A 72089-nucleotide genomic window follows, 5' to 3' on the forward strand; every position below is an offset into this window, starting at 1 on the left:
ACTAGTGTGAAATTCACTGCGAGGTGGTCCCAGTATGTGTTTAGCTCTCAACCATGCAGATGCCTGCGTGCTGTGGGCGAGTTTGATTTGTCCAGATGTGCTGCCTTTGCTCAGGTGTAGCAGTCTTACCTGCTGTGAACAGCTTTAGTAATTTTTCCATGATGCCACCCTGGGTTGTGTCTATACCTGCATTCCAATTTTACCTGTTACATGTATCCTTACTTCTAAAAAACGTGTAATGCTTGGCATCGGGACTGTTAATGTGAATCGACACGTAAGTAAGGCAAAGACACGCCTGTGCGTAGAATCGAAGCTTTAGGAGATAGTACTCGTATACGATGATCGCTGCACTGACTGCCGCTTACCAGCGCCTGAGTGAAGGCGACTTTCGAGTTGCCACAAGGCAATCTTAAGTGTCCGCCCCGTAACGTGACGTGCTGCGCAGGGGTTGCCAAATGCGTTTTAATACTCTCGGCAAGGGCGTTAGAATCGATCGAAGTGCTGCCAGTTCGCAGGGCTGAAAGAAAGCGAACGCGGCGCGGTTGGATTTCCTCGGTAACTCGGTTGAAGGCCACAGCGCCGGCAGGCCCCGCGGTCTCCCCTCACCGGCCCGGCTCACCCTCCCCCCTCTGCCAGGCGGCCAGCCGCGGGGCGCTCGGCACACCTCAGCCGTCACCGTCAGGCGTTAACGGCGAGGCTCCTCAGGAAAGCCGTTGGCCCGCACCTCCGCGCCCTCCGCAGAGGCCTCGAGGCCGGGCCGGAGGCGGCGGGGACACCCCCCCCTCCCCGCCGCCGGGGTGCTCGCTCACCGCTACGGAGAACGGGCCGTCTCACTGCCCCCCCGCTGCCCCCGGCCCGGCCCTCGCCTCAGCGACACCGTGACCCCGCCTGGCGCTGGGGCCCCGCCCCCGTCACGTGCGGGGGGCGGGGCGGGCGCAAGGCTCCCCGGCCGGCGGCTGCCGCGCGTACGGGCGGCCGCTTGCTGCCGCAGTCCCGCCGCCGCCGGAGCCGCTGGTCCCGGCCTCCCGCCCGCGTCCTCGCCCGCAATATGCCTCCGCTGCTCTCGGGCTGCTCGCCATGCCGGGGACCTGCGGGCGCCTCTCCTCCCTGTTCCTGGGGCTGGCGGCCGCGATGCTGCAGCTGCTGCTGTTGCTGATGGGGCGGCCGCTTCCCGTCGACGCCGCAGCCGCCGCCACCCGCCCGCAGCAGCAGCGGGCGGCGCTGCCGGGGGGCGTCCCCGCCGCCGCGGCGGCCTCAGGTACGGATTCCCCCCCCCCGCTCCCCGCCGCCGGGCGGGTACCCCTGTTTCCCGCCTTCCCTGTGGAGATTTCTCCTCTCTCCTCCCCGGGGCTGCGCCGTTGGGGTCCCCTCAGCCCCGCCGCGTCCCTCTTCTCCCGGGGCGGGGGGTCGGCGTCCCCCTCAGCTGCTCCCCGCCGGGCTGCAGAGGGCCGCGTCGGCTGAACCCGGTGCTGCGTAGTGGCTGCTAGCCTGCGAAACCAGGCTGTTGTGGTACCCTGCGAGGGACGGGCGGCATTGCCGAAAGGAAAAATAAGCCTCTACGGTTTTAATGAAGCAGGTAGCGGAGCCGTGGCGGCTGCTACGGGGCGAGGAGGATCCATCTTTAATATCACAAGATCTGTATGCAGCTGCTGTAGCGTGTCACTGGCGTGGTGAAAAATACAACCCAGTAATCGTGTAGCCTGTTTCTGACCTAGCTGGAGATGGTCCCTCAAGTGCCAGGCAAATGGTCTCTGGGGAAGCACGGCTCTGTGAACTCCTATTTGCTGGCAGGAGTCACCAGAGCAAGATACGTGTATAATAGACATAAACCCCCCCCAAACCAAAAACCATATATTTGTTTCTGTATATATTTATATCAAAATAAAAATAAATAAAAAGCAGCTGATACATATGCAAGTGTTTTACGTCTGTCAAATGAGTGATGGGGCTGGTGAGCTCATTAGTTTTTGCATCTCCTCTGCAGAATGAGGAAATATGTCGTTTATCCAACAGCTGAGAGTATGAAAATAATGTGCTGGTTTCAGTATTAGGCATTGCTATTAACAGTCAAATGCGTGAGGTTACCCCTTTGCAGAACTGGGGCAAGTGGTAAGGTTTAAAAAATATGTGTATATTCTGAAGTCTTAGTGGCTTAAATTAGGATAAAACCAGTATTTTTCCTGACATATTGCCTTTCACCACAGAATTTCAAAATGGTTTCAAACATGAATTATTTAAGACCTTTTAGCACCAAGGCTCCGTTTGGGCATATCACTAGAGCATATGTTTCATTTTTAACATATATGCATGTTTCTATTTCCAGTTGACTTCAAGAAGGTATAAAATGTTCTTGGTTTCAGGCATATGGTTAATATTTTGATGAAGTGAAGCCAATTTACAAAGCTGCCAAAATATCTATGTTAATTAGGAAATATAAGCAAAGATCTTGAATTATGGTCTTTACTTATAACTTCTTAAAGATGTAGAATAAGAAACTAGATTTGGTTGGTAGAATATGAACACACTCTTAAATTCTCCTGATATACTCTTAAAATGTCCTGGTTTGCTTTTTGGTTTCTTTCTTGTGTGGGTTTGTGTTTGTGTGGTTGGTTTTTTTATTTTTTTTTTTCCCTTTCCAAATGTTTAAATTGTAGGACTTTAAAGAAGGGTATTTGATGAACAGCTTGGTTCTTGTTTTTTCTTTTGAACTGATGATTTTTCATTATTTTGTTTCCTATGCTTTTAGAGGAATATACCATTAATCACCAGTAAACCCCACTTAAAAGGCACTGGCAGAATTTCTAACTTGTGCAGTGAACGTTTTGCTCATGAAAAATTGTGTGGCCAAAAAAAAAAAGGGTGGGGACATGGCAGGTTTTGTAATTCAATGAACCTCTTTGGTTTCAGGTATTGATTTCTTTTCAATAAGCTCCATTACCTTATTGCCTTCAGCCCTGGCCAAAATCTTTGTTGGTAGCAAACAATTTGATGCTGATGCTACTGGTTTGATGTTGTTGCTGTTGCAGACTCATGTTAGTTGCTGTTGCTTTCTTTTATTTGCTTATTATGCTTCATAGGTTTTGAGGTATGAGAGTCCTGCAAGTGTCTTATAGTACGCAGCTTTCATGACCAATCCCAGTTTACGAATGTTAAAAACTATCATTTGAGCTGATCCTCAGCATTTGTTTATGGTATGCTTAAATACAATTAAAGCTTTATTTCACTTCTTGGCTGGCTTTGTAAATGATCTTGATTAATTTTTTCTTTCATAAAAAATTGAAAAAAGCCAACAGTGATTAATCTTTTTAAAAGACAAGGTAATCACAGCTACGAAACTTTTATTATTCTGAAGAAGCTGCTAAGCACTTTTGGGGTTTTGTGTGGTATTTCCTTTCAGTAAAGCATGTAAGTGATTTTTCCTATATCGATATTTTTGAAATTTTAAAAAGGAAGAGCCTGACTCCAGGCATATATTTATCAGATACCAGTGGTTTTTTCCATGAAATTATCTTTTGATGGTTTACAGCTGAAAGGTAGGCAGGATAAATGGCTGTTGCCTTTCCAGCAGAAGACTGGCAGCAGAGTAATCCCTAGGGGGAATGCTTTGAGGAGGCCACTCCTGCAGCAGCTGCAGGTCCTGTGCTGGGAACTGCCAGGCAGGCAGTGGCTTCTGGAAGTAAGGAGGAGTCTGGCTGAATTTGGATTTATGCTGTGTGTTTTTGACCCTAGTGTTGCTAGAGCAAAGGAGCCTTATCTTCCTAAACAGGGAAGGTGCAGAGCTAAGGTTGGAGTTTGTAACCTTTTCTCATTTGACGTTCCAGTATCGATGTCCCTGTTCTGTCGAAGCTAATTATACAGTTTTACAGATCAATTCCCTCCTGGATTAACAGACTTCTGCCAGTGTAATTATTATGCTGTCTGAGAAGAGATGCTAAAGTCAGCACAGCTGTGTACAAAGGTTTGGGATGCGGATTCTGTTGCTGACATGTAAATGTAGCAGTGAGAAGGGAGTTGCCGAATGACTGAATCATGACTGAATAGGATTTTTTGTTCATCCCTTCTTTCTTCTCCCCTAAAAACAACAAAAAACTTACCACTGCCAAAAGAACTAAGTAAACTCTAAAGACAAGGCAGAGAAGACATGCATAAGAGGGACTCAGTTCGTCGAGTTTCTCTGATTCATGTTATCTAATAGATGTAGCTATTCTTCCAAATTTCAGGAAAAAAAAAATATTTGGGGAGAGAGAGATGGGCCTCTCTGGTTAGGGTGGTGATTGCTGAAGTGGAGAACCTGTCTTGGTTCCTTGTTATTCTTAGTGAGTTTTTCCATTTTCTGTGTGGCAGTTTAGAAATCTGGACTCTGGTGTGCAGAAACAATTGAAGAGAAGTCGCAGGCAGCTTTGAATATGCAGCATTGAGGTCAGCGAGCTTGAGCACAGAATTCAGTATATTATAGTCCTGGCTTTGATCCAGGCAAAGCTGTTTTTGTCTTCCTTGTTCCCTTTTGTTTATTTTTATTGAGATGCATTCTTTACAGGAGGTAAGGCTTGTGTTCTTTGAAGTTCATGGATGCTCAGGATGTTCTGGATGTGGTGCATTGTTATTCTCTATAATGGAGATATTGGGCAGTAAACAGAGCAGAGACCACTAATTGATTAAGTGATACTTAACTCCATCAGTTCTATGGCAGATCTGACTTATACTGAATGAACAAGATTCTTCTGGAAAAAACAGCAGTTGTGCAAATAGAAGCTGTTGCATTATGTATAGGCAGCACATAGGATGACATACAGCATCTTAATGTTGGAATTTTTGTTCCACATTGAGACCTTAAATTAGACTTGAAGTATGTTTTAAAATAGGTGTTATTTCTTCAAGTTCCTGTCATATAGCTGCATGTTCTATGCTGTGGGTACTCTCCATGCCTTTTGTAATCCCAGCATAAACAAGAAAAGACTTGCCATCGTATTTATTATAGACCATTCCCAATCTGCCTCGCATTCCAGAATTCAGAGAAAAAGAAATTTATTTTGCCTTTTTTTTTTTTTTTTTTAGGCAGGTAGTTTTGCATACGATGGTAAGATTAGCCTGATTTTTGTAGGGTGAAATTAAAAAGCAGTAGCAGCTAATAGTGGCCTTGAACAAAGGAGAGAAGAGAATTGGAATCACTGTGCGTATTTATGCAGTTAGTTCTGTTTGTTGAGACTGATGAGATAAATATGTGATTGTTGGCAAACCCAGAAGAAAAGAATAGATTACTTTTGTACCTATTGGAGACAATTATGCTGTCTGGATGCTGCCTGTGGAATTTGATTCTGTGCCCATTTCTCAGTACTATCTGCTTGCATGTGATGATGAGTTGCTACCTAATGTGAAGCAATGTTCTAGACAAGAGTTACCTAGTGAAGATTTTCCTAAACTCTTTTGTACGTTGTCTTATTCTTCCCAATCATTCAAGGAGGAGGTAACTTTCTCATGCTTTCTTTTTATTTGAGATAGTGGAACAGAAATATTTCTTGGATGCATCCTTGTGTGACTTACTGCTTTTCTAATCTTTCTTTTCAATGTTTCTATTAGTGAAATATTTTTCCTAATGACTTGTATATTGCTGTGTAGGTGGTACTTAGGTATTTAGAGGAGCATTTGGTTTTGATAGTTTGTTAATCTGGTTTTGAATTTGGGTGATAATACATAATGATGCACTTTTTAAAAAAAAACTTATATAGTGCTGTGTGACTGGCTTGTTTGTTGCTTGATGGAACAACTTTTGTGGTTTACTGTCTCTATAGTCACTGGATAGGGGATTAGTACGGTAGCAATAAATCCAGTTCTGTGTTGGACCTTCTGTTGCAGTCAGATACAGACCCCAAGAAAATGAGTGAGGAGTTAAAAGCTGTGTAGGAGATTCTGTAGCATTCATATAAAGAAGGAAATTCAGTAATTCACATGACTGAGTGATAGGATACAGTTCCTGCTCAAGAAGTCAGGGCTGTCTAACTAGGGACTTCTGATCAGCACTGGGGTTAATTGTTTTATACAACCAGCAACACAACCTTCTTATCCATTAGGTATTGGAATATAATTGGTGTCAGGGGAAAGATTTATTTTTAACTTGTCAAAGCTTATGGGTTAAATTATAGTAATTGTTTTCTATTTGGGCATGGAGGAGATGGTTTGCAGTCTTTAAAATAAGACTCTTGATTTGTTTTAGATGTATCAGATGTAAACATTTCTTGAGAATCTATCTGCTCCTTACATGAAGAACCTTAATGAAACTTTGGAAAGCTGACTTTCGATCTGGTGAAAAATAAGTCTGTCTTTATGAAATAGAACTCCTAAAGTATTACATGCACACACATGTAAAATGGCTTAATGCAAGCAACTAACTCCACCTATGGAAATAAGCTCGGAAAATGTCCTTTGATTTGTTCTTCAGTCTTCTCAGCATTCTTAGCCTCTGGGATTTGCAACAATGGTTTCTCACCTAGGTGAGAAAGTAGACAAAGAATGTAAGACTTAGACTTGTCCTGATTTATTGGAGCTGATGTTCTTAAGTGACTTAGCTTTCTGTGCTGATCTAAGGCTTAGTAGTGCAACAAAATATCAGGAGGGGCATTAGGACACTGAGAGGTGATAAAGCATTTGCACTTCCAGACAGAAATGAGTAATGAAAAAGAAATATTCATAGATAGTTTCATTTGCGTGTCTATGTGTTCCATGATTTAGGTCACTCAATTGCTAACACAAGAAAAAGAGGAGTTTGGGGTTTTCTGTGGTCAAGCACAGATGAAAAAAGATGTACTTTTCTGTTTTTCAGAAAGAGAACTGCTATAAACAAAAAGGTACTGAGGAGTTTTGAAGAGGTAGGCCACTCTCCTGAGTTGAAAGCTTGCTTTTATTGAAGCTTGTAATATATTATAAAGCATCATGCTCTATACTTCAGAAAACTTGATTTCAAGAAACTTGCGTTGCCAGTAACTTTCACTATAAAGAACTGAGAGAGACAAGTGCAGAAATGCGTTTTAGCTTTCACAGAAACAGGACCCACAGTTACACGCTGAGGAGAAGTGGCAGGAAGCAAGAGTGATCAATGATGGCAGGAAGCTACCTATTGCAAGATGGTAGCTTTTGCAGTTCTTACTTGTTTTGTTAAAGTTTCATTACTTCTGTCAATCTTTTGGCAGATGATATGTCATCAAAGGCTAATTGATATGTAAAAACATTCACAGAATTGCTGTCGGGCTGAGAAAAAGGTAGTTTCAGGATTTGTAATGCAACTATCTGGGTCACTGGGGATCTATAGCATGCTTTCTCTGTGAACTAGCTCAGTAGATGAAGTCTTTGAAGACAGAGGCAAAGATCTGAGAGGAAAGCTTATTCAAAATAAACTTACTTTATGTCATGTCAAACTTAGAAAAATAGCACAGGTTACTTTGTCATCTTGAAAGTTGCATATTTTTATATTCACTATATCCTTCTATATGAATGGGGATTTGAGGCACAATGTGACAGAGCAGATGAGTCCTCTGTATTACTCCCAATATTGCATTTAATTCCTAATTCACAGATCTAGCAATCTGGTGTGCTGTAGGAGCACCCAGACCCTGTCATCAAGAATTTCCATTGCACCACAGGGGTTAGCGTACACTTGAATAACGCTTCTGTGCTCAGTAGGATGAAACTACCAGATCTAGCTCCTCCTACCTAATCCTAGCTTGCCAGAGGTGTCCTAGCACACCTCATGTGTGCTCCTGAACTGTCATCTTCCACACATGTCTACAAGAAGCTGTATTCAGCAGGCTGCAAAGCAGCTATTGCATTTCTTGCTTTGCTTTTCTGGTACTAGTTGTTGTAGAGAAAACATGAGGTTCAAAAGCAATTTTCATGCTAGCACATGCTTGAGGGGAGGATGTGTGTGTGCACAACTTTACAATGAGCAATATGAAAGTGTATTTGCTGAAACAACCTGTGCTAGAGAACTTAAAGTTAGAAAGCTCAAGAGAATGAATTAATCTTTAGGAGTGCCCTCTGTCCCTAAGCCAGCTGTTTAGTAGGGGAGATTTCACTCAAGCTGTAACTCATCTTTTCAGTTGGAATAGGCACTCCAGATCCATCCAGTAGAGGAGCTGGGTCCCTGGGAAAGAGCAGTCCTTCCAAACCATGTCTGAGGCTGCAGCACAGATAGAGCATATGCTCATACAGCCCCACATCTCCCTTTCACACCTACCGAAGAGACAGTCTGTGCAGAGGGTCACCTTTGGTGAATGTATTGCCCTGTCATTTTGGGAGGGACGTAGATTGGGAAGGGATGATGCTTAGACCTTTGAGAGAGCACGCATATACTGTAGTGTGAGCAGGTTCTTGTGACTAGGAGATAAACATCAACAGGCATAGTCCAGTGTGTGTGGAGGACACTCCAGAAGCACCAGTTGCCTTAAACAGCTTCATGGGCAGAACACAGAACTAACATGTGGCACCACCAGTTCTGTCAGGTAAAAAACTGTATCATATGCTATGAATTTCACGAGCAGTTGTCAGCTGTCTGTAGATGATGTGAAGAAAATCTCCTCCTCCAGTCCCAGTTGGACCAGCTGCTGTAACTTTCCAAATGATTCTGCTTGCCCTCTGACTGTAAGCATATTATGCACTCTTGTAAACAAAATACTGACAGGTCTGCAGTTTGTGGTACATGCATGGCACGACCCTGGTGATGTGTGTTCTTGTCTGATGTAGCTCCTGAGAGCCATCCTGTGTGACTTGCTGGGATTGACAGGGCTAGGGAGTGATGTTCTTTCCTGTCTGCGCATGCATAAGCCCCCTAAGGCTCACCAAGTGCAGGTATGAATCCTGTCAGGTTCCCATGCTATCCTTATTCTTTCCCCTCCTCAGATTCTTGTTCTTCTTTCTCTTCCCTGAGGGTGTGATTATGCTTCATCTTGTGGGCTCGAAGAGAGTCTTCACTGACTGAAAGATGTAAGTCAGGCTTCAGGGCACGGTTGCTACCGTTTACAATGTGGAAATGAGACAGTTGAAGGAGGTGGATTACAGGGTCAGATCCTCCTGCTGGACCTTCCACATGACCCTTCTTATTTCAGCATTCTGCATTTACTGTTCATAGTGCCAGGTACCTAAGACAGTGCAAGTCTTACTAGTGGAAGAGGCAAGAGGTGGCCTCTCATTGAGATTACATGGAAATAAATTGTAGCTCTTGGTGGGTTAGAGAGAAAAAAAAAAAAAACCAAAACCCTTGGCCCTCTACCTTCTGATTTTCCTTGTCCCGTTTTGAAAAATTTGATGGTTTTGATGTGGGTCTTACCTGAAATACTGGCAGCTATAGCAGATTAACCTGCAAGTGGCTGAATAGCTGTGGTGGGGCATGGTTTTTTTGTGTTGAATATGATGCAGTGGTTATAGGTATGAGTGTGAGGCCCATATTGAGCCATGTACATTAGGAGGTCATGAAGCAGCAAAATACAGAGAATCTCAGAACCGCTTCAACATGTCCCCAGCATACTCCTGCTGAAATGCATTATTGATATGACCACTGCACCCCAAAAGCGCTCTAAGGTCTGTAGAGTGTCGTTCGATTAATGAGTGCTTTAGCCTGTACAACTGTTTGCTTGAGCTCTTTTACTAAACACAGTGTAGTTATAGCCAGATAAATTGGAGCACTGACCCATTATCATCCAGTTTATTTTGGAGGAAAGAGTTGAATTCAAGGGTGGGGGTTTTTTTTTAGTTTCTAGATGGTCATTAATAGTTCATCTGCCTCTTCTGAAATGTTTTCTTCCTGTGGACATGCTTTAATTTCTTTATTTCTCATCAATCTTTTACCCGTATTCAACGATTAAGCTTTCCCACTGGAGTGTGCGCGTAGCTTTCAGATTTTGTGCTGTAGGTGATTTTTAGTTGCATCTCTGAGCAACCCTTTCATTAGTTGAACGGATTTTACTTTCAGAATCGTCAGTGTTTCTGTTTTCATTGACTGCAAGTGTAACCAAGTAAGGCCATGCAAGATGAAAGTATATCTTTTCATTCTATTTCCTTAATAAAGCATAGCATTTGCATTAGGTTGTGAGCCCCAAATTACCATAGGATGCTGTATTCCTACTAAAACATCCAGCCAGATTTGCTAAGTGTATTACAATTAGCAGCTGGAATAAACCACAATCAAGTGAAGATTATGTTTGTTCTTTGTGGGTTTTTCTTCCAGAGTTTTCTGTGATTTGGAAGTAACTACCAGGATCTGGAATTGTGGAGGTATTCAGGCTGGAGGGGATATCAGGAGCACTCTAGTCCAACCTGCGTAACGCAGGGTTGACACTGAATTCAGACCTGGGAGCTCTCTCCTGTCAGGCCATGAAAGCCTCCAAGAATGGAGAACCTCTCTGGACAACCTGTTCCAGTGATTGTTTATCCTCAGAGAGAAGAAAAATTCCTCATGTCCAGTCAGATCCTTCCCTGCAATTTGTGACTCTTGCCTTTCGTTATCCTGCCATGCATCTAAACAGAGCACTCGGCTCTGTCTTCTTGGTAAACTCATGGGTATTGGAAGGCTATTGTTTAGGTGCCCCAAAGCCTTTCCTTTGCAAGGTTAAACCAGGCTCACTTCTTTCTGTGGGTCCAAAACTGAATGCAGTTTTCCAGATGCAGTCTAGCGAGTGCTAAGTGAAAGGCATTAATTACTTGCTCTGTTTGCTATGCTTCTGTTGATGCAGTGCAGTGTGCTGTTAGCCTTCATCGATTCCAGGGTGCAGTCCTGACATGTTTGTCTTTTTGTTCGCCAGGACTCCCTGATGCTCTCAGCAGAGCTACTGCCCTGCCAGTCAATCTCTTGCAGGTACTGCTGGAAGGGGTCAGATGCATCATTTTGTATTTGTCCCTGCTGAATTTCATGAGGCTCTTGTTGGCCCCCGTCTCTGTCTAGGTCCCTTGGAGCATATTGACTGCATCCTCAGCTTGTTACCATCTACAGACTTGGAGGGTGTGTTTTGTCCCTGCCTCAAATCACTGACTTGGACTTTTACATGACTATGGTGGTGTCAGGTGCTAATGTTTCTCTTAAAACTTCTGCATTTCATTTTGGGTAGACTGTTTTCCTCTAATGCATGTACATTAGAAGAAAGTCGAATTATATCCTCTGCTGCAGATTGGGGCTGTTTTATAAATATGGTGCATACAGTTGGCTCAGTCTATCGAAACAGATATTAGTGCATTGCATGGACTTCCAGTTATGAAATTTGGCAAGACACCAAATTAATTTATTATTAATTATTTATTATTAATGAATTTATATGGGCAAGGCTCCCAAATGAAACTGATTGGAACATTCTCGTATAAGGTATTTTCTATGAGGTAGCAAATCTGGTTGATAATTTGTCTGTGCTAAGGTGAGCTAAACTAGAAAAAAGGTCAATGATGTCAAAATATTTGAAAATATAGGCCATTTTGCTGGAATGAATAAGGAGGTGCTTGCCTCCTCCAACTATTATAGACACTAATGGAATTATAAAGTTTTTTCAGGTCATTATGGAAAATATTTTTCCCTTGTTCCAAAGCCTTTCATTAAGTGACTGAACAGGAGAAATGACTGTTTTTGTGTTGGGTAAATGCAGGACATCAGTAGAGTGTGCGTTTGGAACAATAAAAGCTGTTAATAACCTGAATTATGCCTTGTGATAAATATCACAGGAGCTTATTTCATTGTTTGTGAGAGCAAGGGAGAAAACTTATTCTCACTAGGCTGAAGGAGAGATTTTCTTTGGATTATGGACCACCGATGTTGAGAAAATCTTCTAATTATGTTGACTGGAATAGGTAACCAGCAAAACATTTGTGAGATACTGCATAGTTTTGGTCCAGTGCTGGGCAAAAGAATCTGTCACAGCTGTTTGCCTCTTAGTTGTCATGTTCCTTTTCCTTTTCCCCCTTTTGTATTTGGTGTTTGGTTTTTTGGGTTTGGGGGTTTTTTTGGGGGGGGGGGGGGGTGTCCCTAAGCACATTATAGAAAACCTGTCCCTCTGTGATTCTGTCTCTTGGATTCTTCAATGTTTCATGGAACACATTGTCTCAGAAATAATTAAGTGGATTTGTTTCCCCCCAGTCCAGTTGGCACAATATCAGAGGTGCTGAATGAATCTGAGTATTTTGGGGGAGAAAACAGTGTTTACTGTCCCATTTTCAGTCTTGGTGTCAATAAAAATATTTCCATCATCCTAGAAAGGTTTCTGTGGTGTTAAGTTGTTTTTGAAATATTCCCTACAGGAATATTGGTCACTTGCTGCGAAGGGAGAACTTGTGTGTCTGTGTTGGTGGTGTTTGTGTTGGAGACACAGTTGGTGGGCAGCATGTTCATCTTGAACAACTGTCCTTTAGCTGGATCCTGGAGCACTTTATCCTGTGTGGAGCTGTAGGAGCTGTAGAGAGGCAATATTCAGTATTGCCACTTACCTTGATGGCATCCATGTGTGCAGAAGAGTTATATTATTGTGGGGGCAATCTTGATTCAATTGTTTTGCTTTATCCTGTCATCTGATTTGACAGATCCTTCTCTTTTTTTAAACTCTTTTTATGGCATCTGTGGAATTCTACTTTTAATTAAAATTGGTAGGTATCTGCAATCATTTTTCTAAAAACTAATGTCATATTTACTGCTGGTTTGTGATTTTTTTTTTGATCATTCACTTTGAAACTCAACTTTAATAAAGACTTATATATGAAAGAGATAGTAGCTTGTTGGGTGCTCTTGTTTGTTGCAGCAATATGGATTTCCTAACTAGGACATAAAAAAATTCCCTTCCTGCATGTACAGGATTATGTTTAGGAAATGTTGGCCTGCAAACTTTGAATTGTATTTTCTCCATATATGTCTTTACACACTGGCCTTCTTCAGGGGGTTAGAGGATCATTGCCTATAAGTGAAAGATAAACATTGCTGGAACTTTGCAAATACCTTTCTTTAAGCAGTAGTATGAGATTTTGCAGCTTTTGGGGAAGAAAAGTATTTTCAGCAAAGAATAGTGACCAGCATGTTATTGAATAATGTCACTGAATGCATCAGTAGTTTTCCTTTGTGATTAGCGAGTAACATGCACTGATGTTTGAATTAATAGTTTGTAGGTTATATTATGCCACTGTGGGTTTATACAGGCATATCTGTCTTAAGGTTAAAACCTTCATGGCATTAAATGTCATGTTTGAAGAGGGTACTGCTCGCTTTCCTGTGATTTCTTTCTCCCCACCCCCCCACCCCCCCCCCCCGCCAAATTAAGGGGATGTTTGAATTTGCACAATTTTTTTTTTTCCACTCACTACCTAACACCAAGAATTACATGAGACAAATCCTGTACCTGACCCATTAGGTTGAAAAAAGATGATTCATGCTACAGGGTTACTGGAATATTCCTCCTCTGTCCAAGTATATTCACCATTAAAGGGTAGGTTTGACAAATCATTAGAAATTCTCTGTAAGAAATGCTCTCATTTTGTCAAGGAGATGATGCTGAGTGATTTAGTTTTTTCTGTTTACGTAATGAAGGTTCGATTGTAAAGTTCATGAGTGGGAAATGCATGTTGTTTGCTTATCACCTAATAGGCACTTGCCCATTTTTCTTCAGGGTATATAATACAATGTGGGTATTTAAGATAGCATATTTAAAATAGACTATTATGCAGATTTTGATGTTTCTCTTGCGTACTTTTTTTCCCAGTATTCTATAACAAAGTGTGAAATTTTAATATTCATTTTTTCATTCCCTCAACTCTGATACAAGGTAGAATGATACAGGCAGTCACTTAAAAAATGAAAGAGCAGCATTACAGGTTTAGTATTAGCCAGTGAGTAAACTGAAATGAAAAAATAATCTTACAATGGCCTCTGAAATGCCTGGGCAAAGGTGTTCTATTTTGTAGGCTTCAGGAGCTCTATTACTAGTATTTACTTGCTTATTTAAATCTTTCACTTGCAAATTTATCTTTATTTGATATATGAGTTTTATTAAAGATTTTTGGTCTTGTAATATCAACCATTTATCTCACTTATCTAAGGTTACAGAAGATGATATTTAAAATAAATGAGTCCTAAATAAGTGAAGCTCTGCAGACCGCAGCATTTCATCTTGTCTGCTGCATATCTCCCTTGTTCCAGGAAGGTGAATTACCCAGCTTCCATCTTTCATAGTAACCAGAGTTCTGAGAACCAGGCTGGCTGATGCAACAAAATAGCAGCAAATAAAAATGAAGAGTTGCTATGGTAATTGTAATTGTCATAGCTTCACTAATAGGTGTCAATTTTGAATTTTATTGAAATTCTTATTATTTATACCAATACAGCAAGACATGTGAAATATAATTCTGTAATGAAAATTCTGGTTTATTGTATCCTGTGAGTTCTTATGTTCTGTCTTGGATGGTGAAACATTCTGATTTTAATATGTGAGTTGAATGAAGAAGGCATCTAATGGTGAAAAAACATCATGCAACTACTTACCAAATGAGTACTTTAACAGCAGTAAATGACATGCACTTAAAAATATTCCATGGGATTTTTTTTAATGACATATTTATACCATGCAGTGTTAAAGGAATACAGGAAAAAAAAATCCCTTCTAAATCTCATAGCTCTTGCTTAGGTAGCCCATAAAAATATTTAAAGGGGAATTCTTTTCTTTCTATTTTATGTATTTTACTAGGTGGACTTGAAAGTGTTTGGGGGTATGTTCCCACTGGATAGGTGAGTGGATTTAGCAGCTTTATGGATTAACCTGGTGACATTCTTGTGTAGTTCTTACAAGCATGATCATTCCAGGAAGGTGTATTATTGATTATGCAGTAGTAATCATGAAGGATACAGCCTATAATGATGTGGTTTGTTTTATTGATTTTGCAGGACCTAAATTTCAACAGCATTTGGTTCGTGTCAACATTTGTGGAATGAATATCATGCTTACTTAGTTTCTTTATGCATCTCGTCTGAGATCTTGGTTGGAAGTATAACCATTTACAATGGTATTACTCATCTGTTGGTTGCAGAAGAGGGTTGTTTTGTTTGTTGTTTTTATTTATTTATTTAAATAACTCATTAAATCAATCAGCTCTTATATACAACAGATCTTAAAATTGAAAAAGCTGAAATGTTAATTTACCTGTGCAGTAGTACAAATTTCAGACTCTAGGGCTGTCCAGATCATAAAATAATCCAAATCCAATAAAATAATTACAAGCACTAAAAGTTTGCATGTTTGTGAAGTGTGGTAGTTTGGGGTTTTTTAAAATATGAACTCAAGGTAGTGCTGCAGTCTGTATCTGTACAAGTGTGTCATGGAAGTAGATAGCTGGAATGTTATGTAATGTCAATTTGAAAAATACTAGGAGTTTCTGAACTCTTTCACTTCTCTGAAAAATTAGCTCACGCTAGGCAAGTATATCCTCTATCAAAATGTGATAGCGAATGTTGGCCATATTTAGTCCTGATTAGATTTAATCTTTCTTTTAAGTTGCTTCTGAATTTGGAGGAACTGATTCCAATAGTTGCGAGAAAATCAGTTTATTGATTTACACTGACCTAATGACTGTTCACTACTTTGGAAATTATTTCAGTGCCCAAGTACTAATAAGGCATAAATTTAAACTAATATTTGAGGGCAAGATTTCTATTAAGAATGTTTTGTAATTTTCTTTACCTCCCTCTTTAAAAAACAAACCTCCCTTTCCTCTTGTTTGCTTAAGATTTATGTTTATATATGCACACGCATATATACAAAATATAAACCCCTGAATTATGTTGGTATAAAAGGAAAATAATTATTCTGTTTAAGTGAAACAAAATTATTTTAAGTAAATAAATTCAATGAACAACTTTTTTTGTAAAAGCGTTAGTAAAAATTCAGTATTAATTCTATGTGAAGAAATGCTCCTAAGTCTATAAATATTTTTTGCTGGGAAAAAACCCTAGAATGTATGACTGAGCCAGTCTATTTCTAAAGTAGTGTGGTTTGGGGGTTGTTTTTGTTTGGTTGTTTTTGTTTGGTTGTTTTTGTTTGGTTGTTTTTGTTTGGTTGTTTTTGTTTGGTTGTTTTTGTTTGGTTGTTTTTGTTTGGTTGTTTTTGTTTGGTTGTTTTTGTTTGGTTGTTTTTGTTTGGTTGTTTTTGTTTGGTTGTTTTTGTTTGGTTGTTTTTGTTTGGTTGTTTTTGTTTGGTTGTTTTTGTTTGGTTGTTTTTGTTTGGTTGTTTTTGTTTGGTTGTTTTTGTTTGGTTGTTTTTGTTTGGTTGTTTTTGTTTGGTTGTTTTTGTTTGGTTGTTTTTGTTTGGTTGTTTTTGTTTGGTTGTTTTTGTTTGGTTGTTTTTGTTTGGTTGTTTTTGTTTGGTTGTTTTTGTTTGGTTGTTTTTGTTTGGTTGTTTTTGTTTGGTTGTTTTTGTTTGGTTGTTTTTGTTTGGTTGTTTTTGTTTGGTTGTTTTTGTTTGGTTGTTTTTGTTTGGTTGTTTTTGTTTGGTTGTTTTTGTTTGGTTGTTTTTGTTTGGTTGTTTTTGTTTGGTTGTTTTTGTTTGGTTGTTTTTGTTTGGTTGTTTGTTTTTTCATTTACTTGTCTTTGCTACCAGAATCCCTTTTAGAAGGGGAAGAGGCCTTGTTCTTATCTGTAAAATATATAACACTTTTTCTAGCATTTTGGTAGATGGTCAGCTTTTCCGTATGGTTTGATATGGTTTTATTATAACATGACACTGAATTTTGGGTCTGTTTTGAACTAAATGAATAATTAGGTTTTGACCTACCAATTTACTTAGAACCTTGAAGTTTGCTCTGTATCATGTGCTAATTTGCCACAGGCAGTCCCCTGTAGTTTTTCAGTCTGCTAGATTTGAAGTCTCCTTTTAAAGTGCACATCCTGATAGGTTTGATTCAATGCATTTAATTTTATGTAATACATTTATCACTCTTTTTAGTTTATGAAGCTTGCAAAACCCCTCATCTTTATAGAAGTATTGATCTTTCTTCATGATCAATGATCTCACGGGCTAAAACATTATGGGGAGTTGTCATCACAGAGATTAGTCCAGGATGGGATGAATGCCGGGAGGAAGGAGACCAAGCAGAGTTCTGCGAAGAAAAGAGGACAGTATGAAAGGCATGGAGAAATAGCAACTGGGAAAGATAGTTTTCAGAAAGCAATGAATGAGCAGAAAGCCATGGGAGCAAGGATGAGATGTTTTTATTTGAGATTACAGTAGATTGTTGGGTTTACATCTTTCCTACATGGCTGTTTTGTTCAGCTCTTAAAAGCAAACGTATCCAGTTGTTTCAAGAGATGCAGCCTAGTCTTGATTTGGAACTGAGTTATCAGGTTAGTGTGTGAAATGTTTTCTGAAGTACTATTTTTGGTTTTTTCCCAGTAAGGTGGGAAGAAGGGCCACCTGAAGACTGTAGTATGTGCTGGAATAATGCATTTATCAATATGAATGAGCTTCTAGTAAATAATTTCCATTTTTTTCTTACTGATGTACAGATGCTTAAGGACTCTGGCACTGTGGTCTGCATGTGCCTATCACAGCACATGATATTGAAGTAAGGAAGTGTTTCTCTGTATCTGAAATAATGCTTTGTTTGAAGCAAATGTAAAAGAAAATGTTTGAAAAGCTCTGAGAGTTAGAATACAATTTTTTTTTTTTCCCAACAAAAGCTCACCAGAGTAGGGTGACAAATCCCCTACTTAGGTAATGGTGTGTTCAAATTTTTTCTAATTTGTAATCTGTTACAGTTTCTCTTGAATATGAAGCAAGTGCTTGTTGGAGACATCTAGATTAGACTAGATTGGGTTAAACTGTCTCCTGTAAAATGACTGTAACAGCCTTTCTCTGTGTAAAAGGCACTGGTTGCCCCCCCTCAGGATCTAGCCTTAGCCTCTTCATAATTGGGATTTTGTTGATGGCTTCTGTGGAAATTGGTTGACCAGAAATAGGGCAGTGGGAATACTGTGGTGTCCTACTTTTCCAGACCCCGTTTTGCTGCTTTGTCCCTGGAAGTTGGTAATGTATTCTGTACCACTGCAGAAATTTTTGCCAAAGCTGTTCTTCTAAATATACATCTTAATGTTCAATTTTGCATTCAAATATTTTAAGAGAGTGCTAAGCTGCAGAACTGTGCTGTATAGCTTATGAGGTAATACCACCACAGGATTGGCTGTTCATATACAAATGGAGCAAATGTTGATTAGCTCTGGGCTCCAATTTATTTATTATTTAATTTTTTACAGTATCTTTGCATTGCGTGAAAGCAGTTCTCTGTAAGTCTCTACAGTTGAACACTATTGAACAGCATCCCTGACATATGGCAGTAAAATGTCAATATCTTCTTTTTCCAAAGTGCATTTCAAGGAGCAGTCCATACTTGCTTTAAAATCAGAGTAATCATGCTGCCGTTTTGTTTAAAGATCAACCTAAACGAGGGCAAGTTTTAGCTGTCACTGTAACTTGGGTCTATTCTTATGCACCTATGTTCTTTACCAGTCACTTCATGGTTATAGTCAGTTACATGGCTGTTTGCTAACTAGATCAAGGTTTTAACTCCTAGAGTGATTCTGGAGAGGGGTGGTACAACTTGTAACCTTGTGCTAAGTGCAAGAATGGAACTGTGTCAGCTAGTTCTCAATTTTCAGGTGTTTTCTCTTTTCAGGCAGGTAGAACGATTATATTTGTTATCCTGTGTATGTGTGTCTTATCTAACTCTAACGTTCTCTTTTCCAGAGAAATTGATTTTTACAGCTGATTAGCTATTTGCTGAATTTCCTCAGACCTTTTGTGAACCGTGTGAGGTTCTTTGCTTCTCAGTTCAGTTTTAATGCATTGAAAATAAAACGTGTAGATTGTACTTGTAACTAATTAATAAAAGACAAAGTTAAAATTGCACAGGGTGAAACGTTTGCAGTGTGTTTTGTATTTTAGTAGTATTCCTGTGTCATTTTAGGGAGGAAAAATAATTTTCTGCATTTATGCTATTATTTTAAATCAGAGGAGCAGCATATAAATAGCATATAAATATCTTTATAAAGAATCACTTAATTAGTTTTTAAATGAGATATTCCGTTACCAATTTGGAATATATAGAATTATTTGTGTAGGGTTAGAAATATCTTTATACATGTACATGCCCATCTGTATGTAGGGTCTGTAAATGACTGCATGGAGTAAGACAGCATAAAAGAACACTGATAGTTGGCAAATGAAGACTACGTTAGGATGTATGGCTTATTAATGAGATTTGCAGGTTATTTGATAGCTATGAGAAGCATAATTGAAAGCTGGTCAGAGAGCTTATCCGAGTATCTGAGAATAACTGTCAGAATATAGCCATAAAATAGTTACTGGAGTTTAGGGGTCACCTATTATGTCATTTTAATGCACTATGCAAGGCAGAAAAATCTGTACTGTGTCAATGCATTGTACCTTAATAAAGAACTAAAGGTAACCGCAGGCTGATGGTGCACTGTGGTGAGGAGGGCTTACTTCAGCATTAAATCATTCCTGTGTCAGTTAGTTGCTGCCACAACTCACCTTCATGTACATGGATTTTTAATGGGCTTTAAAGGTATAATAGGCTTTTACTTTTTATAGATACACTTTTGTAGTTTGTCATTAGCATTACTGTAGTTTAGAGGACATTTAAAGTAGTAATGATTGGGTTTTGTGGGCAGGAGGATTGCTTTTATATGATGTTGTTTTACTAAAGCCAGATGTGTGTTGACTGTGTAGATTATGTATTCCATTGATCTTCCATGCCCCCACCCCGCAATGGCAAAATCCATTGAAATACTGCATGTGTAGTAAAACCTGATGTTCTTAGAACATGTGATTTCTTCTTTACAGATCAGTGCACCTTTCATGTTCCTAATTATATTAAGCCAAAAAATATGGTGTTCTATGAATGGAAAAGATGGAAAAAATGATTGTTCAGTCAGCTAAGACCAAGCAAATTGCACAGCACATGTTTTATCTGTTTAGTTAGCCGGGAGCATGGTAATACTGTGTAGGCAGTTTCCATAGAACACAGGTAAGCATGTGCCTTTTCTGGCATGGGTTTAAACATCTCTGGGCAAGGATGAGAAAAGTCTTTTCTGAGGGAAGGTACTAATGAATAGTTTAGTTGTAGTTACTGTTCCCTCCATAAGATAGTTGCTTAATTGGGTAGTTATCTGTGTTTGAGAAGAGTAACTGCCTCCTTCGAGGTGTAGAACCTCTTTTGCTATAGGACCTTGGTGACAAATAGGAAAAGGGGCTTGCGTCTGGGTTGCCGAATGTGTAGGAATACTTCCTGGGCAGTGCCCTGCATGTGTGTGTTCACTGCTGTATCTCACAGTTAATGATAAGTGTAGTTTGAAATATATTGGTGCCTGTAAGGTCTGTGGCCTTGACCATGTTAATTAAATCTCAGATAAATGTGGTAGCCAGATGACATGCTTATCTGCAGGTAAAGAATTAAGAACAAATTACATAGGGGTGTTATAAAGAGAGAATTTTTTGCACTGCTTTGTACCCGGCTTGCAATTCCAAGCAGTTCTTTGGCTTAATTCTGTGATATGATTTCCAAGTTAGGACAGTGATGTGAAGCCAAATTCCAGGCATTAGATGTTGTTGCTTGCAAAAATGAGATGTCATTTTACTGGCTGTGACGTATCTGAAGTAGCTAAATGTGGCAGAAGGCCCTGTTTCCCTTTGTCTAAGTAACTGCTGCATTTGTATGATCATATATCAGCAAACATTTAAATGTTGTAGAAACTGGCATTTCCAGTGGACTTGCCGAGAGACAAATCTCCCTTCCTCTGAGGCAGCACAAATCAAATTAGCTAAGACTGAGTTCGTTCTTCTAATTGTAGGAGTTCTGTCAAATCTGTTTAATATTGAGATACAGCTGACCCACTTGTGTTTGGCAAGTGTTAGTGACCGGAAAAAAGCACAAGTTTCATCTATTGCTTAATTTATCAGCTTTGGTTTTGTTGAACAGTTAACCAACAGTTCATCTCTGCATCTGAAACGTTTTTAAGTGTGTTTTATAGTGAATAAAAAAATGCTACTGCAGTCTGCATCATATTTGAGACTTAAAAGTGTCCTTAAAGACTTGTACATTAAGATCTTTATAAAAAGAGGAAAAAAAACCCCAGGATTTTCTTTGCAAATTACATGTCATGAGTGTTAATATGACATTGTTAATAACTCAATGCCATTAAATGTGTCTGATAAACTTGCACATTAAATGAATGCGAGTCATGTGAGGGGGTTGGTCAAGGGATATCAAGTTTGGAAAGATACAGATCAGTAATACATGTTGGGCCACTACTACACACGCAGTCTGAACTCTTAGGACCTTATGATTGGTTTGCTTTTAGCTAGGCTGTTACAGCTGGCCTGCTGTAGGATGCTCTGGTACACTCTGTTTTATACAAAACAATAGTGAAACCTGGCTGTGGGGGAGGAAAATTGTTGTTACTGTTGGATGCTGCCTTTTTTAACTGGGATTTTTTACATATTGTCATTTCACTAGCATTTGGATTCAGAGGCATAATATTGTATGCTCGTGTTTTCTGCACTGTTACTGTTGAGGGATTAAAAGACGATTACTTTTTTTCTTTTTTAAAAATGTCTTCCCAAAATCACTGCACACAAACTTCAAGTGACTTGTTGGCAGAGTATGTTCTGGTTGATACTAGAAAATGTAAATGTTTTGCTCGTATATATTACTTGCAGGGAGGGAACAACTTCCAGCTGATTGGCATACTTTCTCTTGTCAGGAAGAGTCTTGTGTTAGCACAAAAGATAAGGCCAAAAGCAATGAGACCTAGGGATTCAGTCTCCTTTAATCTTTGTCTTAATATTAGTGGGTGTGAAGTGAGCATTTTTCACTTGAGTAAGTGCTACTTACATAGATGACAGTAATATGCAGGTAATTACTTTTTCAGAGCTTGCATTATATAAGACCCTGTCTGTTTTCACATGGGAGACCTTTGTCTCATTAACCCCCTAGGATTTCAGTCTGCATTTACAACTATGCTTCTGCATCTTCTCAACACCATTTCAGGCAGAGTATCAGTTTTGAAAAATGCTGTGGCAATTTCTGAATCCATATGAGAAAGAGGTAATGGAAGTTGAGTGTGGCTAAAGGCAGCCAATGATATTTGTCAGTTCATGATGAGAAAGAGTGAAAATAGTATAGCTTTCCACATTTTTGCAGTCTTTTTTCTTTTTAACCAAAAGCTTCTAAAAAAGCGGGTTTTAATATGGATGTAGCTGAAGGAGATGAGAGGAAGAAATATTTTTGCACAAATTAACCTTTGAATTTACTAACAGCTGGAGGAGCAATGTAGTGACTCCCCCACTTGTGTTTTCATTAGGCTTATTGTTAGCAGGAAATGGAAAAATACACATTAAAAGTGTGAAATGATTGAAAGAAAGTGTCTTTCTGAGTACATTCTAGGTTTTCATTGGTTTATGACTTATTTCAGCTGTTAATACTAGGCTCTTTTTCTCCTGACTTGATTCCAGCTGTTAATATACTAGTTCATACTAGGCATTTCTGGGATTGGTTCCTACTGGCATGAGCTTGGATTTTGTACTACTGAATTTCTTAATTTTAAATACCATTTCATGAGATACTCCTGGCTTCCAAGTGATTACAGATTCAGAACATTGTACACAGTCTGTTTTCCCTATTTAGTAGCCTTTTAAATAGTCATTGACCAAGGGCAAATGACCTGTCTTCCCAGTTTTGTATATGTGTAACTGGATCAATGCCTGGAAGATCTGTTTAGTAGCCATAATTTGCTTACGTGACTTTTTTTTTTTTTTAATTGTTATGTGATTTAAAAACCCTCTAGCAACAGCAATTCAAAAGCAATTTTATTCTTGAAATATCACGCATAAGAAAAAAAAGACAGATTACGTTGTTCCAAGATTATTGTTCATTTTCTGTTTAATTCAATCAAATATGTTTGAGTACAATTGGGATCTTTTTTCTTTTTTTGAAAGTATATATTAATTGCTCAAGAAGATGTAGATTTTTCTATAACACTGGAGAGAATCAAACTGGCACAGCTGGTAAGTTTTTGCTGTGTATGCGATAAATAGTAATAAATTGAGGCCAGTGTAGCTTTTGTTGTGTGCAGGTCATTTTTTGCTTGAATATATGGTATGCTCCATGCATACAATAGATCTAAATAAATACTTATTTCAGAGAGGCCTAACTTGGATGTCTTCACTACATGCTGGTTTTTTTGATGGATTGCACTCGGCTTTTCAAGGCCTTTTCATTCAAATCAAGGTCAGTGGTAGTAATCTCTTGGTGCAATGTCAATCTCGATTATAGAGGAGAGAACATAATGAAATTGAACTACAATTTTAGGAAGATAAATTTCAAACAAACTTAGCCTGACATTTGACCTAAATAGAAATGCATGTTCATAATTAATTTATTTGAAAATATTGGGGTATGAAGTAGTGCAGTGGTGTTGAATAGTAGTATGTCTGTAACCAAAATACTGTAAAATTGATGTTATTTGAAATATTTTTAACAGTGGTCCATAATATTTTAATTAATGATAGTAACTTAATTTCACACGGAAATAACATGGAATTCTGTCTGTTTTCATGTACCTGCTGTCTATGAAAAGACTCCCTGATAGATTATTTACAATGAAGGTGGGAGAGAAACTGAACATAATTCAGAGTATCTTAAGACTGTTGTTCAAGCGGACTTACTGTTTTCAAGATACTGCTCAGTCACTGTAATTATGATCTCTGCAAGATGCTAGGTGTTGTAAAGGAATGTCAGATCCTCTAATTAGACATAGACAAATATTATTTAGAAGTTGCAATGCAGAAAGGTGAAAACTAGACCAGAATTATAAATCGGATGGGAGATGATAGATTAAACCAGTCGAAGTGTCTGGATGCATTTGGTTACTGTATAATAATTTTACACATGTAAAAATAAATGTGTTATCCCACAGTCTGTAGACATTAGATTCTCTGTTTTTAGAAACTCAAGGTGCTTCTTTAAATGTGTGAGCCAAGCCATGGGTTATACCTGGATAACAAGACCATCTGTATTATCAGTGTGATATTGCAGAGCACTTGCAAGGCACACTGAATCTCACGTTGTTGCAGATGCATTGTCAAGATTAAATGAAAAGGGGAAGAATTGCTTTGTAATTTTGGTTTGTTGGGGTTTTTTTTTGTTTTTAACTGGTTAGGTATTATATTTGCTGAGTTTGGTAAACACTTTTTGGCATCTTTGTGCCCCATCTCAAGGTTTTTTGCTTCCTTCTTCTCTGTGGTATACAATTGTATGATTACCCCTCGCTTTGGCCAGACCTTACCCTCTGTTGAGATAGAGATCCACCATACAGTAGATGAATAGATAAGGCATAAACTCTAGGACTTCTTTACAAATTTAAGTTACGGTCCTTAGTTATGATGTATTATGACCTCCTGTTTTTTCATTCTGTTAATAGGATCTGTTTTTACACTAAAAGTTCAAGTAAATGACATCATCAGTCATCAGTACCTGCGACAAGCGGTTGTAGAAGTGTTTGTTAACTACACGAAGACAAATTCTACTCTTACTGGTAACAATGGAGCAGTATTAATAAAAGTTCCCTACAAATTAGGATTAAGCTTAACTATCCTATCGTACAAGGATGGCTACATGTTAACACCTTTGCCTTGGAAGACTGGGAGAATGCCAAGTACGTAAGCATCTTAGAGTCCTATTATTAAACTGTATCTGTCGGTAATTAAATTTCTCTCTTCTTCAGCAGTCTGGGTAGTTACTGTCAACTGAAAAAGACTGAATGAAGTCAGTCAAGGGAGGTGGCGCCTGTCAATGCAGATGTAAGGGTGAATGATCCATTAGACTTGTCAAAGTTCTTATTGTTGTAAAACAGAAAATAGCCCTTTTTAAGTAGGTTATATTGCGATACCATGAGTGTATTCTGAGAAATTGTTTACCTAGACTTAGCAAAGGGCTGGTAATGTGTTTTGACAAAAAATCATGTTGTCTTTAGTGATCCTGGAGTGCTGATGTTTTGAGTCCTGTATAACAGGTGTAACCTGTTGTTATAGTTTCCTTTCAGCAGTGTTTCCTCACAAGTTTTCCTGTTTCACTATTGCATGCTCTTAAAGTTATATGAGGTGGGTTTTTTTTTTTCTTTTGAAAGAGATGGACTCTTAAGAGTTCTAGCTGCTTGTTTATCCATAGAAGGCACAAAACAGTAGCAAACATACAACAGAGATCTTCCTGCCTAACCACTGAAATTCCTGCTCTGGACAACAGGAGTAATTTATTTATCCAGTCTTCACATACTCTCTTTTTTTAACTGCTCTATTCAGTATTCCCTCAGAACTGGAGATCTTAACAGCATTTTTTTTTGGTTGCACAGTGTAACAGATATTATCACTTTCCACAGTATACTCGTCTGTGACGCTTTCATTATTCCCACAAAGTCAAGCTAATATATGGCTTTTTGAAGATACTGTCTTAATTACTGGAAAACTGTCTGGTAAGTTCAGTGTATGCAGACCATAATCTAAACACTTTGTGATAACCATGTGTACACATACAAAAAAAAATTAAGCATGTTCATATACTCTTATAATATCTATTTACTCAAAGCCAGCTTTTCAGTTAATTGTGGAGCTGTATGTGTGGCTGTGACAAGTGCTAGACTAGAAATACACAAACCATGGAGAAAATGGGTGAAACCAAGTTGTTATGCTAAATGGATTTCTTAACAGTAATAAAAACACTGTGTGTTTTACCATTGCTAAGACAAAATATTATTCTTTTACAGATGCCAAATCTCAACCAAGTGTTCAGTTTCCAAAATTTTTAATAAAGCTTCCAACAAATCACCATATTACAAATGTTACAGCCTATCTGACAGTGCCAGAGCAATTTTTGAAAGTGGACAGCTTTCTCTACACAACAGGAATTCTTCTAAATAAATCTGGTATGTAAATATGTTAAGAATTTTTTTAAAAGAAGAAATCTTCAAATTATAATGCATATGAGTGCACAGTGTTTCAGAAAAACATATGCTTTAAATTAAAAGGGCCAGAACCTGCTTCTGTTGCATTAAATCACAAGGCTTTGTTCTATAGGAGTAAGCTATGAACACATCAGGTAAGTAACTGATGTCACTCTTTGTCTTGTTCCATGTAGTATGAGAACATACCATGTCTTACTACACTGAAATACTCCTTCAGTCTGCTTTTTATACACATATGTGTGTGTATGTGTATAGGTTATGTTCAGGATTTCATGAGACTGTGGAACTGGTTTAGTAAGCACCTTAAAAATATGGTTATGGCCAGAGTGTAAACTAGGTGAACCTAAAGAAATCAGTAAAACTGCAGCAATTGACTTCAGCTGAGGGGTTTTCTGCATTTTTACTAGAATGGTTGGCTCTAGGAGCTTTACACCTAGCATAAAGATTGTATGGAAGCTCTAGTTTGGCTCACAGACAGTTAATCTGTGTAAGCCTGTTTGAAACCAAGTAGTCACTAAGTATACCGAGCACAATTGTAATCATGTTTTCTGTGCATCTTTTTCACTGGAGAAGCAGTAAGTGGTTTTGTGAGTCATTATAACTCTGCTCATATGCAGTTGGATCTTTTAGTATTTGTTATTCTTCAGATTTTTTTTTATTTGCATAAATACAGTAATCTCTGGTAGATTGTACTGTGTGCAGTTCCATGTTTCTTTTGTTCTTTTCTTACTATTCCCAGTGCACCTGAAGCCATGAGACTCTTAAATTTATTGCAGCACAGGAGGCAGCCACTACATGGCTTATTTGAACTTGTCATGCTCTCCTTTAATTTCCACTGAATTAAAATCATCATATATATTGATATCTTGACTTAAATATTTTAAAACCTTTCTTATCTATAGTTCACCTCTTTAAATGTAAAGCATAAGAGAATAAGCAGTGTTTCTCCCCTTTGAGTTTTCCTTTCAATGTCTGGCATGTGTTTTAAATTATTCATATACTCCTAAAGGAACAGGCTTCCTTTTAAGGCAGGTGGAAGCTAATTGATATCTGATGCATCAGGAGTTTTCTCACAACCAGCTTCTAACAGCTTGCATAGATTTAACATTATTCTGGTACTTACTAATTCTGTTTCAGCTTCTTTCACCATCCTGTCATATTGTGCATTCTGAAGTATTTGCAAATTAGTGTAAGGAAAACAAAGGAAACAAACTTTCAGCCTGCATTGTAAAGCTTTGTATATGCAATGTTTCCTTTGAGTGCTTTGACAAGCCTCATGATTAACTATTCAGTTGATTATAACTGCCAAATTAGAAAGTTAATCCTTACAGGAGAGTTTAAGAGGACTGTTCAACTAAGGAGAAATGCAGCAGTCATATATTTACATAAGTCTTCAGTTTGATTCAATGTTATGTATATTGCAATTAAAAAAAATTCTTATATTTTCTATATTTCACATAGGTTAGCTATTTTGTAATCAAATTATCTGAGGGGAAGAACCCTTCTTCCACCACCCCCAAGCCAAGTTTTGCCTAATCATTGGTTCTACATTCAGCATTGGACCTATGTGTCAAAAGTCTGTTTCTCTTTTACAGATTTGGTGTAGAAATGACTGGTTTTTTATTTTAATCACAAGATTTTAAAAGTCCAGAAGAGAAGAAGTGTTTATTTTTATTTGACCAAGTTGGTGATAGCTGACTGTTTAACTGGATGCGAATGAGGGCTTGCCTTTAGTTATAATAAGGATAGATTCTTAATTCTAAATATTTTTTTTAAGAAATAGACTATGAATGGAAAATTACAGAGAAGATATTTCTTACATTCAGGTTTCAAAAGCATGGAATTAGCTCCTCTTGCTGCAATATGCGTAAACGTTCTTTTGACTGGGAAAGAACTGAAAGTAAATGGTCCCATTCAGATTACACTTCCTCTTCCCACAAGTACTGTAAAATCAGGAGATGCTATACCTGCATGGACATTCGATATGAAAACCGGTAAGTGGGCTGAGTTACATGTTGTTCTACCTTTTAGCATATGTGTATGGTTTTGGGCACATGACACTATGTCATGGGACAGTGATTGCAGTAATATATGAGGTAGTGGTAAATAGCCACAAATTTTATTAGGAGTTCTGTATTATTTTTGATTGGTTAACTTGAATTGGTCAAAGGAATTTCCCTGCTTACATGAGTTCAAAAAGCTTTGGTAAAATCCATTAGCATTCCTGTTGAACAAATTTTACATGTGATGGATTTTTATTTTCAGAGGAGGCTAAGGATTCAGGGAACATATGTTTTAGGTGATGTTAAATTTTAAGCCTGGTAATTTTGTGAATGCCTTCTTAAAAGAAAACAAATCAGAATTGAAGACTTGGATGCTTTGTTTCCTAGAGTATAGCTCTAAAGGTCATTTGACACTAAACCTGGATAGATATTACTTCAGTTAACAAAAGCAATTCAGAAAGTGAAATGAAGGGGAAATAAGAGTTATCAGAGGGAACAACATAGTTCTTACAGTATATGTGGGAAGAGGAGGCTGGGGATTAGACATTCTAAACCTTTTGTCATCCCTTCCTGTCTAATTTTAGTCAGGAGTGAGTAATGAGCTACATACACTTATCCCATTTAGGTGTCCTGTATTAGGCGTGTGTGCATTAGTGTACTGATTGTCTTAAATTGTACTTTATACTTTCCATCACGCTTGGTCTTGAAATATACATGCGAGTGAAGTGGTAAGTGTCTTACTCCTTATTAAGGCAAAAAGCTGTTATTCAACTGTTGAAAGTACAGGAGAGGACACCAACTCCAACAAAGCATTGTTTACATGTTCAAGAAACAAACTGATCATCTTAATGAAGAACAACCAAAGAACATTAATTTGAATGAAGAATATGCTAATAAAAAATTGGCTAGGTTGTCTCTTGGGAAAAGAGTGAATAGAATAAGTTTTGGCATAGAAGATTAAGTCTGTCTATACACCTAGAAGATTTCAGAAGGGTAACCAGTGATAAGGGTTAACATTCTTCATCAAAGAAAGGGTTTTAGTCTGACATGGTAAAATAGCACAAAGGGGTTTGATTTCTTACGGCCACAGCCACTTTTGCCAGCTCCTGTGCTCATCTGTACCTATGCTGAACTGTTTTAACTCACTAAACAGAAAACTAGGTCAACAATGGTACTAAACCAAATAGTTGACAGAGCTAGAGCAGCTGGGCACAGGGTCAGGCTAGAGTATAAACCAGTGTAAGGTGTGTATGTGGGTGTTGAGGGGCCTACTCAACATGCCTACTTAGGCATGTTGGCCTTGGGGGTAGAGCAAGAGCAGGAGTGTGGTATGCTGACCCAATAAAAACTATTAAAACCGTTGGTTTTTCTCCTGTCAGATGGGGTGTACTCTGACAGATTCCGTAAAAGTAAATTGTTTGTGATGGGTGCTCACTGAGGTGTAGTGTTCGCGTGGAGCCTTCACTGCTGCTTGCTGAGAGAGGACAAGGAGGACTGTGGACAAGCATAGAGACTTTTTGTGCATAACTCCTACTTTTTCTTCCACTTCCTCATCTCTTCTCTACAGTCAAAATTGCAACTGTATTCACTGCTCTGGATGTTAATTCTTAAATACGTTTCTTTTATTTTTACCTTTGATCTGACGTGCAAAATGACTCTTTTCTATGGTAACTGAGTAACAGCAAGGTGTTCCTTAGTCAAGGTTCTGGTAACTGAGGACAGCTGAACGCATAGGCTCCCCAGCAAGGGGAGGGTCCATAAGTAGCAGCAGGCCCCCATCTGAGCTGAATGGTGAGCTACCACTGCACTGAATAAGGAGACTCTGGCATCCAAAGATGTTGCATGCGGGTTGTCCCCAGCAAGATGTTGACACATACTTTTAAACTCTCAAGTCCTTGGGGAATATGTCATAATGGTAATCAGAGCTTCCGTGTCAGTATTGATAGCGGTAAGGGAACAGGTCTGTGTTTGATATTGTGTAGACCGATCCATACATGCCAGGAAGAAGATAGAAACTGCTTTTACATGTCTGCCTATGCAGTGTTCCCTGGTGTTACTCAAAGTGTAATAGTACTGAGACTGTTCCTGGAAAATGAGCTTTCGTAATTATATTCCAGCTGCTGTAAATGCAGAATTTGTTGATGTATATTGAACTTGGCTTCCTTCTTACTAAATATTTTTCCTCATTAGTACCAAAAGTACTTTATGGATTTAATAGAATTTAAAAAAAAAAAAAAAAAGCTTGCATTGCAACATTAAATTGAGAATCATATCCTTCTGTCTGGATTGCAGTAAGTCATAGAGAATATGTGCTTACTCATAAATCACATTTTCATGTTTTTCTTAATATGTACTATGTTCTATGGAGTATATCGGGGGAGATATAATTTACTGAAGAGGACAGCAGAGATTATATAGCTTCTTACAGATTTGTTCAGTCAAGATAGAACTTCTGGAGACCTAGAATTTTTTTTTTGCCTTTTATATGTGGTGGTTTGTGTTGGTTTTTATCTGCCTGTAAGTAACCCACCCTCTATACTTGTAAAACAATAGTTTTGCCTTATAGTGATATCTTGCCTTAGAGTTGACAGGACAGAGAATTTGAGGATCTGTTGTTGTGGCCTCTAATATGAGAGTTAGGGATGGAAGATTCTTCTGGCTGGTTTTGCTCCTGAGTCTGGACAAGAGGTTTTCCAGGTAACTGAGAAACCACGTCTTTCAGGGTTCTAGGTGGCTGGTTGCTGCTGCTATTCCCCTCTGCCAGCCATCACAAGTACCAGGAGAAGGCTGCAAGTTTTACTGCCGAATGATACTTCATGTGTGTGCGTGTCTGTGCATGCGCACATTGTGGCATGTGTGAGTTCTCATCTTTACCTCCTGTCTGATTGATATTTCCTTTTGCTTTGGTGAAAGAAGTGTCCCGGAGAAAAATTGAAATTGTAGGGCTTATATGAATTATACTTTTTGCATGCTTTGGTGGTAGTTGTTTTAAAAAAGCTGGTGGTTCTCTCTCCTTCTCAGTATTTGCAGTTTGAAAATACAAGGTTGTTTATATGAGGTTGTTTTCTGTCCTTAGAATTTCACAGATGGTCCACAATAAATGTGTTCAAGTGCATTAAGTAGAATTCTGTCTCTTCTACTGCATGCTTTATTAATTGTAGAAGCTGGCATACCATAATACCTGTCCTTTGTGTTGCCAAACAGATGGTGTGGAATCTGTGACCTAACAATAGACCTTCCTTGGGCTAACTGAACTGTTACTGCCTTGGGGCAGGGAGAAGGAGAGAAACATTCAAGACACTGTTTATCCTATTGTAACTTATTATGCTACAATAATGCTTTGCCACTAAGTGCTGCTAGCTAATATTAAACTTGTATTCATATGCTTAGATTACCTGCTCCTTAGTAGTTGTTTTTGTTTTTTTTTTTTTTAGTCTTGGCCTTCATACATGCTTAAGCTCATATAATAGGATTTTTCAAATTATTTGTGTGCATATCTATGAAAAACATTTGTTAATAGAAAATGAATTATATTAAATTAATTCTGGTAAGTAATTCTGATGCTTTGTTTCAAAGTAAATGTCCACACAGGTATATTTGAAATGAAATTGTCAAGAGAGAAAGTTTGCATGTTTAGTGAAAGCTGTGTCATAAATAGTATATAGGTCAGAAGTTTCAGTTTTTCTTGTGACCTTGTATATTTTTGGTAATAGCTTAATTGCTAGTGGTTTGAGATAAAGAAGAATCCTGCATGGCATGTGCAATATTTTGTCTGTTTTTTTTTTCAGGTGCTTGGGTAAGCCGTGGGCTAGGAATGGTAAAGGAAGCAGATGGTCAATTAGTATGGACATATACTGCTCAACACTTAGGCTACTGGATAGCAGCTCCACTGCCTGGAACAAGAGGTATTGCAATGACTGGCAAAGAAATTACTGAGTAACCTAAGTAACAATGTATCTAAGGCTGTCAGTTTGATTGCTTTATTTAACAACAGAAAGGGAGAAAAGACATGCAATTTCAACAGTTAGAAAACTTTTGTTTGAATGCCTTTGTGCATATAACAATTTCCTAGAACTTCAAATGCTATAGGGGGAAAAGTCCAGATTGTATTTGAACTTGTATATTTATATTGTCTCCATCTTTTGGAAGAAGCCTGCAAGGGAACTGTGACTATGGAGATCTAAAAATCAGCAGGACTGTATCCCTTACTGTTGAGGATGATGTATGACAGGAGGAAATACAAGAAGAAAATTAGTCTTGGGTAAAACGGTCTGAGTGGATTCTGTTTTATGTAGACTTGTTGCATGTTTTGCAAATTCATATGAAGGGATTCTTATTGGAGAAATATGATGTCAAAATTTAAAGACAGATAGCACTTTGTGATAGAAGCACTAAATAGAAAATGTAGACTGTGTTTCTAGGTCAGTTTGGACAACTAATACAAGTGTAATTTGACTGGAATTGAGTACGTGTCATGGTAAGGCTTTAGTACTTGAGATGAACCTTTGAAGATCCATTATATTGTAACCACTGTTTGTGTATTTTCTAGTTTGCTGAAATAGCAAGGTGAAAAGGGAAGGATGAATGTAGTGCCATAGGAACACAAAATCACTGGAAAAGTACAGTTTAATTTATTAGCTACAGCTCTGCATATCAAGTGGAATTATTTGTTTTTGAGAACTAATTCTTGTCTGGTTTTGTTCAACAATCTAGAATCCATTATTAGTGCGGTTTCCAAGGACATAACAGCCTATCACACAGTCTTCCTTACGGCCATACTGGGAGGTACTGTTGTCATTATCATTGGATTTTTTTCTGTTCTTCTTTGTTACTGCAGGTAAGCAAAAAGAGAGGCTCAGCATGAATGGAATTTAAGGTTGATAAAATAGTCTCTTGAAGTTAAGACTTGTTTCCTTAGCTAAACTATAATGTGTAGCCTAATATTTCTTCAAAAATTACAGTTATTACAGAACTTCATTTTAAGTTTGTGATGTCACATTACACTGCAACTTCCTAACCAAAATCTAGTCTTCAGCTCTGGTAGTCAACAGTCTATTATTTCCTAGTATGCTCTACAGTCACCTTGCATGTCTTTTGCATAGGGATAAATGTGGTCGGATGCAAAAGAAGGAAAAAAATGCAACTAGGCTGGAGGTCATAAAAAAAGACCAGACAACGTCAACAACTCACATAAATCACATCAATGCTGTCAAAGGGTCTTTACAGTTGGAGGATAAGTCACAGTTATATACACGGAAGATTTCTTCATACAGCCCTCAAAGAAGGATGTCCATAGACACAGAAGAGGGAAAATCACAAGACAATTTTAAAATCTACACAGAGGATGCTTCTTATCAGTCATCGTGTCAGATTGGTCAGTCAATAAATTCAGCCCATTCATTGGAGCCTAATGCTGGCATTAGGCATTTACAGCCACCGAAACATAGTAACACTACTATTTCCCAGGCTCCTAGGGACATTCAAGACCAAAACAGGTACCTTTCACTGAAAGAGGAGATGTATGGGCTTTCCCATATCCCAGAACATCTAATGCATCTTTACAATCAACCTATTGCTATTCTTCAAACCTCTGACCTTTTCCACTCCCCAGAACAATTGCATCCTGCAAAATCAGCAACTTTGCCAAGAAAAGGGCAGTTAGTATATAGCCCCATGATGGAACCCATGAATCGTGACAGTTACATGCAAACGTTACCGAAAATGCCAGTGCACTCTCATCCACAGCCTTCTGTCTGCAGAGATGAAAACAGTACATTAGATAGCGAAGAGGGCTTACCTTCTCAAACATCAAACTGGGGCCGGTACACTAATAGCTTACTGGAATCTGTCTCTGTTCCTGGGACATTGAATGAAGCGGTTGTAATGACTCCATTTTCATCTGAACTTCAAGGTATTTCAGAACAAACATTATTGGAACTCTCTAAAGGAAAACCATCTCCGCACCCTCGAGCATGGTTTGTATCCCTGGATGGAAAGCCGATCGCTCAAGTGAGGCATTCTTTCATAGATCTGAAAAAGGGCAGAAAAACAGAGAGTAATGATACTAGTCTGGACTCTGGTGTGGACATGAATGAGCATCATCCTAGTAGGAAACTGGAGAGAGAGAAAACTTTCATAAAAAATATGCCGCATTCTAAGATCCTTTACTTGGAAGATCTGGATCTAAGTAGCAGTGAAAGTGGGACCACTGTTTGCACTCCGGAGGACCAGGCTGTGAGGCATATTTTGGATGGAGGGAATGGGCCAGTCGTAGAACAGCATGATGAAGAAGGTCTAAGAAGAAAAACTGTATCAGGAAGTCACGAATCTGGTATCCCTTCTGCTAAAAAAAGGGATAGACCGTCTATCACGAGAAGAGATAGCAAAACCAGTATCTGGAAGAAAAGAGAGGAGAGGCCACTTATTCCTATAAATTAAAACACAATGTGCTTTGTCTTGTTGCTCTCCCTGCTGGTTATTGATCTCTTGGCTACTTCTGTAATTCTGCAGTGTTGGGCTTACAAGGGAAAGGTTGTTTTCTAGTATCAAGAAAAGTTACTTTTTTTTAACGTACAGATTTGAGTTACTAAACTTCAACCAGGCAATTGATATTCAATGTGAATTGAAAACAGGGAAATGCTACTATTAAAATTTTCCAGTTCCTAGTTTTGCTGGCAGTGTAGGGAAGGCCCACATTTTAATTAGCCTGTCATTCTTGGACACACCTCTGGGAATGCGTGGTGAGAAATGTAGGCGCATTTCACTTTTTTTGTACTTGTTGCTAATGCATTGGTAGACTAGTTTAAAGCCATTCCTCAGCCTTGTTCCTAATCAATGTGACCATCTGTACAGTATTTTATACATGAACTTTTCTAGGGATCTGTTACTACTTCTTTGTATAATGTAAAATGTTTCATCAGTTAGTCCCGTGACACCAGCAGATGAGCTCTGTTGGATTTATCAGTAGAGCTCTATAGCATTACTGCCCTCCCTTTGTGCCCATCCATGTGCAAAAGTTTGCTATTCCATATAGCAGTGGCAGAAGGGGAAAGTGTACAAGCTCTGTGGCCGCTGCAGTTCATGGTCCCTGCTGTCTTAAGATGTTGCCCATTTGCTTTGTTTTAATCTGCTTTGTTACGAACCGTGGACGTTGAAGACTGACATCTGTGATGAAGTGTCCACATCCAGCAGAAAAGGACTGGTTCTGGTAGCATTCGAAGCTGCTGCTGCTACTGATCCCAGTGTCTTGTTTTGGCTTCGTTGTCAGTTACAGTCTTCTCTTCTGCGTGCTGTTGGGTCAGTTGTGCTCCACAACATAGTCTTGAATTGCTGCATATTTATAAGTTTGGCCCAGTGTGCAAGTTTAGACAAATTATGTCTTTGAAATAGTTTCCTTCAGCAGGAAAGTTGGGTACTGTTGCTTTTCATTTTATGTTTTAAAAAATGGAAGATCATCAGAGGTTTATGTGCCTACATTTTGCCAGCCTGAGCTGCTTTTGTCTAGGTTGTGCATCGCAGAGGGGTTAAACAGGCTTTAAAAGTTGGGGGGTTTTACCAGCATGAGAGAGCAGATTGCAAAATTTGGTCTATAATGCAATATAAATACTACTTATGACTCATCTTAGAGTTAAATTTACCAAAAGTCATGAATGCATGAAATGTAACTAAGATATGTATAGAGGAAGGAAAAGGCCATCAGAATATTCTTTATTTTTAATGTTCATCTTGTTGAAGTGATTGTTTCAACTTTGGCTAACAGAAAAGTAGATACATCCCTTAATGTGCTTCATATAGTATATAGAATGTCTTTCTGTGGCTTTGAAGCTGTTTCTCTGATGAAATAAGTTCCAGCATTTTGGCTTTGGCAGTTTGATTATAAATCATGCTAAAAAAGCTTTATAAATATTTCCCTTAGAGCTTGGTTAAGGTTCTGTACCAAGACCCAAACATACAATGCCTACATTGGAATTGTGGGGTGAGGTACATTCGGTTGTCTGCCCTGTAGTACACTCAAGAGTTGGGAAATATCCTATGCAGCTGGGCTTCTGGGAATATTTACTCAGGAAATGTTGCTGTGAAGTATGTCTGTTATGTGGGGATTGTCAGTTGTCTGGTCCTGTTTCTAGAAGAATACGCAAGGTAACCAGAATGGTACTAGCAATACATCAATCCAACTTCTGGTGTGCAGTTGCTTCATGAACAAAGTATGATGTTCTTGTTGAGTTCACAAGTATGAAAGTGCAAAATAAGTTTGAGATAGGTGTGCAAGTAAGTCTATAATTAAATTGGACAAAACAATCTGGTTTAATTATATGATTCATTTACTTCAGAGGTGAAGATGGCTTGTCATATTAGCATGCTTTTGGTACTCTTTTTAGGTAACTGTAATTCAATTTTCCTATACTGAATACATTTTCATAATATTTTTTTTTTCCCCTATGTGCAGTTCCACTGGATTTTGTGTATGGGTAACTCTCTAGCCCCAAATACTGATATTTTCATCCTTTGCTTTCTTATATATGTTAGTAGGAATCAATTTATATATTTTGTGTAGATGGACATTTCTTCTGAAAGCTGCTTTGACTTTTGAGGTTTAATATTGCCCTGCTCTTAAGTTGCATCAGTTCTGATGGCTCCCTTTTCAAAAAGAGAATATTATATATTCTGTTGAACATAACAGAAAATCTCTGACAAGCTAATGGTTTTGAGGTGTTAATATTAAATTGATATGTCTCTACTTGAAATTTTGTTCACCTACAGTAACTTAAATATATTGCAGATTTTTTCAATGCATTTTTTCATTGTATATACCCAAAAGACCTAATTCCTCAAACTTACCTGTATTGTTAAAAAATACAGACTACTATAAATGGCTTTATTCATGTGAGTTCAAAGGAATGAAGTTTTGCACTCCAGTGTTCTTGTTCTGCATCAGACTAGGTATCTGGTCACCAAAGAAAAAGGATTAGAAATGTTGAAAAGATCAGTTATAACTTTGGGACTTCAAAGTAACAGTGCCAAAAAATGTACTTAGGTAGTACAGATTCTCGTCTGCTCTGCTAGCTGATTAAGAGCAAAGAGAGGAGTTCGGTTCTGTACCATCATTCTAAAGGAGCTTTTGGCTGTCTGCATTAGTCACAATTTTACCCTGCATGTATGGTAGTGCAAAATGGCCCCTTTAAAGGCTGTGCATCAATGATGCATTTCAGCTTCTAGCCAACAAAGCATGTCAGAGTGGAACACATCTTCATGCAGGAGTTTCTTGCTGCTAGGCTTCTCAGTAGTAGGAAGAAAGATAGAACAAAGTTTTCTGAAAAATAGACATCTCATCATATATAGGATTGGTATCTCTATTAAATAGTAGCTCCTCCCTTGTTTAATGAGGGTGTGGACTTTTCTTTTTGTGGAGTATTTAAATTCTTTTCTGGAGTGCACATGCTGCAGTTCTGGTAATACCATTTCCAAGGCTGTCTTCTGCTGTTGCTTCTATCCATGCCAGTCAAGCCACAGCTATCTTTGCTTGCTTTGTAGATCCCATACACCAACTTTTCTGCGTGTAACTTGCTAGCGTTTATCACAAATGTCTTATGCTGCTGGTTACACTTGAAAAGGCTTTTCTGAAGTTGAGTTTTATATTAAAAATAAATACAGGACTTGTTTTCTGTGTCAGAATATGAGAAAACTATTCTGTAGAAAGAAATTGTTGCAGTTGTATCTGCAAAGATGAATGCTACATGAAAACAGCTGATGCCCATAAGCACACAATGACATTAAAATTCTATATAACTAAAATTATTAGAAGTATACTTCATATTTATATTCAGTACTTACAGAATATATTATTGGAGTCTTCATGTTCCGGCTGTATGTTGGAATTTATGCACTGGAAACCTGTATTACCTATTAGCGACTAGAATTCTTTTTGGTTTTAGATCATTAAAAAAAGGAGTTTGACTACACTGAGTTCTAAAAATTTTAATTCCAGAGATAACCGTACATGATGTGTAACATATGTGGAAAAGACAAAATGTTATCATGAAACTTGTCTTTGTGGTCAAACTAATGCTTTTCTATATTTATATATATGATTTCCACACACGAATTTATAGGAATCACTGAATTTATTTTTTAAGATTTTTTTCTGTTGGCTCAGTATTGCAGCACAAACAGAGCGCTAAAATGCTAGTGCTAACATTAGATCTATGCAAGAAGCAGCAAGGATTCGTGGCACACTGTTCTTTGGAAAGGCCAGGGAAACATTCAGAGGTTTTCACTTATTTGCATATGGAGGTTGATTACCTTAAGAATAAGAAGTGGGACGTGCCTGAAGCACCTTTATTGTAAGCCCCCCTCTAAGGAGAGGGAATAAGTGGGGAAAATTGGAAAGGATATAGCTTCTTTGTGATGCTTGTTTCCAAACTGATACGTATTTGTGCTTCGCTGGAATTGATTCTTTCTGAAGAACACAAATGTTTGCAAGAATTATATCTAAGTTTTTCACAAGATGCTTCTTGAGCTGTCAGCTTCTGCAAAAAGCCACATAGATGTAAGTAGAGTTTAAAGTGAAAGGTATTAAGTAGATACAGAACACTCAACACCAAATTTTGTCATATACTTAGGGTGAAAGGTGGTTAATAAACTTCAGGACAGTTTCCCCACCATAGTTGCAATACATGATGTTGGTATTCTTCTTGCAGAAGGGTATACGGTTCCAGGTCTTACATACTTCTGATAAGGTGGTTTATGGAGTCAGCCAAGGCTTGCTTCTGCAGATTAATTCGTGTGGCTTAGGTCAGTGCTTTGATGTATCATAAATATAAGGGAAGTGATCAGGCTAAATAGAATGCAGCTGTGTTCACATTAATCTGGCTGTGTTACCTAGAATAAGCTAATTGATAGTAACTTTCAGATTGTCACCAAATGCCACAAATTATAGAATTTTTTTTTTAAAAAGGGGGGGGAATCACTTAAAAATTCCTTTTGATTAACAGGAAAAATCTTGATAGAACTGTCAGAAAATAAAAGAACTCTTGTATCTTACAAACCTGAAACCAAAACTGATTTGATGTTTAGGGACATTATTTACCAATGTAGAGCTAGAGATGTTGCACAAAAAGTAATGCAGGATGTAGGAATGTTTAGTTGTCTGCTTTGTTTTTATGCAGTAATTTGTACCAAAGAGGATGAAATGAATAGGCACCAGTCTAAACTCTTCTCTTTAGTTAAAAAGTGAAACAGGTTAACAATATTACTAATCTAACACTGTGCAAATTAAAAGGCAGTACACTACATCCATTGTCTAGTACTGCATATTAGGAAAATCTGAAGAAAAATTAGCCTGCTGAAGTGCCTTTCTCTTTCATCAGGCTTATTTTATCAGTGGGACACCTGACTATCTGAAAAGCACATTATGGGTTTTTTTTCTGTTAGCCAAAAAAACCTCAATTCATACTTACAATTATGTAGGTTTTATAATATTTTGAAAGGCAGATCTAGTGTTTTTTATGTTGGAATACTGACTCCTGCATGTTGATGATGATGGTAATTGCTGTAAACCCTGGGGTTTTGTATTTTATGTTTGAAAAGAAATTTAAAAAAATATATCTTTAGCAATCTGAACAGTAGTATCTTTTAAAAATGCACATATGGGACCTGATTCAACTTCATAAGTCAAGAGTAAGCATCTTGAAGTCACTGGTTTTACAGGTATGAAACTGGGATTTTAACTTCAAAAATTAAATTAATATATGTTTATATATGAAAACTATTATAATGATAAAAATCCTTTTTTCAGCTGCTAACCTTCCTTGCCAGTAGAAGCAGAAAGGGTGTGGAGATAGGTACTTAATTCTTACTTCCTAGAACCAATTTTTATCTCCATTTGGAGCCTAACCTGCATTGTTTATATAACCCAAGCTTCTGCTTTTTTTTTTTTTTTAATTTAGTGGAATAATGCAAAACACAGTACTATACCTACAGAGTTAAAAGTGAGCATTCTTTTATAGCAGTTTGCACTTATTTGTGCCACACTTCTGACAGTAGGCAGCTACATTTGTGTTAAAGAATTTATATGAAAGGTGGTTTAAATTACTTTAATTTGAGCTTCTTTTTCTTTGAAAAGCAGTATTCGGTGTGTTCTGATTACCAAAAAAAAAAATGGCTTCAGATTTTTTTTTTTTAGACTGGCAGGGGAAAACTGTGTCATTTTTAGTATTAGCACTCAGCTTGAAAATTATTTTACCAAATGAATTTTTTTTCAGTCAGTTTAAGACTTATTGAACATTCCTATATTCCCCCTCCTCAAAATGTACTGGTACTTTATTCCCCAGTTAACCGATTCAGTTCCTTTGAAGCACTTGTTGCACTTCAGTCCATGCTAGAACAGTAATTTTACATCTTATTGTGTAGACTGACACTTTTTAGTGCTCATTAGAGCATGGAGTTCATAAAAAGCCTGGCTCTGAGATGCTGAAAGGTAGGTGAACTGACTGTGCTCACCACCTTGCACGTTGGAGCCTTACATTCAACAAACACTTCATTACCTTGGCAATTGTTTTCAAAAACACTCTAGTGTGGATATTGTTTATGTAAAACTTTCTTGATATTCAGCATCCTGGTTTTAAGTATTTCTACCTTTTTATATGTTTTCAGAGGTGTCTTTTCATCTCTGTATTTACTACAGTATCAGTGTATCTGTTGCTGAAAATGTAACTAAGATTTGTAAAATGTTATAGCTTATGCAATATAATAAAAGTTTTAAAAAGACATCAGTGCCTTAACTTTTATTTGAATGTCTTTGAAGTCATAAGTTTTTTAGGAACATGCCTCTCTCACTTAACACTTTTTTGCTAAATATCACTAAAAAATGTGTATTTCTGTCATCATCATAATTCTAATGACAATGTTGTTATCCTTAAGTTTACCAGTTCTAATTCAGTCACATTCTCTGTTCTGTTTTTACTGAAGCAAGACTTATATATCCGCATGAAACCTGATTCTTGTTTCTTGGTTAGTGCAGCTAAGATTATTCCTTGTGTAAATTGATGTTGTTGCAATTGAAAGGGGTACCCAGAGAAGAATATTATTTCAGGTTTTGTTCTTAGGTCTAATATCTCTCTTCTGCATTCTTTCATTTAGAGATTTTCTGTGGCTCCAAGAACAAATAAAAGATTATTTCTGTATGTCTGCACAGTGCATAAGACAGAGGCATCGATTCCAGCTATGAATAAGCTCAAAATACTTAAATCCAGGTAGAAGAACAAGACAATATTGTGACATAGAAGAGCTTAAGCTAAACTTCAGGATATAATGTCCTATTCTTCATTGTATCTAACACTAGTATTTCTCAAGCCTTTTTCTTTTCTAAGCTTCACAAAAGCCACATTTCGGTATTTTCACCATTGTTCAGAAACCCTGCAAGACTGCAGGCAAGCACATTGCAAAGGTTTTCCTACCATGGGGGGCACTTGCATGTGTTCTATGATCACTCCTTTAATGCTCTGAGAAGCTACAGTCTTTCAGTAAACTACTTCTTTTCTTCTTGCTCTCACAGAATAACTTTTTTATTTTCAACTTTGCTAGGAAGTAATTTTTTCTTTTTTTTTTACCATTGCAAATCCATTAGATACTTTAAAATAGAGGGAGTGAACTTTCTCTTTACAAGAAGCTAAAGAAATCTGAGGAATTTTATTTTCAATTCAACAAAAGAACAGTATTTTCTGTCATATTTTACTTCTATGTAAAAATCAGATATCTGGGTCATCAGCTGATCTGTCAAAATTGACTGAAGTTCAGCTTGGTTCTATGTCATCAGGAAATACAAAATCCAAACTATACAGATTATTCATTTAAATAAAGTATGTGTGAGTAGATGATACTGTTTTATTTATTCTAAATAAGTTGTTAGACACGCTATCACATTTTGATTTCTATTAAAACATAAGGAAAGGTAAGTGGAAAAAGTCAAGTTGCAAATCTGGCTAAGATCCAACAAAATATTCCCATTTTTCTTAGATTCTCAGAATAAAACTTAAAAAATGGCAGGTTCTTACTGCACCTCTCTTGGTTCTATTTAATCAACAGCTGGCAACTGGGTTGAAATAAAGGTATTTCTCATGCAGTCGGGCTTTATATTTACATTTATTGCAGGTATTGAGGTTTAAATCTTCATTACCTTATCGGAAATCTAGACCTTAAATAAAACAAATTACTAAAATTTAAATCTATTTGTTATATTACCATTTAGAAAATACTTCTTAGACTCAGGAATTCTTTGGCTTGGCCATCTGTACATGATTGAAAATGGCTAAGTGGGCGGTTCCTGTATACTACTTGGAGGCTTAGCTCCTCTTTTGAGCATTAACTATCAGGAAACCATAGCAGATCTTACAGAATGTACCCGATACTATAAATAGGTTTTTTCCATCTTGCTTTTACTATTGCACGTTTGAAAATAGCACATTTTATATCATTTCTTTCAGCAATAATGTTAAAATGAGTCTGGCTTAATTTATTACACCTCCGCCTAACTGGTCTTTCAAGAATATAAAAGCTTTCTGCATTTTACATTTGAGTAATTTACTTGACCGAAGGTTAAAAACTTGCAAATAACAAATAGTGACAATTTTACAAGTATATGGCTATTTTCTGAAATACATCTACACCAGCCAAATCAGTTCTTCTGTTTATTTGAGAAGATTTAATATGAACATTTCTCACAACATTGAGGAGCACTGAGTTAATTTTTGTAGTACCTACAGTTCATGACATCTGATTATTCACTTACTAATTTGATTCTTGGTCTCTAAGAAATCCTGCGTGTGGAGTATGAAAGTAAGAATACAGCTATGTTACCTAAAATGAGACAACCATGAGCTGGTATGCAGTGAAATTCCTTCCAATAATAAATCTGTTTTTCTTGTTTTAAAGTTCAGATTATTATGTTTAGGTGGTTGTCTTGCTAGGAGTCTCTGTTGATGGCTGGTGTTTCCGACATGCTTATTGCCCTTTTTTTGAGGAATGGCTTGCTGTGCACAAATTGATTTCAAAGTTCAACTCCCTGGGATATCTTAGAATTGTGTAATTATTACAGCCATCTTTTTTAAAAGTAACTACTTTGTATTGTCACAGTCAAACTGATGCTGGCTTCTCAAAGTGTTATGAATGTCATCCTTTCTAATGATACTGAACTTCCCAGAAGATGCTGTTTCAAAACAGCTTAGAGAGTATTCTTTACTATGCCTGGAAAAATCACTTAGGTTTCTACTGCTGTTCTGATCAGATTCTTCTAAATGGAGGTTGCTAAAAAATCTTAAATCCTTTTGGGACTTTGGCACATATTTGTTAGAAAGTTTTCTGAAGATACTTTGAGAACGTTCAGATGATGTTTGCTTGAGAAGTAATCCATTTCCAGATACACAAATTTCTGGTTCCACCTGCTTTGCAAGTTTGCCAAGATTTGCATGAGAACCTGTTGAGTAGTTTCCATGTTTGGCTGGCATATCCTTCCATGTCATTGCACTGTATACAACGTGTTCATTAATAGGACATGTTTCTTTGCTGCAGTAACCAACTGTCAATACATTCCCTGTGAAACTGAAAAGGTAGGAAGGTCAGCTGTTGCATAATATTTCTTAGCTAAATATGGAGTAAGCAATTGTTCTTGCATATAATTAATTCCAAGAAGCCTCTTCTCTGGTGTTACAAGTGCAAACCCACAGGAACTTCACTGATCGCTAGGGGGCTATGTTGCTTATGTAGAGTATGAATAGATTCTAGGTTTTGGGCACTGGCAAGCTGAAGAAAGTTAGTTAAAATTCTCCTGACTGCTGTAAACTGGATATTTAAATCCCATTTTTAAAAGTGCTGCTAATAGCAACTTACTTAACTGTAACAGATAATATAATTACACATATATTTGCTATGAGGAATCAGTGATGACTCTGCTAGCCTTCCCTTTCAGCTTAATTCCCCTTTTGATTCTGTTCCATATTAATTCTGTACTTAAAGGGCACTAACTACTGAGATTGTAACCAAGATCCTACAAGTGAGCAAGGAGTTTGAATTTATGTTAACTACTGTCGTGTCGTCAGTGAAGAAATACTGCTGGTCTGGTAAGCTAGCTTGAGTTAAATAAATCTGAAAAGGGCTCTCTTCTGTGAACTTGGTTAAGGGTGCTGGTACAAAGTAGCAAAGATGAACTTCACAAGTTGACTGAGTAATAATGTATTTCCAAATTATGAAACCTGCTGCAGGCTTGCAAAAGGCTCCCCAACTTTCAGGCAAACTCTGCTCCTTTTTGCAAGAAGTATACTGAGACAGATCAAAGCTCCACTGCTAAGTGTTTGAAATTATAAACTGCTCAGAGGATGTAAATGTACCTCTCCAAATATGGGAAGGTGCTAACTGACACTGATTAAGAAGCACAGAAAGAGTCTTGTTGTGGCTTCAGCTGATAAACCAGCAAGACTGAACAGGAAATATTTCAGCATTTCAATATCCCAGAGGGTCTAAATCTTTTCAAAATAATCTGTTTTAATTTAAAAAAAAAATTAAGTTCATTCAAGGTCATCTACACAGAGAGATGCTACTGAGTTCTGGCAGAATGTATCAGAATTGGAAGAATATGAATAGTGAACCAGGCTCCTAAAGAAAAGTACCACTTTATTCAGAATTTGTTCTGTAGAGAAGTAAACATCAGTAACAGTAGATAATGAAGAGCATTGGAATTGTCACTAATGGCCATAAAACATACATATCCCTGATGCAATTTTTGTTTCTAATGTTATTTACCTTGTCTAAGCTCCAGGAATAAGAATGCAGACATAGGAGCAATCTGATTCATTACTAGCAGAGTTATGTACCAGACCATTTGATTATGCTGCTCCTTGCCATTGGTTTGTAAAAAATAATTGTAGGTGCCATTCCTAACCACTATGCTTCCTGTGCCTTAAAGCAGATTTTAAGACTGAGGCATACAGTTAAGCAAGGATGCGAACTTTCAGACTGGTGACATGAACACTCGTATCAGTGATGCCTTAAGAGTTCCAATACACCACGTGCTGGAGGGTGTCAGCATCAGAAAGTCCAGTGTGCTACAAGTTAACAGGCTATGTGAAGATTTAGCTCTTTAATGTTTAGAATGCTGTTTTTCCTCTTACCTTGTGATTACACGGTAGGATTCTTACATGCTGACCAAGTTGAAAGCTCTTCAAAGTCTATACTGAATACCTGGGGCAAGTAAATTACTATGTTTACTAATTAAAATGATGGGTAAAGATTTTACAATGTTCTTTGGGGTACAACTAGTCGTAAAAGAAAACAAAACCCAGTAAATTCGGAGAAACAGCAACTAAAGCTGAATGCTTCAGAATGCTAAATTGTCTTTTGACAGAAGTTTCTCTTCAATGGTACCTTAAATTATTGGATGGGCTAACCAGTTTGTTAAACCAGAGCTGCTGTGAAAGTCATTCCAGTGATGTTGATCTTAGTGTGACAGTCAGAAACAGACACACACCCCTCTCAGAAAAAGAAACTGGTATGCTCATTTAGCCTGAACAGTTGCATGATGTAAGCCATTGAATTTTACACAATAATTTCTACACCAATTTCTCTGAACAAAAGCTACAAAAGTTTTCGTGACCTTTTGAAACCCAAGCTCAGAATTCATAACCTAAATATTGTGATCTTTTGCAAAGCTACCTTAGGTTTGAAATTATGTGGGGTGGTATCTTGCTCTATCTTGGATTATAGACTCTGAACCTAATTCTGTAGTCTGGTTTGGGTAGTCGTTGATACTCTTCTAGAGAAGTGATTGATGTTTGAGTAATTATCTCAGTCATTCTTTTCAGTAGCGCTTTTTTTTTTTTTTTATAAAAGGATGAGGTAAGGATAAAAGCCTGATCAGCTAATAGTGGTGATGTTTTTATATGGTATAGAAGAATGACTACCTTATTACTTATATTATAACGATATGTTCATAGCACATGGGTACAGAAATAGCTTCAGTCTTTGCTTTGGATAGTACCATTTCATTTCTGAGATGATCTTGGAATGTGAACCTGTAATCCTTTCTAAATGTTTCTTAAATGTTGATCTTTTATGCATGCAGCACCTACATCAGGTAGTACTGTTTTTCTGATGAGAGTCCTTGTGCACTGATGTGGCAGATACAAAGATGAACAAAAGCTTTTGTTTCTCTCTGTATCATCTGTTTCATTTCTGTACAATAAAGCTGTCAGTTAAGTTTTGATTGTTGTATTTGTTATGTCAAATATTTGAGTGAAAAACTGCTAACATTTTTTTAAAATACTATTAACCACACGATATTTTCACTATGAAAATTTAAAATATTGTTCTGATATTTTTACTGTGAGTTCCTAAACTACATGAAGAGAATTACTTAGTTTTCTACGTATATTTAATTTTAACCATGTTAAGATGACTTGATGTTTTATTAGAAGTGTTAATTACTCTATGTTCTCATTCAAAATATTTTTATTGCCCTTTCTTCAGATACTGTTAAAGTAAAGAAACTGTTAAAAGAATATTTCATGTTTGTCATAATAGATAGTATGGAAAAAGACAAGCATCTTACTTCTCCTGAAGATACAATATCTCTTCTTCAGTATTATTTCCTGGGTTAAAGCTTTTAAATGTTCGTCCTTGGGCTGATAATTCTGGAAGCTGTTGAAGAGCTCTCTATTTTTTATTTCTCTTCTGTAACATGCAAAAGTAATTGAGACAAAATGAACTCAAGATAGAGAGGATAAACACTCTTGTAAATGATGAAAAGCGGGGCTGAGAACAATTCAACAAATCTATTTCCTAACTATTTTTGGTGTGGTAAATACAATTAACCATCTTAAGTGAAATCTCTTACTTTTGCAAAGCCTGGAACAAAGAATGTCTACTTGAAGTCTTCAGCTATGACTTGGAGACATTCTCATTGTTTGTAAGACAACTCTCTCAAACTTGAAATGCTGGTATTTCTGGATATCTAGAGAAAAAGTAGCAGCAAAATTAGCTTCTAAGACATAAGTATATCCATTTGTGGCTGTTACAGTAATCTGAATTCACTGATTATTTTTTTTCCCCACTGCTTTGAGTCTACACAGTGAATTAATGGTATAAAAGAATCAGCTATCTGTAGAACTGCACATACTCATTTTCACAACTTCCTAATTTTGTGGTTTCTGTGCTCTAGTTCTAGGCCTGGACTCTTAGCAAATTTTTTCTGGCACTTATTTGGAAAAAAATGTGCTGACAGAACTTCCCCCAGCCTGTAATAGTCTCAGGTACATCTCTCACAGAAGGTGATTGGTATCCTGGATAATACAATTGAGAAGTTAATAAGGTACAGTTAGATTTAATTGGGGAAGATTCTGGCACTGATGCATTATGCTATGCCCTGGGAAAGCAGAGTTCAAAGAAGGTCCAAAATCTTCTCATTTTATGTTTGGTACTATGGCCCTTTTTTTTGCATCACATTGTCAACTGCAAGGGCTTATCTACATAAAGAAACAAGAAAGGTAGGTTAAGTAAGCTAGGATGTATTTGCATTTGCTGTCCCTATAAGGGTGCCACGGTGCAATGTATACAGGCAAAGGATGATCAAGCTGTCTTAGTTTATGGTGTTATTTTTGCTTATCTCAATTATCTTTAGCTTCAATGCAAGGTCTGAATGATTTGTATAAGGGGAATTGAGATCAATTATTATTGATATAAAAAAAGAAAACCTGTTTGGTAGCTGTCTAAAAATAAAAATGTGGAGAATGGCAAAAGCCAGTGAAACATTCATGACACAGGTGATACTCAACACACTCAGTACACCTAAAAGGAAAAACAAAAACACATCAACAGAATAAGGAGCTAGGTTAACAAGCAGTTAGCACTTTATCATAAAGTAGTAGCTAGATTTATTATTTGGAAAAGGATAATCCCAAATACATACTGCAGAATTGTTTGGAGATGTACTGTACTAAAATCAAGTTAAAACCAAAAACCTTTGCTTTGTTTACCATGGGGGTATGTTTGTTTACAAAGCATATATTGTCTACTCTGTAGGTGAAATTAGTTACTTTTCATAAAGGCAGAGAAATAAGTGACAAGCTGTAAGATATACTCAAAGACATAACACTGTCGAGATCTTTGTTTAAAAATACTTGTAGCAATTTCCTACAATTGAAAATACTCTGCAGTTATTACAAGGGATTCCAAGGTGCCTGTCCAGTCTTGTTTTCTCTGTTGCAGTCACAAGTAGTTTAGAGTTTTTAAACTCTTCTAGAATGAGCCTTAGAGGTGCAAAGTTTTCTCTGTGAAGTGGACACTTCACTACAGAGTCATTCTCCAGTTCATCTTGGTGGTCAGCCCAAATTTTTATACATTTTTTGTGAACGTTGTTACCACAGCTCTATCTACAGAAAACAAATTCCAGTTTCTGTAATCTCTTTAGAAGCATACAAGAAAAATACTAAGTAGTCTTCCCTTTTCTTTCCCCCCTCCCCTCCACCCACATTTTAACTTGTAGAGTTGCTGAGTTTTCCAGATTGGAAAAGGGCTGTAACAACTGTCAGGTATTTTTCCTTGTGTATTGAAGCTAGCTGTATTAGCAGATCTTCTAACATTTATTCTATAATTAGAAATGTCGCAAGGCAAAGAACAAATTGTATACTAAACCTGCAGTAAGTGATGGGAAGCATTTCTTTACTAACTCCTCCTGACAAATGGGACAAACATCCTCTTCATCAATTTCTTTCTCATCAGTGCATCTGTCATTTTTCAGATACAGTGTTTGTGAGAAGTTTTCTCTGGATTTTGTGTCCGTTCTTGATGCAATTGCTGAAGCACATCCTCAATTTCTCTTTCCAGAAGACCCAACTTAAAAGCATCTAGCAAAATTAAACACAAAAATTAAAAGTTTTTTGGCAGAACTCTGCACTTACCTCACTTGTGGTAGTTCTCCATCTATGAAATGCAGGAGGTACTCTCTCTGTCAAATAAATGCAGTATGTTTCAGCCCCCAAAAAGTTGTAATTGTTTTTTATAACTTGCACAGAAACTGTTAAGAGTATTGCTTGTGCAAATCCCTATCTAAAATGGTGTCCAGGGCAAAAATGAATCAAAAATGTTTCTAAACTGTGAAGTTTTCAATAATTTTTCAGTAAGTTAAATTTGGTTCACTAAATCTACTGGTCAAAGCAGCATTTCATCCCAAAAGACCTTTATTGATATGTTTAAGTCAGAGTAAAAAAGTTTTTGCTTCTAAGTACTGGAAGTGAAAAACTATGGAGGATTTTCTGGGAATATTATTTCTTGGAAAAACTAACAATGTAGTGTTTTCGTCTCCAGTAACCTCTGTTAAAAAAAAAAACAAACAACCAAAAAACCACCAACACCCCCCCCCCCAAACCAAACATAAAATCTAAAAATGCTTTTCAAACCCCAAAGAATTAAGCCTTGCACCATCTTTTGAAACATGGAATAATAAAGACATAAACAGTATTTCCATGATATAATTCATGATGCTTGAGAATGGAATGTATTTTGCTTCTCATCCAAGATTCAAGAGGCCAATCTCATAACCAAATGCTGACATTTCAGTAAAACACTGAAGGGCCTTCCCTGAAGTTTCCTTATCTTCACAAGGAGAAAATTATGCAAGGTAGGAAATTGTGAACAGCCAGCTTTGGCAAATTAATCTGTTCTCTGAAACTCCATCAGTCTGGGTACAGTTTTGATACCACATATCACTATATTCCATAGCCAGAAACTAGTTACAAATTCTAGTGATGAGTTAGGATGAAAACCAGCTCACTGGTTTCTACGAAAGCTATTTTGCCTGTACAAAACTTCAGAAAATAAGATGTTCTAAAAATCTAATTCAGATAGAAAAACACAAGCTAGGTTCTGACTACGTACAAGATGTTTGGGTTTGTATGTAAATATTTTTTTAAAAGTAACTTCTTGAATGGTGGCTGTTCTTTAAGGTTGGTTTGTATTTAGCTACTTTGTTACTACTTGGGAAACTATCTTCAGACTAATTATTTTGCGGGATGTTTACATTATTTCTGGTTTTTGAGTTCCTAAGGTTCTAGGAAAGGAAATCTAACAAACCAGTTGAGAATCTGGCTTATAATAGCCTAAAATCCTGACTCCTGTCAGAAAATTAACCTGGTTATACAGATTATACCCTCTGGATTAGAAAGGTTTGTGGGTTTGGTGACAGAAAGCCACAACTGTCAAAAATCAGTAAAGGATTTCATTTTGCACAGCTTACTTTCTTCACATACCCATAAGTTTGAAGGAGAATCTCCATAACACTGGCAGCATTCATGAAATACTACAGTTTACATGATGTGAAAGTAAAAATATCACCCTGAGTTAGAAAAGTCATTGCAGCTATATTAGTTTATGCTGAAGGACTTGCTACACAAAAGTGATAAAAGATGAACTGTAGTTCTATAGCTAATTTCTTATTAAATGAAGCAGCAAATTTGTCAGTGTCTTCCCACTAAGAATATCTTGAGAGCGCTAGATTAACTTCAGTACAAGGTGGTTTTATAAACGAATAGCTTTTACTATATATATTTGAAATAGTTTTTTTTCCTACATTTTCATTTTTCTTGAAACTGCAGTTTTAATCAATGATATAACACAAAGTGTTCGGTATCAGGAAAAAATGAAACAAATTGGAAAATGCCTGAGAGTGCTAAATTTTTTTCAAGTGGAAGAGTGTCATGGTTTAACCCCAGCCGGCAACTAAGCACCACATTGCTGCTTGCTTACTCTTCCCCCTGCCCCAGGTGGGATGGGGAGGAGAATTGGGGAAAAAAAAAAGTAAAACTTGTAGGTTGAGGTAAGAAGAATTTAATAATTGAAATGAAATAAAATATAATTGTAATTGTAATGAAAAGGAAGATAACAAAAACAGAGATAAAACCGAAGACAGAGAAGTGATGCACAATACAATTGCTCACCACCTGCTGACTGATGCCCAGCCAGTCCCTGAGCAGTGATCTGCCTGTCCCTGCCAACTCGCCCCATTATATACTGGACATGATTTCATATGTTATGGAATATCCTTTTGCCTAGTTTGGGTCAGCTGTCCTGGCTATATTCCTTCCCAGCTTCTTGTGCACCTCCTCACTTGCAGAGCGTGGGAAACTTAAAAATCCTTGACTTAGGATAAGCATTAAGTAACAGCTACAGCATCAGTTTGTTATCAATGTTATTCTCATAGTAAATCCAAAATATAGCACTGTACCTACTGGCTACTAGGAAGAAAATTAACTCTGTCCCAGCCGAAACCGGGACAAAGAGGGAGAGGAGGAACAAGATGGACATTTATAAAGAAATTTTATCAGAACTCCAGAGGACGTTGCTTCACGCATTTAAAGTTCATAAACTCTACATGTGATCCATAAAAGAGAGGCTAATATTTACATTCATGATCTCTTGGTAATGGATACTATTTCAGCAGTATCCTACAATTTATTATCAAAATATCTGATATGTAAAAATATCAATGTGAAGTTAGTTGTTAGTTTAGCTTTACAATTTGAAGGTAGCAGCCTTTTAAGAATTTTATGTAGTCTTAACAGCGGAAGTATTAATTGTGGGGTGAGGTGAGAGAAGCTGAGTAATCTCAACTGTGGTAAATTCAGCTTAATAAATTTAAATGATTTTTCAAAAATGAAGTTAAATTAAGGGTGTAGTCCCACTCCTAGCTTATATTCCTGTCACTGATTTCTTAACTGACCTGGTTCCATTCTGCAGACTGCCAAAAAACCTAGCCTAGCCAAAACCAGTAATTTTCTGTTCATTTAGTGGGTTTTGATTCAGCCTGTCAAATCCCGAGACAAGTAATACATCCCTAACAGCGAGGAGAGAATGGGACAACTCCTGTGGCAGCAGGAAACCCTTTCACTGATTTCTGTGTGACACTTCAGGTTAGGGCAGTGGTTTGTGACTCTATTTGGAGTGGATCAGGGGCTTTGGTGGAAGCTGCCTGGGTTTCTCTTGAAGTCTGAAATGGATCTCGTGTGACTGTTTTTCACACAAGGTTTGTCTTTGCTCTGCCAGGGACGCCCCTGCTCTGATATATAAACCTATTTACTCACCGCCACGCCCTGCTGGTACTAAAACCAAACAGCTCCATGTCGGTAACGCCAATACACTATGAAGAAGATACCGGTGTAAGTATACGTTGCCCCGCTGCCAGTCTCCGTTTTCCTTTGCAGAAATAACTGCTGCGCCTCACGTTAAAGCTGGACCGCGTACGCGGGCGCCGAGGTCTTCGGCCCCGGCCGCCTCCACGCCGCCCTCAAGCCGACGGGGAAACCTGGCAGACGGGCCTGCCGGCGGCGCTTCCGACGGCCGGGAGCCGGCCCCGCCGCCCGCCCCGTCCCGTCCCGCCTCGCCTCCCCTCACCGGCAGAGGTGCCCGCCGGGGCCGCTCCCCGCCAGGGAGGCTGCCCAGGTGCACGAGTGCGGCGCTGCCAGCAGCACCTGCCGCAGACAGCGAGAAGCGCCCGCGAAAGACGAGGCGGGACGGGCAGGCTGTGGAAGGGCGGCCTGGCAGCGCCAGCTCGGCCCAGCGAGGACACGGGTCCCGCCGGGCAAGCTGCCCCGCGGCGGCGGGCCGTCCCGGCCCTCCTCCCGCAGCAGGAAGGCGGCGTGCCCCAGCTCCCGCAGGACGCGCGCGGTGCTGCTCAGCGCCCGGTCCTGCTGCCGCCTCAGCTCGGCGCTCCCGCCGCGAGGCTGCAACCGCCTCGCCGGCAGGTCCCCATGGCAACGGCACGGCCGCCGTTACCAGGGGCCCCCTCAGCGGACGCCGCCTCGCCTCGCCTCGCCTCGCAGGCCGAGCTCCGCGGACTCCCGCCCGCCTCAGGGGCGCAGCCGGCGGGCCGCCGGGCACAGCCGACCGGGGGCAGCCGCGGCCGGTGCCCGCCGCTCCCTGAGGCGGCCTCTGCCGCCGTCGCTGTGCCCGTGCCCAAGCCCAGGCTCCTGCGGGGCCTCGCGGTTGCTCCCGCCGGCTGCCTGCAGCGTGTCGCAGCGCTGGCCTCGTAAAGCCGTGAAGGTGCTCGGTGCATGGCTGGTATTTTTACTTCGCGTTAGCGGTAGGATCTTTTCAGAAAGCCAAGGGTCGTCTCCTCACCCAGTTTTGTTCTCTTCCCTCGGCACTCCTCCGTTCTTTTTTAACGCACTTGAAATACGCGTGATTTATTACGTGCTTTCTGTAAGGCAAAAACAGTTCTGAAAACATTTACCAGAAAGGTGGGCGGGTTTCTGTTTTGCGTCGTAGTCGCTAGAGGGAACTGTTGCACTCCCTGGAGTCTGTAAAAAAGTGTTTATTTTCACTTTATGTTAAATATTTGTATCAATTCTTCAAACAATTGATAGTTACCAGTCTTTTGATAATATAAAAGCTATTTGTGTAGTCTTTACCGGAATATGAACAGATATAACGTGATAATGAGGGTCTAACTCCCATATATGTTTTTTAAAGGCATAGGAAAGACTTTTTGTCCTGTGTTAGGCTTCTCTGAAGTGCCTTTTCATTTCAGAAGTGACTGAGCCCTGCTGGGAAGTGACAGAGATGGGGCAGAGCTCCCAGAAAGGCAGCAACAGTCAGCAGAAGGGCCCCTGGCAATGCCAGAGGAGTTGAGATGAGGTTATGGGAAGGCAGCGAGGGTCTGGGGCCTGGTGCTGTGCCATGTCAAAATGGATGCCCCCCCATGCCAGGTGGTGGAGGAAAAGTGTTGATGAAGAAAAGCTGATCTAGCTGCAGGACCCTGATCCAGATCTGTGCAGAACTGAGAACAAGGTTAGACAGAGAGGGGGTTTTTTGAATGCTATGTTCACAAAAGAAACGGGTGGGGACCCTGGTGCCTGGGTTGGAAAGAACTGTCAAGTAGTGTGGAAGGCACTAACTACATAGGGACTTGATATAGTGACGTGATACAGTGACTCGGGTGAGTTGGTCGCAAGAGTGACTTGAGTCAACTCAAGTGGACAAGTCAAACTGGAAGGATTGAAGTGGCTGTTTTTAACTAAGTGGTGTGTCAAATAATCCTCAGAGTTTTTTCTTCCAACCAATTCATAAAGCCCCTGCCAGCAGGCTGAGGCTAAAGGGTAGGGAGCTGGAAGAGGATCAATAGACAAAGTCCCTTGGTGCAACATTCTTAAGCAAAGTCCTCAGGGTGTAATTTTTAGCTAGGTATTGCAGACCAGGTTGTTCATGTCCTTTTCCTTGTTTTCACCACTGTGTCATCTCTTCTGAATGATGTTTTAGGAAATAAAAAATCGTATTTCACTTTTTTTTTTTTCTTTCCCGCTAGACATAGATGCCATAGTGTTAACAGCCATACAGAAATGTATAGTATTCCTCTGAGGGAAGAGGAATTTTAATAATAGCTAAGACCAGCCCATGGTCTTGTGATTTATACAATTCTCAATGCTAGGTTTGAGAAAGGTACCTAGCAATGCACATACCTTGCTAAACTTTTGAAGGGTAGGATTGCAAACATATATAAAGGACTAAGTTTCAGATTTTGTTGAACTTTTCAGAGAAAGAGCTTCAGAAAAGAAACTGTTGCAATAAATGTTACAAATTAACAGCTACATTGTGCATATTTCGGACCCACAGTTTATAGGGACTCCTTCTAGTGAGCAAATGGGGAATATTGTTATATTTGGTTATTATATATAACACATGACAGACTATTGCCATTTGCAGTTACAAACTGTTCCATGATGTGATGCAAGATGTGTCATTTTGCTCTTACAAACTGATTGCCTTTTGAACCCTTCCTGTTCTAGAACTGGTCTGGCAGTTACCTTCTGTTCTGTCTGGCTTACTTGTCTCAGAGTACAAGTGTTCTCAATCCTCATCCTCTTGAAATGTTACAGAATGCAAAATGGCACTGTTTTCTTCACCCTCAAAGCAGATCAGTCAGTATGTCATTTGTCAACATGCTCAGCAGCTTGAATAGCGTATTCCTAGTATGAGAAGCCTCATGCTGTGTGGCAGGATCTAGCTGTATTAATGGTCTTTAGAAATAACTGTTGTGTAATAGTACATTTTTTCTAATGTTCTTTGAGATGGCATGTGCCTCTTGATTTGTTTTATTGTATTTTAAGGCAATGAGAGCTTCATCTTTAATGTCAGTGCATAAAAGCTTCTTGAACTCCTAAGTTTTGTTGGCTTTGTAAGAGGTACAGATATGTGATATCATCCGTCTTCACCTCTCTAAACCATTACCATGAAGTGTCCAGACAACGGTGGATTATTTCACCCTTATGGGATGCAATTTTGAATACTGCTGGATCCCAGTTCTGAATTTAAATCTGAAGTGGAATGTTGAAGAAAATTTCAGTTCCCATCTCTGTGGAAGGTTAAATCTCCATTTTCTGTCTATTTGGGAAGTCTCTGATTTCCAGAGTTTAAACTATGTGAAATCATACAGGAAAGGGAACTCTGCCTCTCTCTTGTTGAAACTGTGCTGTTGTAAGTCAAGATTTTTTGGGCCAGAGAGCAGGAAAGTGACTTTTTATCTTGCTAGTTTATATACTAGTCTGTGCACATGGTTTTTTTGGTAATCCTTCTGTATTAAACATCATTGAGCAAAATACGAGCAAGTAGAAGACAGATACGTAATCTTAAATATTTCCTCTTCCAGGTAAGAATCCTAATTACAAATTTTATGCTTTATTCATTATGTTCTCCAAGCAAATTTTGTCTTCTTTTCCATGTGCTGGCAGCTGTTGGATACAGAGGGTGGGGGATGCCTCTACCACTGCTCCCTTTCCCCCTTCATCCCCTTGAAACTCATTGTGAAGTACTGACCTTCCCATTTCTGGGGAGAAGAGGGTTTCTGTGCCCTCTTCGGGGTTAGGTATTCTCTTTTATATACCTTGGTCCTGTTCTATACATGCATACCTATGTTGTGCTTAAGCCCACAAGATTTGCAGGATACATACTTCTTTTCCTGTGGAGTTAAGTCTGACAGGTGCTCCCTGCCTTGGTTGAGAATTAATTGTATCTATTTCCAAAGAGTGTTTTGCAACTGCTGTATCCCAGGAACCTCTCAATACTGGGGAGCAGGACAGTAAGAAATTTTATTCCAAAGAAGCTCTTAAAAAAAAAAAGACTGAAACATAGGATCAAAGATTTTGGGGATCAAAAAGAATGATTAGATTTCTGAAATCTCCTGCAAGTCATGAAAATAGAAGATGTATCTCCTGTCAGAGGTACTGACTTAGTGGTAGAAAAACTATGTATTGTAAGACTTAAAAAGTAGGATGACCTTGTGGCTTAACAGTAGACCAGGACTGAGGACAATCTAATCATCCTGGTTCTTTTATAGACTTCCTGAGTGACCTTGAGCAAATTGCTCAAATGCCTCAGTTTTCTATCAGGAATGTTTCCTTTCTCCTCTTCCCTGCCTTGTCTGTTTAGACTGATGCCCCCTCTCAAGGAGAGGGAGTTCAGGGCTCTCAGTATATATTCAGTGAGTTTTGTCAGTATATATTGATAGTGACACAGTGGAGTCCTGATCAGCTACTTTCTGCTTTACTAATAATCATTAAGCAATGATCATAAGTTTGGGATTTGAATTTGTTCAATAGAACACTGACTTCTGTGAGCTCCCAGAACAGAACAGTAGTTTCTGAGTAAAACCACACAGGTACTGATCTCTGGCAGACATCAGCTAACTGCATTCATTCATTCCACATCATTTCAGAAGCCATGCATATAAGAAAAAACAACAAAGACCCCAAATCAGAAAAACCTACTTCCTCTCTTCCTCTCTACCAGAAGTATGAAGATTGGATTCTGACAGATACCTGGAATGGAGCACAGCATTGATAGATTGGGGCAGATCTGCAGTGGAACATTGCATGTTCGGTCTTGCCAATAATCTTGCCTGGATGTTATTTTAAAATGTATTTTAAATAATATGGGAATAATATTTACTCTTGCTTACATTATTACATTGACACCATCAGCATGATCTCCAGCATGATTTCCTGACTCCTAAATAATTTAACTGTTGTTAATATACCATTGTTTAAGAGGACTAGGGTTCTGAGTGTGAAACACAAAACTTTACTACTGTGTATTGATGCTGGTATAGGGGCAACAAAAAACCCCAACAAATTAAAATCTTTTCCATGAAAAGATTTTGAAGTACCACAGTTGCTGATGCCTCACCTGACAACTGCAGATTTGGGTTTTTTCTTTCAGTTGCCTAATGTGAGGATGATAGATTAGATTCCCCCCCCCCCCCCGACCCTTGCATCCATCTCCAGTTGAAATAACTAGAAATGTTCCCTGTTATGTCAGTGGAGATGCTGAAAAATTACTTTTTAACTGGTGGTGTCATATCCACAAAGTGAGCACATCAAAAGGAAGAATTTGGTTTCCTGAATCTCTGCTCATAATCTTTTTAACCTTGTGTTTGTTGTCACTGTTTTGTTTGTTTGTTTGTTTGTTTTCAACAATCATATAACAAAGTCCGAGTGATTTTTAAAAAATTTTTTTTCTTTTTAACTTTTGTGTTGGTGCTGTTTAACTGGTTTTGTAACTATATAGTGCAAGGTAAATCAGCTGTTTTACCAATTTAAAACAATGTAATTCTTGTTAAAAGCTTAATATACTAATGCTGCCCACAATATCTGGCAGGGCAGTAAGTACCTTACCTTAACACTAAACCACAAATATATTTTTCATTATATATGGGGTTTTTGTGGGGGTCAGCCCATGATCTTACTTTACTACAGTTTGTCTAGAAGGCCTTGCAGATAAAACCCCCAAATTAACTGTTTAGTGGGAAAAGTTGTGTATAATGTTTTATACAATACGTGACCTTTAAAGGACTACTTCAGAAGTGGAGCAGAGAAATAATCGCTAAGAAAAATTTATTTTGGCACCATAAAGTACAGCAGTCTTGATACTACTGACTACTGAGTCATTTCAAGTGATGTGAACCTAAGTTTAATGTGTGGTATATAATTCTTCCTCTCCACTTTTACTTCAGTTCAGTTTGTACAAATGACATTGTCCAGTTGGGACTCAGATTTGCAAGTGTGTTTTTAATGACATTACAAAAAGATTAGTACTGACAGGTTTTTTTATATATATTTCCTATGTGGGGCCAACTCTTCCAGCCCATTTCCCTCAGTGATATCTGGAAAGGATCTGATAAGCTTTATACTGCTTTTCACAGGTCAAAGGGCATTGTCTTCCCCTTCACTCCAGCTGCCAACAACAAAGTCAGACATATGTTATCACCATCACACAGGAAGCTGTGGGCCTGCTTGTGTTCAACAAAGTACAAATACAGGAAGAGCGTCAGGTTAGTTAAAAGCTGATGGAGCTCTGCTAAGGTAGTATATAGCTAATAATACTCTAACCCAATAATACTATTCTATATGCTGTGTATGTTTTAGTATCAGGGAAGAGTGGTTACCTATTGTTGATTGCTTTAATATTACTATAGCCTCAGTACAGGTATCAATTCAAAACCTTTTACAGGTGGTATCATCTCCTGAGGTGGGGCTGCATAATGGTAAAAAAATAATTACTTATTCGGTAAAGAGCAAAGCTGCAGTGGGATTAAGTGATAATTAATTGAACATGAAGTTCATCTGAACAGATACAATTTCATACTGCCAGTTAACAAACAGGATGTGAGTTGCATTAAATTTGTTCTCGACTCCCTCATTTTAACATACAGTATGTTGTATGTCAAGATTAAAATGATGTACAATATATTAGCAAGCTCATATAATGAAATGCTGGGGGTCATGACATCTTAGTGTTGGTAAAAGTGGGTTTTCCACTTCTCTAATTTTGGAATGTGAAATTGGCTTAATAGGAGCTCTATGCTTTTAGCACTGATAGCCAGTATTTTGGAACCACGTTCATTAGTGCTAAATTTGGATCTATTTGCAGCTTGTCTTCTGCTTCCGGTACATTGTTTACTGCTTCAGGAAAGTCTTCCCAATACATTATACTAGTTCCTATCCTCTGGCTTTTGCTCAGCACAGAACAAATCAGGTCAGGCACACTGAGTTCCAACTCCTGTCTCTAAGGACCAGCTGAAGCTCTACTATGATGTACTGCTACTACCTGGAAGTTCTAGGCCACACCATAAATAACACATACAGATATCTGTGGGAATAGAGGATGACAGAAGTAGACTTAAGCCTGCTACTTGCCCATGCCTTCAGGGAAGTGAGGAATGGGGTCTTTGTTATAGTGCCAGTGCCAGTGAGTGCAGCACTGCATCAGTGAACTGTCTTGCTGCAATTTGTCCCATCTTTCTACTTGTTACATCTTTGTTTTCACACCTTCAGTGGCTATGCTGAAAGCTTAATGTGCTTGCAGAAGGGCCTTAAAATGGTTTGCTTCCTCTGTTGAGATCACTAGGTTACTTTAAATGTGAAGCCAGCACTTGAGCTTTAGCCATCCAGAAGTATAGATCCAGCATCCAGTACCAGTATCCTGCCCCTTTGGAGTGCTGTGTGGATGGAAACAGTAAGCAGATATGAAAGTCTTGTGAAGATGTGTGATACATGAGTATATAGGACCATGTCACGACTCAGACCCAAACTTCTGAGTTCCTGGTCTGCCTGTATGTCTAGGAGGGGACACCAAGAGCAAGAAATGGTGCGTTCACAGCAACTGAAGCTCAGAGACCATGGTAAAGCTTTTCATCTAAGCCAAGGGGTGGCACCAGCTGGAGTCAGAGGTTATCCCTAAAGACTCCTGGCATTAAGCACTACTTTAGGTCACTGCCCTGAGGTGGAGAATAAGGTTGCCATAATACTTAACTGACATTTCAATCATGACCTATGAAAGTAGGCCATCATGGCAAGTAACTGTAGGTGTTCCACTATAGAGTTGCTGCTGTAAATATAAACAGCTGCCTTCTACTCACCATCCTGCTATGATCTGGCCAGTCTCTTCTGTTTTACTCGTGAGTGAAGGTGCTTGAACAATTTCACGTGATTTTATGTTATGATCTGTATCATTACTGCAGACTTCATTTGTGCATGTGTAAATGTCTGTTTTTACAATACATCAGAAAAGTTTGTCAGTATTTTGCTGGGGGGATAGAAAAGGGAGAGGAAGTAGATTGTTAACAGTAAAATATTATCTACCAGCTGGAAAAGATGTGTGACCACATGACATAGCAGAGCTCATGCCTGTGTAGACAGAATGGGTGGATATGTACCTGTCATAGTGACAAGCATGGCTAAAGGTGAGAACAAGGGCAGGCAACAGAATGGAAGATAGGATATTGAATGAAAAATTAAATGAGACTTGTGCTTTAAGCTTGGCTAAAACCAATATACCTTTCCATGATTTCAAACTGAGACGTTCATCACTACGGCAATCTGTAAGTCATACTTGGCATCCCTTCTTGTTAGCTAAAATCCAAATGCTGAAAAACCTATGCTCACTGATAGATTAAAAGATGAAAGGTGACAGTGAAGAAATGCCCAGAATTAGACATATGGTTAAGCTAGAGAAAGAAGAGATGAGGCTGAACGACACGTTTTATTCAGCTGGCATTTAAACTGCTCATTCAGAGCAGATGGCCTACTCAAACAAGAGATACTTGGAGGAGTATGCTTGTGGTTCTACATGAAATATGACTGGTATTATTTTTCTTCTGCAATCTTTGAATTTTTTTGAGTCCTCAGTCCTTTGAGCAAAGACAGTCAGTGGACTCATTTGAGTTGAACAGCTGAGATTCAGTAGTTTGGTTTAGGTAAGGTCTGAGTAGGTGAGCTGTTTGAATGTACAATTGATCATCTTAAGTATTCTGAACCTTTTGATCTCTGTCTATCTGCAGGTCATAGAAATGGCATTAAACATTTCTAGTTCTGATATTCTAGAAGACTGATTCTTAACAATACTATTCAAGGCTTTGTATTGCTTAATACAGATGTCTATACCCTCCAGTGGAACTCTGAACTGGATATACATGCAAACTGGAGGTATTGGAGATGCTCTGAAGAAAACAAGGTTTTCAAACACATTTGATGACTCTGCACTTTCCTAACTATCCATTTTGGGAAATGAATAAGAGACCTTTTCTGTCTTGATGGACTTATCTTTATAAAGGTTTGTATAGATAACTTTGGAATACCATCAATGCATGAGGGGGTAGTTCAGAGCATTTGTATCTTGAAAATTTTCAGAAAGTGGTTTGCACAGGCACTTTAAATGTTGTGGTGCATGTTGGAAGCAACAGGCTCTTTCCCAGTTATGCTCAGTAGAAGGCTTGTTAGCTTGGACCAGTATGTCTGCACAGTTGTCAGCCCATCAGAGCTCTGAACTCTGATCATGTTCTGGACCCCAAATGCTTCTTCAGTCTGCATAGCAGAAACAAACCACTACCAGGATTTGTTCTAAAATCATGACACTTGCTGAGACAAGGGTGAGTCTGCTGCAAGGATTATCGACTGAAGAAGGCACACCTTAACCATAGATGAAGTCAGACAGATAAGGAGCTGAGACGAGATGCTACCAGACAACAGCTCCCCTCAGCTGAGAGCTAAATGTCAAGGAGTGAGAAGTAGGCTATGAGTAACTTGGACTGGCAATCGTGTCCTACTGTGCTGGTTTTCAATACCAAGCAACAAGAGGGAAGGAATGAACAATAAGCTGGATGAATTTACATTGTATAGGGATTGAGTACTCAAAACATCTACAATGTATTTTACCTATCTGTTGGGAAAATCCTGTATTAGAAATTATATAGGAAGGAAAATTCAATCATCTAATTCTTTTGAACCATGGTAATTTACCCTCTGCTTGGGATCCTGCCTCAGTTCTGAAAGTCATTAGCTTTCTCATACCCTAAATAGTTTTCTGAAAAATTTCCATTAACAGCAGTGAAAATTGGTACTGGTGGTTTTCCAATACACCGGTATTACATAGGCACTGAATTTATCCCATTGTAAAGTCAGTAAGTCAGTGTAGTATAAGCTGGTATTCTGTTCACCGTTGAAATGTAATTGCTGAGATACAAAGTCTATGAGTAGTTTCATATATGTGTCTACACAGATGCAGATATAGAGATATGTCTGGCCAGGCCAAATTTTAATGGGCATTTTGCTACATATGTTCCTCCATTTTTAGTCCTTTGCCCTTCTGCAAATCATATTCATGAAGAACTTAGGCCAAAAGTACTCTGATTAAAGAGAAGTAGCCAATATTATGGTGGTCCTGAAAGCTATGTTTATTATGCACCACTGGAACAGGAAGTTATACCAAAATTGCTTTTTATATCCATGAGTCATTTGGATTATACCTGAGTATTTCCATAGCATGGAAAAATTCTTAGATGGCATAAAGCCAGTGGAGCTTTTTTTCGTATCCTCTGCTTGAGGTATAGTAGGTGTACAAACAGTCCTTAAGTGACAGGGGTGGAAGGAATTCATACTGACAGGTAAACACTTCTTGTTCTTATCTTGTGCAATTTTGTCTGATGGCTGCCTTTCTATCTAAGTTAAGACAGAGACAATCATGACTGAAGGAAGCCAAGTAACTATTACCCAGAGAGCAAGAAGGAACAGAATACTGTCACTGTGCTGTGATGCTTTTCTTCATGTGACATCTGTTCTGACGTTGGGAATAAATCAGCAAAAAGTAATGCAACCGAAGTTATTTCATTCAAGTCTCACGATCTTTCTAAAGTGATTTTATCTGGATGGAAGTCTTTCAAACTGTGCAGTATCACATTGTGAAACTGTGCTTGTCTTCTGATCGTTTGTCACAAGAGGGCGTTAGAGTTCTTTGCAATTTATAAAAGCTGATGTTCCGCTTTAAATATGAGAGGGTGTTTAGGTTGTGGGTTTGGTTTTTGCTTATTTTGTGAGGATAAAAGAAGTCCTTCTCATTATGGGCTTATTGTTGGATTGTACTGTTTTTAAATAATAGACTATAAAATTGTTGAAAAGCTTAGGTCAAAACAATGGGCAGTTAGTAAGAAAACAATTGTTCCATACTGTTTTTTATTTTGTACTTTGAAGGCAAATATATAATTGTAAAAATTATGATGTAAAAAGCATTCTTGGGCATGGTCATACTGTTAAGCGATGAAATTAATAGAATAGGAGTTGGGAGGAAATCTCTGTGAGAAACTTCATTTCTTTACGGAACCACCACAAGGTGAATCCAAGTCATCGGCAACCAGGCTAAAGTAAATGAAATAATGATGCTTTGTCCACCTGAGACACTATCCCTGTTTATCTTGGTATTTGTAGGATGCCAGCATCCTGTATAAAGGCTCTCCTCTTGTTTTGTGGTAGAGTGACAAATTTCATTGCGTTATTTCAGAATCCTCACTTTGAACAGGTTTTGGAAAAAGTAATAATAGAACTCTAAGTAATTTTTTTTTTTTTTTTTCTGGACAATCTCTGAAGAATCTGACAGGTTAGGGGATTCTATACATCCTTGGCTCATTCATTCACTTCTAAGCATGCAGATCCAGGAGGAGGAGTGCATTCTTGGAAATGCTTGGGAAAAAGTATAGTCAGTATTATGAAAATGGCTAAGCCTCCACTTTCCACAATGGAATATAGGATGACGTGACTGAGGAGATGGTGTCTTTCATGTTTGGTGAAGAAAAGGTTTGGAAAGATTTATTCTCCAGGTTTAGAGAAGAAAAGAGCTGTCTCAAATGGTAAATGATTGCAAAGACTTTGTTTCAATTGGTAGTGAATTATTATGATGCAAGAAAGATAATACAGAAATCCTGTTTCTGTATGTGGGGAAACCTAAACCTCCTTGTTCTTTCTAATTCTGGGAAGAACTTAGTCATTTCTCTTTGAAGTATTTGTTTATATGCCTGTAATTCTTAGAAAAACTTTTTCACTCATATCTACATTAGCCATGTTCTGTATTTCTATTGTGTTCTATAGTCTATATTAACCGCCTGTAAGCATGATGAGGGTTGGACCTTCTCTAGAAAATCTCACCATGCAGCAATAAACTGATTTCATATCTTGCATGTCTGGCAGCAATTCAAGATTTTTAAAACGTCAGCAATGCTCTGGGAAGATCTCAGTGCATAGCTGAGTGACTTTGCAGGGCTGTGGCAGTGGCTTTTTTGTTTTATGCCTTTATGTTTCCAGTGTCTGAGAATATATATTACATGAGTATTCTTACAATTAAAGTAATAGAATACAAAAAAATGCAGTATTTTTAGGAAAGAAATGGGTTTCAAGGTAACGGCACATATACTTTGAGAAATACTGCTTTAACAAATGCAAAGTCAGGAAGAGTAATTTTTAAACATTGTTCACATATAAAAGCATACAGTCAGAAGACTATATGCATCTGTTGTGAGGAACAGCATTATGGAGGCCCATTTTTTGTTTCTGAAATGGAACACAGCTTTTTCCTTTCAGCTTTGTTTAGTTTACTTTAACATTCTGTTGAAAATCCCAACCAAAAAAGGAAAAAAGAGAAAAAAAGAAAGAATAAAAGAAAAAATCTCTTGGGCATTACACTGGTGCAAAAAATATCTTACACTTAAGTGGGTTTTGTCTTAGAATTACTGAAGGATTACAGTGGGATTATTTCCTCACTCTTTTCTACTGTTGTTATTGAGTACAGCCGAGCTCAGAAATCAAGTGTAGGGCATCATAAAAACTTGCCACAATGTGAACTACGATTTGCTTTGTATTTACTCTTGGGAACTTTGAATGAAGGTCAGCACAAGTTTCATTACCCCTCCCATTTGCATTTTCCCACACTTTTCTTTTTCCCACACTTGAATGAATCTATATAGTGCTTGCTTATGACCATCACGGTGTTTTATATTTAAAATGTGACACATGGTTTTGAACACAAATATGATGCAAATTCATAACTGGAGTTCTAAGAGATACAGTCATTAATTCTGTCCTGTTTCTGTCTGTAAAATGAAGACTCTTTCTCTCTTTCCTCCTCTTGCTTTCAGGTCAGAAATGCTTTTCCTTACATTTGCAATTGATTCTCCACTGAAGAATTTTTCAAATTCTTTTTTTTCTTTCTTTTCCCAATGATATTTTTTCTTTAGAACACAGCCTGAATGTGCACATTTTCTTCAGCTCTACTTTCTTGTGACCAAGAATTCAAAATGCGAGCGTAGGCACTGCCTGTGGACCATGAATTGTAGACTGCAGCCCATTTACTTCTTCCTAGCCTGTTATTTGTTCTGATGTTGGTCCCCAGCTAAAAGATGTGAAGAAAACTAACAAAACCTTATTATTTTGGCAGACATTACTATCTATAAGAACAAGACACATACACACAAAAGAAAAATAATGTATTTTTAAAGTTTTTTAATTTCTGTTTGAAACATTGGGTAGAGACTTTGGATCTTTTGCTTTACTAAGTAAGAAATTCCTAGTTCTTTGTTATATGTGATAGAGTTTCAAATTTATACAGTTTTTAAAAACAGCCAGTAATAGAGAAGATTCTTGTAGGTCACAGTCTTCCCATCATAAACTCTTTGCACTGTTCTTCAGCTGTTCAAATAAACATACCTCTTCTTCTTGTCTTCCTGCTGAGAAATTAGTACATAAGCCCAAAGAAACAGGTGTCATACTACACTACCAAACAGCATAGCATTTTTTTGAAAGACTTTTCTACTGATGCTGTTAGTTTTACTTATTGTGTTTAATATTAAAAATATCAAGTTTTAAAGAACTTCCAAGGGAGAAAGTTAACAGGGAAACTTATTATTTTTGTGTATCTTTTAAACAAACGTATATTTGACCGATATAGTTATTTCTTCGTTGACCCTGCTTTGAGCAGGAGGTTGGCCTACACAACAACTGTAAGTTCTTTGCAGCCTGAATGACTTTATTATTCTTTGCTAGTGACTGTTACTCTATGATAAGAGTAATCCATTTATCCTAGACAGGTAAGCCTGATAAAAGACCAGATGGCTCCATCAGCTGTTGCTCCTATTATGTAGTTACTGGTTTTGTGTTACATTTTGGTGGTCTGCAGACAGGCAGAGCTCTTGCATCATAGAATCCTTTTAATCTCAGGTGAAATTTGTGTGCAGTCTGAGAAATGAACCAAATAGAGTGATAGTGGCATAATGAAGTGTTCAGCTCTGGAATACCAAAATCCAGTGAATTTGCATTGACACCAAAGCAATGTTACCCTGTGATCTTGAATATCCTGTGGTAAGAACAATCTAAACTCTTTTGGAATATAATATGAATAACACATACAGTATGAATCGCACAGACTATACCGTGTATTTGAGAAAGCCCATTTAAAGACTGCACAGAGAAAGGCTTAGTTTTCTAAGATGTGCAGAGCTAGCAGCTAACTCAATTTATAGCTGAACTCATTGTTGACCCATTGTCAATAATGGGTATTTTCTCATACACAAGACATCAGACAAAACAAAGCAAGTTTTATTGTATCTTGTTCTGTTAAATAAACTTCTTTCCTCATTTTCAGCACAGCTGAGATGCCATTATAATAGCTATAATACTTTTCCTAAGTAAAAATACATTCAGAAGGAAGGGTGAAAATAATCTCCATAATATATTTTAGTTCTAAAATGAATAAAGAAAAATCAGCAAGCAAAACTCACTATTGTTAGCCTAAAGCTTTTTAGATTACTATTCTTCTGACATCAAAAAGTAATGAAAAAAGCCTTGTCTGCCAAACATTTGGCATTAATGGTAGTAAAAATTAATATTTTCTGAAGAAGAGCACTTGATAAGAATTTCTTGACCAGCTTTAGTTCCAATTATTTTATTTGATAATACCTGCATTACTGCAAAATGATTATCTAGGTAAAGAACAGAACACTCGAGCAGTTTGTGTGCTGGCACTTATCAGTGGTGGGAAAGTCACCTTTTCGCAATTATATTTTGCAAATGTAATTCCAGTTGCATAAAGGTTGTAAGTACTGTGGTTTCTATAATTAAGTGTACCTTCAGTTGCTCTTTTTTGGATTAGTTATATTTTTCTATTATAAGGGTGTTATTTCCAGTATTCTGTTCCCATGGGAAGTTTTATTTATCAGCCTCATCAGATGCCTTGTTATGAAAATGTATACCCAACTCTTTGCTAACTTAGCTGATTATTTTGTATCAAATATCACCATCTGTTCTTATTATCTGACAAAAATACAGATGATCAGGCTAGAGGTGCCTTAACATCGGTGTGAGTTTAAAGTTCAGATGTTAGATACACTGGCATAAGCCATATCTTCCTTCCTACCATAGAATTTGAGTGAGAAAAGGATTAGAGGTGCTGCTTCTGTAGTTTGTTCCTGTTTCATTGCGAAGGCACACCCTCAGAATGTGGGAAGCGAATGTCTTTCTCCTGAATGCAGACTTGAGTGCTGTGATTATCTTTATTTAATCTATAGACCAGTTTGCTTTCTGCAAACATTTGCTATATGGACGCTGTGGGGCATAGTGAGAATGCAGTTAAAATCTGGGGGAGGAGCCTCTGGTGCTGCCGAGATTCACTTTTAGTTAGCTGCTGAGCTCTGTATGGTGCCATAAATCAGGTAGCCATAAAAAGAAAAATTGTTACACAATTCAGAAGGAAGTGGAATATGATAAACTCCTGTTTACAGCGTGAGTGACTTCCTTTCAAGCCCTCCTCCTTCTTTAGGAAACAGAAGAATCACCCTAAGCTATTTGACAAATAAATGTCTATTGAATATATTCAATACAGATTCATTCCTGTTGTGATGGAGCATAGACACTGTAATTGGGGACTCTGGAGCTCATTGTGCTGGGCACTGTCCAAAAGCTTATTGAAAAGGCTGAGCTGGCTCTAAAGGCTTTACATTTTAATTACCAGACAGAGAAAGGAAAGGGCTTCCTCCTTCCTGTCTACTCCTCCAACTGTAGGATATTTGATGCTAGTCTGTAATTCTGGCTAAGGAAGCTTCTGAATGATGTTTTTCTTGATGGGGAACCACACAATTAAAATACGGTTACTCAGTCTGTAAATGGATTTTTGGTAACAGCAAAGCTGCTAAAACCTGTATATAGTAGCTCTGCTTCATTAAAATGTTGTAACTCAACACAACTTTTAAATCAAGGCCCAAAGCACTACACTGAATGTGGGTTCTAATCTTATCTTCAGTTTGACTGTGTTCTGTCATTCTTTATAAGCTAAATTGGTATAGTGTGTTCATCAATGAGATACAGCTTAACTGTTGACTTTCAATGGTATTTCATGGCATTACTGTAGTGTTTAGGAACTCAGTTCTTGGGTCCCGCATCCATTGTGCCACACAGGGGAGCATACACTACAAGTGATTGGCCCTGCCTGCATTAGAAAGTTTGTAATCTGCATGTAAGAGAAGAGATAACAGACAGATAGGGACAGATGAGGAATTAATTAAACAGTCAAGATGACAGATGAAAAAATCCTGTAGCAGTACGTATAAAGAAACTTGCTTTTGAACCCTAGAGTGCCTTTTATCCCAATTTCCCAGGAACAGAAAACAGAAAACTGTTGAGGTTCAGTATTTTGGTGAAACAAATAACTTATTTTAAACTCCAATAACTTAAACAGCTTCTCATGGCCAACAAGCTAGATGACTTCATGTGATTTCTTACCAGTTTAGTGTTCTCTCTTTAACTACAGCATGAGGGAATATGAAGGAATGAGTGGAGTCTTTCTTGAGTTTGCTGCTTAGTCTTAAAATAATGAAGTCAGACCTCTGCCTAATACTATGAAAGGATGTCAGAAGTGCTCAGTGTTTTAATCTATGTACTGTCTACAGAGAATATAGTTTTTCAGTCCACTCGAACTGCCATGCCTGCCTCTGTAAATTATGTGATTCTGACTAATACAAGCACATCAAGTTTTCCTTTATTAACAGTGTCCAGTGTTAGATGTGATCATAAAATACACATCTTCATTTGTAGTTTGGATTTTAGAAATCCCCATAGACCGATTGAGGAAGTGTAAAGAGACCAACCCGAAATGTCCTGGGAGAATTTCCAAAAAAAGCAAAGCAGCAAGAAAGAGAAATCAAAATAATGTCTTTCATTTTCTCTGCCCTAAATTCTTAGAACACAACTACTGTTTCAACCTGCTTGCAAAATCACACTGTTACGTTTTGATATTTTGCAGCTACTGTAGACTGAGAAATATTTAAGGCTGTAGTTAGTAACTCTCTCTTCATGCCTCTTCAGCCCCTGTCCCCCAACTCTTTTTAATATTGAGTGCCTATGTCGAGCTTACCCAGAGAACAGGCCTTACAACTGAGAAAGGAAATACGTGCAGCCAGCTGTAATCTGCACTCTCCATAATTTCCTTCCCAATTCTAAAGAGGACTGTGACCTGTGCAGACTGGATTGGATAGAGCTTGGTGGTTTTGTCTCTGTTGCTACCATAACTTTTGCTCTTGCCTGTTCATGGCCCACTTTGTCTTCAAATCAGTTCATGATGCTGGCCCTGCTTAGAACAAGACACTGTTCCAAAAATTAAGTTGCAAGAGATAATCTAAGATGAAAAAGTATTCTCAAGGGATTGGGTTGGAAAGCTTGCTTATAAATTTTGGGAATTGGTTCCTTAATTCTTATCTTGGTATTTTGAATAAATCTTCTACAGTTATGAGACTTCTGAGACACCAAAGTATACCATCACAGATCATGGTAGCATGAGATATCCAAGATAATAAAATTAATAGATCCTATAGCTGCTTTTTCTACTGAGTAGAGTTAATTCATTTTTACTGATGGAAAGGTGGGTCTGTGGTGGAATTTTGCTGTTACTGTTACAATTTTGTGGTCCTAGTGAATTTTTTTCTGATTATTCGAAACATTAGAAGATTAGAATTTCAGATCTGACGTCAAAACTTCCCACGACAGGCAAAACTTCCTAATGCTGCCCCTGTTAAAATAAGTCATTTTATTGCATTTACTGGGACTAGTCATGTTATTTACAGTCTGATTTGCACTTAAGTGATTTACCGAAGACTAGCCAATGTATTCTATAATCTCACCTAATACATCTGTTCCAGGTGGATATATGTGGACAGAGAATAGAGAATTACAGATTGCTGTAATGAGTGTTTAGAAGATTAACCTCACTAAAACAATTCATCAACAACACACTTCTTGATAATGAGTAGTTCTTACACTTTATTAATCACACAAAATTGTTGGTAACACTTACATTAGCACTGAGCATACAAGACTACAGAACTGATGCTACATAGTTAGGACTGATGATGAAATCCTTGGTGGTTCTTAGTCTCTGAGATCAAGGTGATCTCTTCTTTGTTCTCTGATTTTCCTTGACTGTGTGTGATGTTCTTATGCTATTGCCTACTCCCTCCCAAAAGGGGTGTCACAGTGCTGCTTATCTTGTTGTTGGCTTTGCTGGTCATACTTCTTGTGTAGTAAGGTTGTTCTGCTTATCTTGTCTGACAGCTCTGGTTAGTTGAATGCCTGCTACATGTACTCACTCACCTGTCTTTGCCTGTTTGGTGGTCACAGTGATCACATATTTGTATAAAAGTTTTGTACGTTATGTCCAGTTATGCCATCACAGTATTAGAAATTCATTAGGTACTGTTGTTAGTTATGCTATTTTAGTATACCAATATTTGGGTCCAAGGCAAGCGAATATTAATTATATCCTGATTAGTACAGCTACAATTTATGGGTGTTAAAAAGGCCTCTATTTTGCCTACAATGCAAACTTAAGCAAACATCAGTAACAGTTTCTCTTAAGATAGAAAACTTGCTGTAAACGTTCAATAAATTATATAACAGACGAGAGCTATATGAATAAATTATTATTAGATTCAGCTTAATCTCCTGGAAACATGGAATAAAGAGTATCACAGAATAATTTTTTTAGGTTTGTCCCCTCACTAGTGTTGTTTGCTTTTCTATAAGAAGACTGGGATGCCTGGCATAATACATGATGCAAAACTGGAATCTGGGATACAGTCATGAGAGACACTTCGGAAGTTCTTTTCCGACTAAACATTCGTACAACAAAGCCCTGCAACAATTTAGACGAAGGTGCTTGAATCTCACACAGTGAAAGGCAAATCTAGATGTTGCTCCCATCTCCCCAGGGCACCTTTTCCTTCCTTCCACATATTTTTCTGAATGAGAACTCAACGTCTCACTCACACCACCACCTGCTTCTTTCAGTGACTGTCTTCTCCTGCCAGCAACTACAGCTGGCAGCAACTGTTTGCATTAGGCTACAGCAGACAGAAGAGAAGGCTTTTGACTTTTGGAAGAGCTTTCATTGCTCAAGCAGCTGTTCCTGATGTTCCCTGGGGAAAAGTCAGAAATCTGGATGGAAGACAGTTGGACCACATGAATTTGGGTGTCTTTCACGTAAAGTTTTTGCATTATGGTTTCTAAGAGGTTCAAGGAAATTTTAAAGCTGATTTAAGAACAGACTATTGATTGTCAACATATGAACATAAAGCAACTTCTAAACTGCCATTTTTTCATCAATTCTACATATGCATCTTTTTTTTAATTAATTTTTAGACACAACTGCAAAACATTGTTCTAAACAGATTTTTTCATTAAGCGTTTTCTTCATAATACCACATTTGAATTATAATACTAGATATAGAAATCTGTAATATGCTGATTGCCAACAGCTCTTCATTCTAACGTTTTTTCATTAGAGTACTAACTAGCAGAAAAAACAGTCCACAAAGGAAATGCAAGTGTCATAAGAATACACCAATATCCCATGGTAAGAAAAAAAAAAAAAAAAGAAAATGCAAACATCCACTCGTTATTCTTGTTCCAGAGCTACTAGAGCAGCTTAAAAGCTGCCTCACAATCAGCCAAACAATGGTTCAGCTAGTTGATTTGTGATGTGTATGATGGAATTCTTTTCCACTGGCTTGTATGAATTTTCCTCAAAGCTAGCTAATTCTACAAGGCAGGCAAATGATTTCGGATTTTTTTAATGGGGTAAATAATATACTTCCGTAAATTAGGACTGTTGTATATAATGGCCATTAAATCTCACACAAAATAAGATTTTGCGGCTGGCATGTTACC

The 72089-nt window shown here is 38.1% G+C and overlaps 2 protein-coding genes across 2 annotated transcripts; one reads left to right on the top strand and one right to left on the bottom strand.

Moving 5' to 3' along the window:
• The first annotated feature begins 928 nt into the window (after positions 1 to 928).
• FAM171B (family with sequence similarity 171 member B) lies at positions 929 to 37796 on the top strand. Its single transcript, XM_052792355.1, has 8 exons — positions 929 to 1258; positions 24494 to 24727; positions 25448 to 25540; positions 25832 to 25990; positions 27856 to 28023; positions 31821 to 31937; positions 32746 to 32869; positions 33135 to 37796. The coding sequence occupies exons 1-8, from the start codon at positions 1078 to 1080 to the stop codon at positions 34468 to 34470; spliced, it is 2412 nt and encodes an 803-aa protein (XP_052648315.1). The 5' UTR covers positions 929 to 1077; the 3' UTR covers positions 34471 to 37796.
• Positions 37797 to 43142: 5346 nt separating this feature from the next.
• On the bottom strand, positions 43143 to 51800 carry ZSWIM2 (zinc finger SWIM-type containing 2). Its single transcript, XM_052792362.1, is given in 8 exon segments — positions 43143 to 43581; positions 43583 to 43626; positions 45192 to 45250; positions 45253 to 45335; positions 48195 to 48478; positions 48740 to 48817; positions 48820 to 48920; positions 51791 to 51800. Coding segments are annotated over 8 exon segments (1098 nt in total).
• Between the last annotated feature and the right edge of the window lie 20289 nt (positions 51801 to 72089).

The sequence above is a fragment of the Harpia harpyja genome, chromosome 7, assembly GCF_026419915.1.
Source record: "Harpia harpyja isolate bHarHar1 chromosome 7, bHarHar1 primary haplotype, whole genome shotgun sequence".
Classification (NCBI taxonomy): domain Eukaryota; kingdom Metazoa; phylum Chordata; class Aves; order Accipitriformes; family Accipitridae; genus Harpia; species Harpia harpyja.

Bases quoted from the DNA above. Each gene is read 5' to 3' on its own strand.
- FAM171B (XM_052792355.1), top strand. From the start codon at position 1,078: ATGCCGGGGACCTGCGGGCGCCTCTCCTCCCTGTTCCTGGGGCTGGCG. The intron at 24,728-25,447 runs GTACGTAAGCAT...CACTTTCCACAG, and splicing joins GAAGACTGGGAGAATGCCAA to TATACTCGTCTGTGACGCTT. The intron at 25,991-27,855 runs GTATGTAAATAT...TCTTACATTCAG, and splicing joins AATTCTTCTAAATAAATCTG to GTTTCAAAAGCATGGAATTA.